The sequence below is a fragment of the Eschrichtius robustus genome, chromosome 11, assembly GCF_028021215.1.
Source record: "Eschrichtius robustus isolate mEscRob2 chromosome 11, mEscRob2.pri, whole genome shotgun sequence".
Classification (NCBI taxonomy): Eukaryota; Metazoa; Chordata; class Mammalia; order Artiodactyla; family Eschrichtiidae; genus Eschrichtius; species Eschrichtius robustus.
In genome coordinates this window covers 107,243,581-107,313,520 of record NC_090834.1, presented here as the reverse complement: position 1 = coordinate 107,313,520, position 69,940 = coordinate 107,243,581, and the positions used below count along the sequence as shown (strand labels likewise).

The following is a 69,940-nucleotide window of genomic DNA, read 5'->3' as shown; positions in this document are numbered from 1 at the left end:
ATCATCAACTCGGGGATCTGGGGCGCCTCGCTTCTCCAGGGGGTCGGTGCGCAACAGAGCCTCTAAACTACTGCCGTCCTGAGAGATCAGCCCCTCCTTCTTCAGGGTCTGGTCGGTGTCTGCAGGCAAGGCCAGGAGGAGGCGAGGCTCAGAAGGGCTGAAAGCAGACCTCTCCGGGTGTTTAAAGTGCTAGACCAGCCACTAGCCAGTCACTGTCTTCTGGTCTCTGGCTGCCCAGGGACCAAGACACCGTGGTTCACTTGGCACCGTAACTTATCTGTTTACCTGTCTCTTCCATTTGACTGAGCTCTTTACAGAAGGAATCACATCTCATTCGTTTTAGTATCTTTAGGATCTAGCACTGGGCCTGGTACGTAACAGGTGATTGGCAGGCCTCCTACTACACAGCAGGCTATGCCCCTGCTCAGGGAGGAGTGCGCTTTACCTGGTTTAATAGATGGGAAAGAGAGTCTTGGATCCTCAGGAGGGTGGGCTCGCCGCTTTTTCCGCCAGCGCCGGGCAGGGTAGGAGTACAGCTGCCCAGAGGCCAATCCTGTGGAAGGGAAAAAGAGAGAGAAGTCAAGACCTAACCCTGGGAAAATAATACCAAACACTTTCTGCATGAGTAGGCCCTGACTGAGTTCTAGAACAAGGGAGGAATGTGGACAGTGAGGGCCTGGGGACGGGGTGGGGACAAGAAAAAGAGATGTAAGCTCAGAGGCCTTGGCTAACACATAGCTCTCCAGAAGCCCAACAAGAGCTTCCGCAGCTCAGCCCTGCAGAAAACAGAGACGCTTCATCCTCCCTGGGCTTCTAATCATGGGAAGACTATAATCATCCATGGGTGGAAGGCAGTAAGGAAAACCCTTTCAGCTGCTCATCCCCTAAGATGAGGAAGCTTCTTCCTCCTTGTGCTCCTGAGTGGACCCTCACCTGGACCGCGGTGTCGCTTTTCCATCCAGATATAACAGTTGCTCTGTGCTACTCCGGTCTGTGAGTCCAAGAAAGGCAGGCGCACGCTGCGCTCAGCACAGAGGCGGGCATTGTAATTGTGGCACTGCTCCATTGCATCTTTGTAATACTGCTCCCCAAGGCTGCGGGAAAGACAAAGATCGGGGTGTGTGTGTGTGTGTGTGTGTGTGTGTGTGTGTGTGTGTGTGTGTGTGTGTGTGTGTGTGTGTGTGTGTGTGTGTGTGTGTGTGTGCGCGCGCGTGTGTGTGTGCGTGCGTGTGTGTGTGTGCGTGTGTGCGCGCGTGCGTGTGTGTGCGCGTGCGCGCGTGTGCGTGTCGGGCTGGTGCTGAGCTATCCCTTTCACTTGCCATCTGCTTCTCTAGAAGGCTCAAGGGACTCGGAGAGTGTCACTCTGCTTTTATTTGCTACCATTTCTGCCTCATGGGACACCAAGCCCCTTCACTAAGCCATTATGAGGAAAGGTACTTTACAAATAAATTACCGCCAGGAACACAGGATTTCATCATGTGTCTAATTGGACCTTAGTCTAACCCACAAAGAGGGGAAGAAAATAATGTTCATTCTGTGCCTCTCAAGAGTATAACCCTGTGCTAGCCAAGATACTATTTCTCTTAACCCTCAGGATTCTGAGAAGCAGAGGTTAGCTCCTTTTTACAAATGAGAAAAGAGTTCAAAAAGGTCTGGGGGACTTATGAAACTATATTTAGCAAACTCTATACAAACTCTATCTATACAAACTATCTATACAATGAAATTCTACTTAGCCATAAAAAAAAAAAAAAAAAAGAAGGAAGCTCTTCGTGTACTAACATTAAACAATCTCCAAGATAACTAGAAAAAAAAAAAGGTACAGGGCTGAGGAGTGTTATAGGATGCCACCATTTATGTAGCCAATTGGTGGAAAAGAAACTGTAGGCCTCCAAGGAGAAAAACCAGGTGACTAGGGGACTTTCTCCTATGTGCCATTTTATATCTTCTGAATTTTAAACTAGGTGCTTAGCCAACTAACTAATTCTATATACTAATTCTACAATCAATGGAAAACATCAGAAATACTTGAACACTCTCGAAGACTACTTTCTACTGAGTACCATTACACTGATACAAAACCTGTTTCCTCAAAGGCCTATCCTAGGCCCTTCTCCATTCTCACACCATCAAATTTTTTAGGAAAGAAACTTCTTGGACTCAAAAGATTCAATTTGAAATCTGATTTTTTAAAGTGCTTTAAAAAGCCGCAAAACTGCACAGTGCCAGGAGTTATCTGGTTCTAAGAAACATGTATGGGCTTCCCTGGTGGTGCAGTGGTTAAGAATCCACCTGCCAACGCAGGGGACACGGGTTTGATCCCTGGTCTGGGAAGATCCCACATGCCACAGAGCAACTAAGCCTGTGCGCCACAACTACTGAGCCTGCGCTCTAGAGCCCGCAAGCCACAACTACTGAAGCCTGTGCACCTAGAGCCCGTGCTCCGCAACAAGAGAAGCCACCGCAATGAGAAGCCCGCGCACTGCAACAAAGAGTAGCCCCGGCTCACCACAACTAGAGAAAGCCTGCGCACAGCAACAAAGATCCAACGCAGCCAAAAATAAAAGTAAATAAATTAAGAAGCACGTATATAGAACCAATCTTGTTCTCATGCTTCAGGGTTTAACAAGTACTTTAGTATGGGAACTTTAACTATATTCACATTTATATATCCAATCAATCTCAAAATAAACAAAATGAGGGCAGAGATGATTTCTTTCCCACAATATCCTCAGTACCCATGATGGTGTCTGAAACATCTTGACTAAGGAGTAAAAAGACCTGGCTTGGCTGCAAGTCACCACATAAACGTGGACATTGAATCAACCTACATGGACCCCAGGTTCCTATGCTATTGACTGGGGAGGCTGAACTAGATAAGCTCTGACATATTCTACAAGAGGGAGACTCCTAGCAAGAGAAGCTGAACCGAGGTCCTCTGTTGTTTATGTCCATAACTCAAGCTACAGCAACAAACCCTTCTCTGGAATCTGAGGGGGGCTTTCACTGGGCAGCCACAATAGACCACTTAGGCACAGCTTAGCACATTCCCAGCAACTGAAAAAGACACACACTGCACACACATCTTGTGACACCACAAGACAGCCTGGCTTGATTCAATGAGCCGTAATGACTGTAATTTGAGGTAGGCATGAATCTTGTATTGGAGAGTAGAGCGAAGGGAAGAGGCTCATATTTGCTCGCCTTTAGGAGGCAGCCATGTCCTCACTAAACAGAGGAAAACTGGATAAACAAGGCTGAGTGCAGCAGCTCCTTTGTTTCCACTGATGGGAACTGACACTGACACTGTAAGTCAAATGGAAGGAAGGGCTAGACAGGCTGAGAGCTGCAAAGTCAGAACAAGGAAGCTGGAAACAGCTGGGGGGGATGGATGAGAGATGTTCTATCAAAGCTCTTGTGAGTTAAGTGGGATTTCGGAAGGTGGGGCAAACTGTCTCGTGAGTAAGAGAGCTGAGAATGAAACACCAGTTGGAGGAAGAGAGGATCTGATGAGGATAGAGCAAGAGAGAATGAGAGAGATCTCTTAAGAATCTAAGGCTCCTGTTTCAAGAAATTTCAAGGTAACATCATTCTCCAGATCTCGTTACCTAACTCAGAGGATTTCAAAACCAGTCAGCAACCATAGCTATTTTATACTATTATTTTGCCCTAGTAAGACCCCTTAAAGATTGTTTCAATTCTGACACCACATTTGGGAGGGACAGAGAATTTATAAACAGGGCAATTCTTCTCCCAGAACAAGATGCAAGTCAGAAAAGATGAGCTAGCAGTCCTGACCTTGATGTATAACCTCAGCTGTCAGAAGACTAGGCACACCATGATCAAGAGAAGCGCCAGAAAAGCACCTCTTTCCAGGATGAGAATGGTACAGGAAGACTGCAAGTCCCTTCTTAAAGGGCAAGTTCTGTAGGGAAATGTATTAACTGTGGTCCACAGCTCTCTGCAGCTAGAAATGAGGAGGAGAAAGTTGGTTTCTCATTACTGGTATTCAGGAACCAGTGGCTGGTGACCCTCACGATCTCTACAGTTCTTTAAAGAGAAATAAGAAGTCGTGCTCTATTTAAATGGCCAAACCCTCATTTCTAACATCACACAAAAGGGTTGCTAACCCTATTTCCCAGATGAAAGTCTTCCAACATAAAGAATCTCATTACATATAACTCTTAAACCTAGGCTAGTCTGACATTCCCCCAGTACAGTAAGGTTTCCAAGGTAGAAGCTTTGATTCTTTTTCGAGAAGCATGAAACCTGTGTAAAACCTCCCCTTACAATGGGACAGGGGGAGTCAACAAAGAGAAAGGTAGGGAAACAAAGAAAGAACATCTGAGTCAGGAAGGATAACTATATAAATGGCAGATCAACAGCATCATTTCTAAATTGAGGGAAATGTCAGCTTGAAGAGAGAGCTGGGGAAACTGGAGTGGGCAGATCAGAGAGAAAGATAATAGTGTTGGGAGGAGGGGTGGCTGAAAGAGGCAGCAGGACGGAGCTGAAAGCAAGTTAAAAAAAAAAAAAAAAACCCACAAGAGGAGAAGGAGAAGGCACTTAGCTTAATGGAAGTGGGAAAGCATTCTCAAAGAAAAGGCTCCAGGCAGGGGGAGGGAGAGAAGCAAATGTACCCTTAAAAAGGGCTCTTGGGAAGAATGGGGCTCAGCCCACCACAAAGACAGATGAGAAGCTGTGAGTCCTTTAGAAGAGTTCCCAAACCTTTACCTCGTCATTCAGTCAAAATCCAAAACTAGACACCTAGACAGCTCTCAATTTTCCTACCTCTGCAGCCAGCCAAACTTACCCATTAAAGGAGCTTGCTGTATTCGCCCACGGGGGGCATGAACCCACTGCAAAATTCATTCAGATTCTTCTGCAGGGAGGAGGCTGGGTTACATCAAGTCCCAAGGCATCTTTAACTCACAGCTAACAGGCCATTCTCCATTTACCCAACAACCATTAACTTTAACCTTGCTCGAAATCTACCCAGCCCAAGAGTATTGCAGAGCGAAGACGGGCGGCCTAGATGCCCATCTGGGCGGCAGGGCGGCCTGGACCGCGTCCGTCCAATGCCCGCTTTTGGATGGCTGGGATTGGGCGGCGCAAAGGCCCTACTCCCTGAAGTTCTTTCCCTCTGTATCTGCTCCTCAACAAATTCTTCCCAAGAATATTTTTGGTCTCGGGTACCTGATACTCAAGGACCACCCGCTCCCCCTCCCCCCCGCCCCGGAACATCACGGGGTTGTTTAGAATAAAACAGCCCAGAGTGCTTAACAGCGCCAGGGCTGCCGAGCCTGCTCTTCCAGGGCCGGTTGCGTGCAGCCGATGAGAAGGGGTCGGCGGCCGGGCCACTCCCGGGTCCGCCCTCTGCCTGGCTCCCCCGGACTGAGGCGTCTCGGGAGCGAACCCGGGACCGTCTCTCGTACGCAACAAGGGCGCCATACTCTGGAAACCCTCAGCATGAAGGCAGCGCCCAGACCGCATAGCCCCACAGGGAGGCTGCCCGTTAGGGGCTCCCGTGGGCCACCCTCAGGGCCTCCACAAGTTTCCAAAGAAGCGCAACGTCTTCTCCGGAGTCTCCTGTTGCCCTCCCCACTAGGAGTCGCAACAAGGCCTTCCCGGGCACGTCCCTCTCTCCGCCTCGTCCCTTCCCATACCGCCCCCTGCTCCCAGGCCCCTTACAAGACCTCCCGGCCTAGGAGAGATCGAAACGGCCACTCACAGCTTCACTACATTTTCCACCACAGCCGCCATCTTCCCGGCTCCTTTCCCTCAGGCCGGGAGGCCCGAAGCCTGCAGCGCGCAGGCGCTGGGGCCGCACGGGGAACCAGTTTCCTCGTCCTTCTGCGCAGGCGCCGCCCGGGCGCGCCCGCCCGAGAGCGAGCGACGGAGAACGAGCTACTTGCCGGGTCTCCGGGGCCAGGGAGACGAGGGACGAGTGCGCAGGCGCGACGAAGACGGGCGCGCGTCCCGAGACTCCTGCTCTAGCTCTCCCTCTTCCACCTGGTGGAGTGGGAGGAGAGAGGGAGGGTCTGGGCCCGTCCAAAAATGTTAAGGTGAGAGGTTGGTGAGAACTGGCAGGTCCAGAGGTGGCCTAGATAGAGTTCATGCGTCCTGCTACCTCGCAGACCTTTCTTTAACCTCGTGGTTAACCCTTTACCCTCACTTACAGGCCAGGGGTTGGTGGGTACCCGAAGGTAAGAGGAGTGAACAGTCCACTTGGGCTGCCAAACATGTGCCCTTTTTAGGGAGGGGGAAATTAGCTCCCAGAACCTGGCAGATCTTTGGCCTGAATATTGGGGGTCTGACAGAAGTTCCCCCACCTTCCTGCCACCATATCAAGCCACCAACTTAATTGATGCCCGCCTCTTCTCCCTTGCTTCCTACTCCCAAGCTCGTTCCCTCCATGAAGAACTTCCCTCCTGCAACTATCTTCTGTACCATTTATTTCTCCTTCACTATTTTTTTAAAATTTTATTTATTTATTTATGGCTGTGTTGGGTCTTCGTTGCTGCATGTGGGCTTTCTCTAGTTGCGGCGAGCGGGGGCTACTCTTCGTTGAGGTGCGCAGGCTTCTCATTGCGGTGGCTTCTCCCGTTATGGAGCACGGGCTGTAGGCGCGCGGGCTTCAGTAGTTGTGGCTCACGGGCTCTAGAGCACAGGCTCAGTAGTTGTGGCGCACGGGCTCAGTTGCTCCGCGGCATGTGGGATCTTCCCAGACCAGGGCTTGAACCCGTGTCCCCTGCATTGGCAGGCAGATTCTTAACCACTGAGTCACCAGGGAAGTCCTCTCCTTCACTACTGAATCACGCAAATTCGTCTACAAATATGGCTTAGTATCCTCTTTTAAAAAAATCAGAGCCCTTCCTTAAGCCCATTCTGCTTTTGATTGTCACCCCATTTCTTTTCACCCTATAAAAACACATATTCTGTTTATACTCCATATCTCTGTTGACTTATTTCCAAGTCTCTTTCTGCCCAGTTTAATGGGGATTTTGTTCCCCCAGTTCATTGAAACATCTTGTAACAAAGACACCACGACCTCCATTTCAACAGATTTAGAGATTTCCTCTCTGTCCTTATCAGCCTGTCAACCCCCATGACACCATTGACCATTCCCTTCTTTTTCAAACTCTTCTCCAGGTCTCTGAGACATGCAGTCTTCTGGCTGTCCGCCTATCACACAGGCACACCTTCACAAAGAGGCTATCCTATCCTATCACCGAGGCTCACCTTCAGCCTCTTTTGCTGGCTCTCCATCCCCTCTTCCACCTGTAACTGTCAGAGCCCCCAGGGCTTGGTCTTTGGTCCTGGTAATATATCTTATTTCAGCAATTCTAAGATGCACCTATTCCCCGCCCCTCCCCCGTTTTAATATTTCAGAATCAGGACACATCTTACCATCACTGTGCCTTAAAATCATGTTTGGCAAATGAGAGTTGAGAGGTATTTTTATTGCCTACCCTGCACCAAACTTGCAGAATAGGTATCAGCGGCTTGGAAGGACACCCAGCAACAATTCTGCTGCACTCTTGTACCCCCAAATGATTGTGGGTATCACAGGTGACTCCAAAGCAGGAGTCAAAAGTATGCATTACAGCCTGAATGTTTGTGCCCCCCAAATGCATATATTAAAGCCCTACCCCCAGTGTGATAGTATTTGGAGGTGGGGTCTTTGGGAGGTAAATAGGTTTAGATGAGGTCTGAGGGTGGGGCCCTCATGATGGGATTAGTGCCCTAATTAGAAAAGGAATCCAGAAATATCTCTCTCCATGAGGAAAGGCCATGTAAGGACACAGCAAGAAGGCAGCCGTCTACAAACCAGGAAGTGGACTTCCACCAGGAATCAAATCTGCTGGCACCTTGATCTTGGACTTCCCAGCCTCCAGAACTGTGAGAAATAAATGTCTGTGGTCTGTGGTACTTTGTTACAGCAGCCTGAACTGTCTAAGACAGTATGCGAGCCCTGAAGCTGAGCACACACATACCCTATGACCGAGCAATTCTGTCCGTGGATACATACATGGGAAAGCCTGTATGAGAATGCTCACAACAGCATTAATTGTAATAGCCTCAAACTGGAGCATCCCAAATGCCCACAGCACTAGAGTGGATTAAACAACATTGAAAAGAACAGGGCTTCCCTGGTGGCGCGGTGGTTGAGAATCCGCCTGCCAATGCAGGGGACACGGGTTCGAGCCCTGGTCTGGGAAGATCCCACATGCCGCGGAGCAACTAGGCCCGTGAGCCACAACTACTGAGCCTGCACGTCTGGAGCCTGTGCTCCACAACAAGAGAGGCCGCGATAGTGAGAGACCCGTGCACCGCAATGAAGAGTGGCCCCCACTTGCCGCAACAAGAGAAAGCCCTCGCATAGAAACGAAGACCCAATGCAGCCATAAATAAATAAATAAATAAAAATTTTAAAAAAAGAGAAAAATATCACCCAGGAATCTGAAAACAAAGACTAGATTCCCAAATAATTAAAAAAAAAAAAAAAAGAAAGAAAAGAACAAACTATTGCTACACAACAACACGAATGAATCTCAAAAAACTTAATATTTGAATAAAAGAAACCAATTATGAAAGAGGACATATCGTATGATTCCATTTATATCAAGCTATGTAAACAGACACACTAACCTATGGGGATAGAAGTCAGGAAAGTGGTTCCCTGTGGAAGATAATAACAAGGGGGGAAGGGGGCGCTAGGTGGCTAGTAATGTTCCTTTTCTTCATCTGGGTTACACAGGCTTATTCACTTTGTAAAAATTCATTGACCTACACAAGATTTGTGCACTTCTCTGTAGGTATGTCTCAATAAAAATTTTTAAATAAAAAATACTAGAAATGATAAGTAGGCTAGTTCTCTATTATTGGAAAGGCCGTTTATGAGCCCAGCACCAATGGCTTTCGATTCTTTTAGGATTCTTTTAAGAAATGCTCCATCACTGAACAATAGCTACTCCCTATGCTCTGAACCAGTGACCGATATATATATAGTGTTACTCTTACAGACAGGAACCAAGGAGTGGAAGTCGGGGTGCAGCCTCTTGCAATCTCAACTAATGACTCTTCTGCAAAATGTTTGTTTTCTGTTCCTGCCGCTCTGGGCTCTGGCTGATCTAGAGCCTTTAGGACCCAATGAAGGAATGCTTCCACCAGGGGGCACAAAAATGTTTTCTCTAAATTAGGATCTGAGACTGCCAGTGGGCTATTTTGAGTTCCACCTGCCACTGGGCAAAGTAAAAAGTGGGTACCATTGTTGGCTGGGGTGACTGATTTTAATTCTCTAGGGTAAATAGGATTGCTGTTACCCAGTGGGGGCAGGGAGAAATATAAACAAAACCCAGGGGATCTGCTTAATATAACATTCAGAGATGGGAATACCCTGGCAATCCAGTGGTTAGGACTCAGCACTTTCACTGTGAGGGCCCGGGTTCGATCCCTGGTGGGGGAACTAGGATCCTGCAAGCTGCACGGTCAAAAAAAAAAAAAAAAAAAATTACATTCAGGGAGACAGGCTCCTGATTGGATATTTTTCAAAAAATTATTTTCTTTATTTATTTTTGGCTGCGTTGGGTCTTCGTTGCTGCGCGCGGGCTTTCTCTAGTTGCAGAGAGTGGGGACTACTCTTCGTTGCGGTGCGTGGGCTCTAGGCACGTGGGCTTCAGTAGTTGTGGCTCACGGACTCAGTAGTTGTGGCTTGGGGGCTGTAGAGCGCAGCCTCAGTAGCTGTGGTTCATGGACTTAGTTGCTCCGCGGCATGTGGGATCTTCCCAGACCAGGGCTCAAACCTGTGTCCCCGCATTGGCAGCTGGATTCTTAACCACTGCGCCACCAGGGAAGCCCAACTGATTTGGTATTTAATTCCAACCCTCCCACTGAATACAAACTAAAAAAACAGAGGAAGTGAAAAATAACTTAAAACCATCGACAAGCTAGTAATGTGGTGAAGAATTCCTGAGCTAACATTTAAGAGGTTGAAGCCCAGAGCTGTAAGCCCAGAATTCAAGGCAATTTTTGTCCTGGGGACATTTACTGATCTGGAAGATATAACTGTGAAGCTAAGCTGTTGTTTGGTGGTCTTTGGTGGGGAAGGTCAAAATCAAAACCCAGAGCCCGCCCAAGGTAGAAGTCAGATACCCTACTACCAATACATACACACTTTAAGATGGGGTCCTAACGTCTGTGGACTAGTCGTCTAGAATCATATTATCCAGGTGGTCCAGGGAAGCTCAAGCCCTGAACTTGGATTAAGTGGGCCCATCCTTATAATGCCCTTAGTCACCTAGCAGAAAGAAGCATATTTGGGACCAAGCAATATCCTTTCTGAAAGAATGTACTGTCATCCAAGGCCTCAAATTATTTCTAAAAATACTTTTTCAGATACAATATCCAGCTCTTAGTCAAAGATAATCAGGCACACAAAGAGACAAGAAACCTTGCACAAGAACTGACTGCAGGGCTTCCCTGATGGTGCAGTGGTTAAGAATCTGCCTGCCAATGCAGGGGACACGGGTTTGAACCCCGGTCCAGGAAGATCCCACATGTGGCGGAGCAACTAAGCCCGTGTGCCACGGCTACTGAGCCTGCGCTCTAGAGCCCCCCGAGCCACAACTACTGAAGCCCGCGCGCCTAGAGCCTGTGCTCCGCAACAAGAGAAGCCACCACAATGAGAAGCCCATGCACCGCAATGAAGAATAGCCCTTGCTTGCAGCAGCTAGAGAAAGCCCGCGCGCAGCAATGAAGACCCAACACAGCTAAAAATAAATAAAATTAAGAAAGGAAAAAAAAAACTGACTGCAAACAATAGAAAGCAGATTGACCCACACAGATTTAAGATGCTGGAATTACCTGATACCGACCATAACATAACACTGCTTATTGTGTTTAAAGAAGATAAAGGCAAGTGTAAAAATATCTGCAGGCAACAAATTTCTATTAAGAAGTGTCACAACAGAATTTTTAAAGAACCACATAGAACTCCTCCAACTGAAAAATACCAACACCAAAATTAAGAACACAATAAATTGGTGAAAAAGCGAATTAGGCACTGCTGAAGAGAGAATGAGTGAACTACAGGATACATAGGAAGACATTGTCTTGTCCTTAATACGGCATGGAAGACAAAAGAGGAGAAAATACAGAATTAGACTAGAAACATAGAGGATATATAGAGAGATCTAAGATACATTTAATTGGAGTCCCAGAGGGTAAGGAGAAAGAAAGGAGGTAGAGGCAATATTTAAAGAGAAAGTGATCAATAATTTTCCAAAAATGATGAAATACACAAATTCACACATTGCAGAAGCCAAATAAAGCCCAAGCAAGCTAAAGAAAGACAATGGAAATAAATACTGAAGTGTCATGATGTCTGCAACTTACTTTCAGAAGGTCAGGAAAAAAGTTTTTATATTAAAGAGAGCAAATGAGGCAAAATGGTAATAACTGGCAGATCTAGATGAAGGTGTATGGGTGTACACGGTACTATCCTTCTAATATTTCTGTGGGTTTGAAATGCTTCAAAATAAAAAGTTTCGGGGAAGTGTCTATACAGGGAGATCCACCAAGAACTCAAATTCTTTACAAAAGAAAATTTAGGACATGTCACCTGGTAAAGAACCCTGAACAGGCAAGGTGCAGGTTCAAGGCAAAGGTATCAAGAACTGGGTAGTGAAGAAGGGAGGTTATTCATACCAGACAAAGCTTTGTTGTAGAAAAGTCTACATACATTTCTTTTCTTGCTGTGTCAAGTGTATTTTTTATATATTTTAATTCTCCCATTCTTCTCTCTTTCTCTCCACTCTTGTGTATAGGGTATATTGGTAATTAACTTTACAGTATAGTTTATAGTTTGCAAAATATTGAGATGGGCTGTTAAAGGAATTGCAGGGGGAATGGACATCATCTCGAAATCCTGGACTTGGAAGTGGATGTGATCATTGACAAGATTGTGAGTTGTCTCCCTTTGGGAAATGAGTGAATGTATTTTGGACAGACAGAGGCATAGATGTATTATACCAGGGATGATATATATATATATAAAATATAAAATAATACCTGTGATATTTTTAAGAGTAAATACTAGAATAAGGACATGCATGGACGTTGGACATCTAAAACAGTGGACTGTAGGGATATTTGTCTTTTTTTTTTTTTTTTTTTGGCTGTGCCGTGAGGCTTGCGGGATCTTAGTTCTCTGACCAGGGATTGAACCTGGGCCCACAGCAGTGAAAGCGCAGAGTCCTAACCACTGGACCACCAGGGAATTCCCGTGGCATACTTGTCATTTTTTTGGCTGTCCAACGACAACTTCTCCTCCTATTTGTGGGGGGTGGTATCTGTAGGATACGTATAGCACTATCCAAGTTGAAGAGGGAAATTCCTTCACTCTGCCTCTGGCTACCTTGGTGAAGCAGGTATCCCGAGTTTAGTTAGTCTGATGCTTCAGTTTCGCCATCTAGTCCCCTTTCTCCACCCAGACATGGCAACCCTGAGTGGTTTCCCAGGGTCATTGGTCTGATGCCTGATGCAAGGTAGGTGGGGAGCACTTTCAGGGGACCCAGGACAAGAATGTCCCTCTTTCATGGCCACTCTGTCCTCACCTCAGGTCCAAGCTGAGGTGCCTTCTTCCAGCTGGGTGAAGCTATAAGGAAGGTGTCCTTTTTCTTGTCTTCCCCTTCTGGGCAGATGGGGACAAGCCACCCAAGCACTGAGGGGGAAACTGCAGGTAAGACGGTGCTGGCCTTCAGCTCCCCACCCTTTGCCTTCACACTTTACCAGGGTCTGAAACTGAACCCCTGTTGGGAGAGAGGGTTGCAGTTGAGTACAGGCTTTGGGGTCTCACAGTGGGTTCAAATCCCACTACAGATAGAACATCTCCTATTCTCTAAATGATGGCAAAAATTTCAGATTAAAAACAAAGTTTGGTGGGAACGTAAAATGGTGCAGCTCCTATGGAAAATGGCAGTTCCTTAAGAAATTAAATATAGAATGACCATATGATCCAGCAATCCCACTTCAGTGTACACACCCAAAGGAAATGAAAGCAGGGACTCAAACAGATATGGGTACACCCATGTTCACAGCAGCATTGTTCACAATTGCCAAAGACAGAAGCAACCCAGGTGTCCATTGATGGATGGATGGATAAACAAAATGTGGAATATACAGACAATGGAATATTATTCAGCTTTTTAAAAAAATTTTATTTTTGGCTGCGTTGGGTCTTTGTTGCTGCGCGCGGGCTTTCTCTAGTTGTGGTGAGCGGGGGCTACTCTTCGCTACGGTGGCTTCTCTTGCTGCGGAGCACGGGCTCTAAGCACGTGGGCTTCAGTAGCTGTGGCACGCAGGCTCTAGAGCACAGGCTCAGTAGTTGTGGCGCATGGGCTTAGTTGCTCCGCAGCATGTGGGATCTTCGACCAGGGATTGAACCCCTGTCCCCTGCATTGGCAGGTGGATTCTTAACCACTGTGCCACCAGGGAAGTCCTCAGCTTTTAAAAAGAATGAAATTTCAACACATGCTACGGCACGGATAAACCTTGAAGACGTCATGCTAAGTGAAATAAGGCAGTCACAAAAAGACAAATAGGGAATTCCCCGGTGGTCTGGTGCTCAGGACGCGGTGCTTTCACTAACCTGGTTCAATTCCTGGTCTGGGAACTAAGATCCCATAAGCCGTGAGGCTCGGCCAAAAGAATAAAACAAACCCCCAAACTAAATACCGTATGATTCCACTTGTATCAGGTCCCTAGAGTAGTCAAATTCATAGACACATAAAGTAAAAGGGTGGTTGCCAGGGGCCGGGGCAGGGGGTGTGGGGAAATGTGGAGTTAGTGTTTAATGGGTTCAGAGTTTCACTTCGGAAAGATGAAAAAAGTTCTGGAAATGGATGGCGGTGATGGTTGCAGAATAATGTGAATGTACTTAATGCCACTGAACCATATGCTTAAAAATGGTTGAAATGGGGGCTTGCCTGGTGGTGCAGTGGTTAAGAACCCGCCTGCCAATGCAGGGGACATGGGTTCGAGCCCTGATTCGGGAAGATCCCACCTGCTGCGGAGCAGCTAAGCCCGTGCGCCACAGCTACTGAGCCTGCGCTCTAGAGCCCGTGCTCCGCAACAAGAGAAGCCACCGCAATGAGAAGCCCGCGCACCGCAATGAAGAGTAGCCCCCGCTCGCAGCAACTAGAGAAAGCCTGCACGCAACAACAAAGACCCAACACAGCCAAAAATAAATAAATAAATTTTAAAAAAGGTTAAAATGGGAAATTTCGTGTAATATATGTTTTACCAGAATAAAAAAAAACGCATCACCTTTAAAAAAAAAAAAAAATCAAGGTAGTCAAGAAAAATGCTTCCTGGTCTAATTCTGCCTCTGCCTCTGGTATGAAATCTCTGCCTAAGGGCAGAAAAGGCTGAGGGTGAGGTGGGAGTCTGAGATTTGTAGGGTCAAAAGGATGGAAAAGAACCAGCAGAGAATGGAAGACGGGATCACCGAGGCCGGCATTGGCCTCCAGCTGCCCACGTGGTCTGTACCGGTCAGACACCAAGCCCCACCCCAGCACCTTCCCCTCCTCTCAGTCCCCACTGTCCCCACGCGGAGCCAGCCCTCTTCCTGCAACGGCTTCTTCCTCTTTGATCTTTGGTCCATCTCCCACTCGGCCTGGCTGGTGACCCTTCTAAAACCTGGGTCTGACCCCACGTCTCTCCTGCTTAAACTCTTTCAGCAGCTCCCATGGCCTGAGATTCAGCCTTGCAAGCAGAACTGTTCTAAGCCGACTCCAACCCAGTTTTCCAGCTTCACAGTCCTGCCTTTCCCAAGCCCCGGGTTCCTTTATGTCACACACCATAACCATGTTTGAATACCTTCCATGTGCAAGCTAATAAATGTTATCCCTGACTTGCTTAACAACCCTGTAAGGTTGTTAGGTAGGTAGGTATCACTGACTGCATTTTAGAGATGGGGAAACTAAGCCTCACAAGGCTAGGCTGGACTCAGAGACCTTTGCTTTTATTGCCACCTGTCGGACTCTCTCTGTCATTCACTCGGGTGCCTCAGTGCCTTTGCTTATGCATGAGAATAAGTCCGTCAGCCCTCAGGTTTGGCTCAGAATCACAACACCACCGTACCCTTGCCCCAGACATTACCGATCTTGGTGTTTTCTTCATAGTGTTCAACACTGTTGGAAATTTACTTGCTTACAGATTTGATATCCTTCCCCCCACTAGACTGTGAGCTCCGGGAGAGCAGAGGTTGCATCTGTCTGGTGCCCCAGCACTTGGAGCATGTCTGATGCACTGCAGGTGCTCAATAAGCAGCGCTGATGAGATGGGCCTGCTGATGAGCAAGGCTGATCCCTCCCAGCCCCAGGCCCAGCCCGCCCTCCTGTGTGCTCCCTCAGTCCTCTGGCGCCCGAGAAGCTGTTGGTCCCACTGCACCAGGCCTGTGGTTATTCCTTGGCTCTTGGGCCTCCCTGGCAAACCCCAGCCCCCAGGGCCAGCTCCTGGCCTACTCCGGTGCTTGGCTGCCTCTTGTCAAACACCCGAATTAATGTCGGAATATCCCCAATTGGCACTTGGTTCATTCCTGCTTCATTCTCACTATGGGCTAGGAATGAGGTACAATCTTCCAGAAGGCAGGCCCCACCCTGTTCAAGGCCCTCTGGGGCTGGGGTCTCCCCCAGGGTCAGCCCACAGCTCCCAGAGCCTGGCCTGACTTCAAGAGGAGCCTAGGGGCAGGGTACGGCGAGCACAAGTACCAGCAGCAGCAAGTTTTATTGCAACCAGGATCCCCCGGTCATGTGGGAGGGGTGGGGCGGAGGGACATCGGTCACTGATGCCATATTCCCAGTTAAGGACACAGAGCCAAAGATCCAGCTGGCTGTGCCCCACGTCTTCCCTCACCCTCCACCCCCGAGCAGGGTGTTGATGGGGCTGAGGCGGAGGGAGGTGAAAAGCAGAGTCCATTTCAGCAGAGCCTTAGGCCAAGGGATCTGAGGAGCAGTTGGCAGTGGGGGTCTGGGTGGCCCAAGATGCACAGGGCACTTTGGGCTGACGTCTACACATACCCTCGTGGGGCTTAGGGGAAAGCAAAGAGGCCACTCTGTCCACGGGGAGAGGGTGGGAGGGAGGGAAACAAAGGCTCAAAGTGAGAAATCACTGGCCAGCAACCAAGCAGGTGGAACCTTGGGACCCCGACTTCTAGATCAGGGCCGTGTCCACCAACTGCCTCTGGCATTCACCCCAGCCTGGCCATTCTTGGGTCCTATGTGGGGATCTGCAGGTGGCCCAGGTCCTGGTCCATGATCTGGAGAACGTCGTCCAGGATGGAAGGCCCCAGGTCTACGTTCAGGGAGAGCAGGGAGCTGGCGTGGGACAGGAAGGGCTCCTCAGCCCCAGACTCGGGGGTCAGCCCACTGTGGACCGAGGCAGCCTCTGGAATCCGCCAGATGTCCACACTCCCTGCCTCCTGCGGGGAGGGCTGTGGGGAAGGCTGAGGGGTCTCCAGGTGCAGGCGAGGGGGTTTGGGTGGGGCCTGGGCGGCGGGCAAGGTGAGTGCCTGGGGCCCGCCGATGACCGGGAGGGAGATGGCGTTCTTGAGCAGAGGGGACGGCCCGTCGGGGAGCTCCCGCCCACACAGGGTGGCCGTGCGTGTGAACTGGAAGGGCAGCTCAAAGCCACCATCCTCCTCGGCCTCCTCGACCGCCGTCCCCGGCAGGAGGTGGAACTTGCCTTGCAGGAAGGAGATGTCACCGAACATGTCACTGCCGCCACCACTGCCGATGTGAATGGTGTGGCGGAAGTCCCCCAGTGGTGGACTGATCATGTCTGAGGACAGCAGGTCCCGCAGCTTCTCCTTCTTGCCTTTGCGGCTGCCGCGCTTCAGATAGATGGGCACCTTGGTGGACATCGCGACCTCACCAGCCAGGCCGGGACAGTCTGCTTGCAGGACCACGGCCTCCGCTGCCTCCTCTCACCACCCTCAAGAAACACCCAGAGGGAGGTTTCCAGACACCAAACACTTGCCAAGTGCGTGTGGTGTGACCAAAGTTGGCCCAAGGAATTTGGAAAAGAAAGATAAACGATCAATGAAGTCAGAGGATCGAGGTAACAAAAATCACTTTCTCCCAAGAGGGTTGAAAACTCGTCTGAAAACTGGAAGCAGGAAGGCGCAGAGCTCGGAGGCAGTGATGCTCTCTGGGCTCGTCCTCGCCAGCTTCTCTCTGGTCCAGGGCGGAGGAGCTGAAACGTCAAGGGTACAAGTCAGGGACAGAAGGACAAAGGCAGAGGCATCCATCTCGTTTCTGGGTCTCTTTCGTCAGCCCTGGGAGCCCACGTGGGGCTGCACTCCTGTGGGGAGGCCTCCTGGCCGAAGCCTGTGTTCACTCACGGACTTGTTGCACCTCAAGGCCTGGATCAGCAGTGCCAAGCCCCTCCCTCCATGAGTGGGGAACTTAAGCGACAGGACTGAAGTCACATACAAAGCCCTGGCTCTGGTCTCTTGCCCCGAGTCCCCAGCTCTGCTCATCACTGTGGTCTGCACTCAACTGTGCCCAAGACATGACCAGTGCCAGATTGTCTGGGGGTCTCACGGATTTGTCTCAGCTCCCGACTTGATGGAGGATGGAGATCTTGTAACCTCTGTCTTGCCCTCCCAGGCCTGGCACAGCAGGAGTTCAGCCAACAGTGCATGACGACCGACACCTCGCATTTGGCCCAATCACATCCTACCTGGAAGTGAGGTCACCTGCTCAGAGCTTCCCTTTTCTCCTCCTCTCCGTTAGGAGTTCCTTATGGGCAGGGCCTAAGCCTAATGCAGTTTCTGCCCCAGCGCCTAAGGGGAAGATGGAGTGGGGGATACAAATATTTGGGGGTGGCAGCTCTGCTCTGTGCCTGGAATTTCGTTGAGTTCTTTGCAAACACATCTCATTTAATCATCACAACCACCCTCCTATCATTCCCGTTTTAAAATTAGAGCTATCAGGGAATTCCCTGGCAGTTCAGTGGTTAGGACTTGGCGCTTTCACTGCCGTGCCCGGGGTTCAGTCTCTGGTCGGGGAACTAAGATCCCACAAGCCACGCGGAGCGACCAAATAAATAAATAAATAAATAAATAAATAAATAAATAAATAAAATTAGAGCTATCGGACATTTTGGAGGGATTCCCATAAGGCATTGCAGAGAGAGAGAGAAGCAAAATGAAAAAATGTAGTCTACAAGATTCCATTTTTTGAAAACATTGACCAGCTCTCCTCCCCACTCTCTGAACATGCATGTATTATGTGTACCTACATATACAGGTCTGCATAGGATTATATTCGATATAGGAACAGAGAAGAATATAGAAGGCTGGCACTAAGTTGTCATATGGGCTACCTAGACTAGGGTAGGGGCAGGGATGGGGTGTGGGGTTTGTGACATGGGAGGAAAGTTGTCCTCAGAAAAAATTAATATCTGGGGCCCATTACTAAGAAACGATATATGTAAGCCAACTATGAAAGGACGGTCACCAAAATGTTGATGGTGGTTCTCTCAAGGTGGTAGAATTTCAGGTGACTTCCCTCTCTTGTTCATACTTCTATAAGCTCAAATTCTTAACAAGAAGCATGTATTATTTATGAGCACGTATTATTCATGTAGTCAGAAAAAATAAAGATATTTTTAATGTGGAAAAAATAAATACACTCTGGAGGGGTGTCGTGCAGGTTTGACAGAAGAAGGAAGTGGAGCAAGCACTTCCTCTAGTTCCCACGGCGGGGGATTGGCCTGATGTGTAGAATCAGAGCACGGAGTGCAAAGAAACTTGTCCAAGGTCACCCAGCGGGTAACTAGATGAGCCCACTCTCCCCAGGCCAACAGGGGCTGAGCAGGTGGGAAATCACTGGGGAAGCGCCGAGCAGCAGCAGGGAGGCCTCTGCCAGTTCCTCTGCCCCATTCTTCATCCCGGGCCAGGCTGGGCAGGGGGAAGAGTGAGGGGGCTGGCAGGAGGGAGCAGGAAGGAGGAAAGAGGATGCAGGAGAGGCTGAGTCCCAGCTACACACCCCCCAGCCCAGGCCCTTACTCAGGAAACCCCACCCCAGGACCGGACACCCTGGGTCAGTCGAGCTGAGCCACAGAGACCGGACATCTTGCCCCTCCCAGAGCACCTGCAGCTTAATAGGAAACAAAGGAATGACTCTCCGGTGGCAGAATTCCAGCTAAGCTTGGAAGGAGCTGGAGGGAAGGAGAGGGAGGCAGGGAGTGCTCTGAAGTCTTGGACTCCCATCACTCCTTTATCTAACAAACATTTATCTGTGCCCACCATGCCAGGCCTGGGGGCATGCTGACACACATCCTATCTGTCCCCTTGGCAGGAGAAGTCCTGGGGTAGCTTTTCCTTCTTTTTCACTCATGGAGAGGGGGGCTAACTGATGGGATTTGCCCAGAACTTGGGCCAGTTCCCTCCCATCATTCAGGGGCGCCAAGACAGCCTGAATGTTTCCACAACAAATCCAGCGTCCCTGACAGCTCTCTTGCTCTGAGCCAGATGTACCCACCCAATTCCAGATGTGGGGAGAACTGAGGCTGGGGGGAAGGGTTGGGCCAGCCTCAGCCACCAGGGGAGAGCTGGGAACTGCAACCGTCAAGCCCCAAGTATTCAGATTTGGCAACTACAAGACCCCAGGCTCCAGCTACCCTTGCATGGTTTCCATTTTAACGTCCCAGGCACAGCACGGTGGGTGTCATTACTGGCCTTTACAGAGGCAGAAGCTGAAACTGAGAGACGTTAAGCAACTTTGCTGAGGTCACCCAGCTAGTAAGAGGAAGAGTGGGCACTACTACGTAGCTGGGTCCCAGTGGCTCCGATGCAGTGGGCCGTGTCAACCTCTGTGAACTGCTTGGGGAGCAGGAGAGAAACAGGCTCCCACCTGGGCTGGGGCCACTGGGTCCCCAGGCCTCCTCCATTTAAGTCCTACCTCTTGGTTGGCCCCCTCTCTCAATTTGCAAGTGTCCAGACATATGAGAATGAGCTCTCCATCAGGACAAGGCTCTGGGGGCCTGGGACGGGGGGCTTCCTGCAGCTTTGGGAGGAGCAGATGGGAGACATCCCAGCTCTGTGGGCTTGCTCTGGAAGGAGCCCAGGGCCTCCTTTAGAGAAAATGACTTCCTGGACGCAGAACCCCTTCTGTCACAAGGAATACTAGGCCACTCTCCACCAGGAGTGTTCAAAAAGCAGGCCTCTGACCTTGAACCCATCTCTACCTGGAACTCACTCTAAACTTGGGAAGACACCTTTCCTCTCTGGGCCTCACCTTCCTCATCTATGAAATGGGATGACAATAAAGCCATTACCAGGGGGCTACTGGAGACCCTACTGCCATACTGCAAGTGAGAGAGAGCGCCGATGTACAAAGACAGGGTTAGCGGGTCACTGTCAGCCCCGATATTTATTCAGCAAATAGCTGTAGGGCCTTCCTCAAGCATTCTGGTTCTCCGGGGACAGTGCTCCAAACAAGACCAAAAATGAACAGCCCCCGAGCGGAGGGCTCCGCCTCCGCCTGCCGGCCAGGACTTAGCCTGCTTGCGTAGAGTCCCCCTCGCTGGCAGCGGGGTCTCCCAGCGTCGCTGTGCGGAGCGGCGCTCGGCTCCTCGGCCACTAGGTGGCGCGCGCTCTCCCTCTACTGCCGCTCGTCCCGGAGGGTTCCCGGCGCGCACCCGGGTCTCCAGCGCGTCTCCTGCTCCAGGCGGGCGTCCCCCAAGGAGCCGCACGTTGACGTACCAGGTGAGGATTGTCTACGGGATCTTCTTCTCTTGGGGGGTTCTGGTCTCACAACCCGACAAAGGGGGGAAAAGGGAGAGATCCGGGACCCTGCCCGGGTATCCAAACTCAGGGAGGAGCCTCCCCCGTGCTTTCCGGCCTGGGCGATGTCCGAGTGTCCGCTCGGCGCAGGGCCAGAGCTCTGGCGTGCAGCCCCCGCCCCTGGCTCCCGTGGGTCCGGCTCCTCAGCCCCAGCTCGGGTTCCGGCGCCGACCACTCCCAGCCCTCTGCCAGAGTGCAGCCCAGCGCAGTTCGGATCCGTTTCAAGACACTCGCGGCCACGGCTAAAGATAGGAGGACACCTCACCATCGACTAAAAATACGACCCTGAGCCCGGGCGGGGATGGCGGCGGGAGGGCACTCCCGGGTCCCGGGGGTGGGGCGGGGGCTCTGGAGCAGTGTGGAGGGCTGGACCGGGAGTTCAGGTTCGGGATGCGCGGCGCACCGCAGGCCGAGGGGGACGCGGGAGTGGCCGCCGGGACCAAGGCGCGGGCGGGAAACATGGTGCAGCCCGAGGCACCCGGGAAAGGATCTACGTGGAGGTGAGTCGGGGGCCGGGGCGCGAGCTGGGATGGGGCGCCTCAAGGATGGCTCTCCCTAGGAGCCGCGGTCGGGCCGCAGAGTCCCGGCCTGAACTCACCTTGAGCGCGTTCAAGCGACTGACCGGCGGGCGGCGAAAGCTCAGGAGCTGGACCGCGCGGCGATGGGACAGACCTGGGCTGTGAACTTACAGTGCTGACAGTGGCCCCTAAAGCCCCGCCCCCTGCCCGCGGAGCCAATGCCGGGGCCGCCCCAACTAGGCCCCGCCCACAGCCTCGCCCTACTCCCTGGCCCGCCTGGGCTCCCCCTTTGGAGGCGCAGCGCGGGGGTCCCGCAGCCGCGCGGGCCCGGAGGTCCAGTCCAAGTTCGGGCGGCTGCGGGCCAGGCGGCGTCGGGTGCCCGGGCTGGACTCCGCGGACTCCGGCTGTGCCCGTCGGAACCAAAACTCTCGGTTCTAGGAGGGCCGGGTCCGGGGAGGCGCCCGCACAAGTGTATTCAGTGACTACTAAGGAAATGAATGAGGCCTTAGAGGCGCCTATGTTAAAATATTACAGACTTCCGAGAGCTTTCAGGAGTTTGCCGCCCCTTAGAAAAGAGGGCATTGAGGGTGTGTGCGGGCGGAGTGGCCGGGCCATGCCCGTGTTTGCTGTCAGGCTAAGTGGCTTCCGGGGCTGGGGTGGGACCCGTACTTAGACTCATTCCAACATCAGTTGATTGGCTGGTTGGTTGGTTCATTCATTCTTTCATTCATTCAGTACGAGAAACATTTACTGAAGGGCAGGCCCTGCACAGGAGCTGGAGATAGACTGAAGGGAACTCTGCCCTTGCTCCTTTCAGTGATTCAGCAGATAATTGTGCATCTATAGGTGCCAGGCGCTGTTCTTGTCGCTGGGGATGCAGCCCCCTCTGGACTGGGACCTACTGTCCAATGATGGGAAATGGCGGAAACCCAAGTCCCCAAGTAGACTGTGATACCATTCTGAGGGAGCAAGTGCTAAGAAGAGTGGGGCAAAGGAAGGGTGGATGGTAATGAGATGAGGGGACCTTGCTCTCTGGAGGGTGACAGCTGTGACCGTACAATGTGACCAGGATGATGAAAGCTTCCATACTGTAAATGTGGGAGGGACTCTTAGGGAGAGGGGGTCAGGAAGGCATCCTGAAGGAGGGAAGGTTGCTGGGGGTGCAGGTGGGGATCAGCCTAGTCAGAAGGGAGGGAAGGATGGGGAGAAGGGGAGTGGAGTAGGCAAATGGCCCCTTCCTAAAGATGTCCACGTCCTAGTCTCTGGAACCTGTGAATATATTTTGTTACATAACAAAGAATAATTAAGGTTGCCAATGGAATTACAGTTACTAACCAACTGACTTTAAAATAGAGAGATTATCCTGAATTATCTGGGTGGGCCCAATGTAATCACGATGGTCCTTAAAAGTGGAAGAGGGAGACAGGAGAGTCAGAGAAAGAGATGTGATGACACAGAAATGCTGTGTTGCTGCTTTTGAAGATGGAGGAAGGGGCCACAAAGGCATGTGGGCGGCCTCTAGAAGCTGGAAAAGTCAAGGAAACAGATTCTCCCCCAGAACCTCCAAAAGGAACATGGCCCAGCTGACCGCTTGATTTTAGACCCATGTTGGACTTCAAACCAACAGAACAGTAAGTTAATAAATTTGTGTTGTTTTAAGCCCCCAAGTTTGTGGTGATTTGTTACAGCAGCAATAGAAAACTAATACAGGGAAGTTTCAGGTTTTAACCTTGAGCCTTCCTGGCCCCTCCTTTAACTCCCCAGGGAGCATCAGTCAGGTGGATTCTGCCAGGACTGGCCTGGTGGCTCAGAGGAAAACTGAGGCCTGGACAGTGGAGGAATGGGGCCCTGGGCCAAATTGTCGTGTGTGTGGATAAGTATTGTACCTCTCTCCCTTCCTGCCACCCAGGGTCTGCCAAAGATCCACCCACCTAGGCTTGCCTGTGCCCCTTACCAAGTGCCTCTTGCCCCTGAGCTCCTCAAATCCTCTGAGAGCCCAGCAAGGTGGGCAGAACCAGCATCACTATCCCCCTTTACAGAAATGGAAACCGAAGCTCGGGCCCTGACAGTGGTCTACTTAGCCTGAAAGTGGCAAGACATGCTGGCTCTGGGCCCTCGTCCCCACTCAGTCTTCTCACCCAGCCATTGTCACCCCCCATCCCGCCTTCCTTCCCACACACAGCCAGGTAGGGGGACAGCTAGGTGCCAGGCCCTGAGCACTGCTTCTGAGCCACAGACCCAGGTTCTGAGCTGGCTGTGCTGCTGACTTGCTCTGTGGCCACAGACGAAGAAAGGACAGTCCCTTTCTGAGCCTTCTTGCCTGTAAAATGGGAGTTACATGAGTCCCAAGCAAGATAAGGGACTTGCGCGTGTATTGTTGATGGGAACACACAGTCCACGTAGGCAGGAGTTTCATGGAAACATTATAACGGGAGCTTTGGGGGGTGGCGACTGGCCTTGCCACCTGACCTGGAATGAGTCTAATGATGCATAGATGACTCTAATAATGACTCCCCCGAGCCTGCAAGAGTGAGGCTGAGGCGCAGCCCCGCCCATCAGCTGAGCGTCCTCCATTGGAGGAAGGGGCTCGGGGAAGGTCAGGAGCTCCATTCAGGGCTGGTGGCAAAACAAAGTTACAGGGATGAAAGCTTGCAGAGGCAAAGACCCTCATGCAAGGTCACTCAAAGCCAGGAACCAACTCCAGAGCACTTTGGAGAGGTTCTGGCGTGTGTGTGTGTGTGTGTGTGTGTGCAGTTGGGGAGCACTGGGGGATGGATAGAGAGCAGCAGATTTGGCCCCCAAGCCTGACCCAACCCCTGGACCCCTCCCTCAGCGACTAGCCATCCTCCCAACCAGGCCCCAAAGCCACAGGAACTGCGCTCTGGGGACCGTTTTTTTGTTTTTTTTTTTTAATTAATTAATTAATTTATTTATTTTTGGCTGTGTTGGGTCTTCGTTTCTGTGCGAGGGCTTTCTCTAGTTGCGGCAAGCGGGGGCCACTCTTCATCGCGGTGCGCGGGCCTCTCACTATCGCGGCCTCTCTTGTTGCGGAGCACGTGCTCCAGACGCGCAGGCTCAGTAATTGTGGCTCACGGGCCCAGTTGCTCCGTGGCATGTGGGATCTTCCCAGACCAGGGCTCGAACCCGTGTCTCCTGCATTGGCAGGCAGATTCTCAACCAGTGTGCCACCAGGGAAGCCCTGGGGACCGTTTTAAGCCCACCTGGATGTGACGTGCTCCCACCCAGTGCCGGCTCCCCGAGCTGCTCAGACTCTCCTGCCACCAGCCAGAGATCCGGCCCCCACAAAGCCCACATCCAGGGCCCGCTTTGTGCCTGGCACTGGGTTCTGTGCTTTACAAGCACTCAGGTAGGTGGTTCATTCTCCCCATTCACAGATGCGGTCATGTCACTTGGCTGGGGCCTGAGGAATCCCTGGGCAGCCGGCTGCTGGCGGCTCTCAGCTCTACTGAATGGACAGGATCTTTGCAGATACGCCCAGTGTTGCCATGGCAGCCCTGCAATTACTGAACATTTATAAAACAGGATTTCATTGACTAAAATTGGCTTTTTTATGCAACTTCTCAGGCAGTGTGTAAAGGCCCAAGTATGGGTGGTGAGGCTGGGATCCCGAGCCATGGGAGGGCCAGGGTGTCCTGCATTTCTGACCCAGTAGACACTCAGGCCAAGTGCCCCCTGCCCAGCCTGACCCCATGTCCAGGGTCTGCTGCCTCAGCCAGGGCCTGGACTATTCTTGCTGGAAGGACTCCTGGACACCCTGGTGTCTGAGGGGGTAGGACCCTGAGGGACATTCAGGACAGGTTAGAGGCAAGGAAGCCTGGGTGGAGCAATGCCCCAAGGGGCTTCCCTGGCGTCCAGTGGTTAAGACTCTGTGCCTGCAATGCAGGGAGCATGGGTTCGATCCTGGTCGGGGAACTAAGATCGCACATGCTGTGCGGCGCGGCCAAAAAATTAAAAAAAAAAAAAAAAAAAAAGCCCCGAATGCGGTATTCAAATTCCTTCTTCTCAGCCTGGAGCCTCGCCTTGATGCTGAGATAGGCCCAGTCACCACGCCCCTGACCCCCAGTCCCACAGCTGTCCCCCCCCCCCCACACAGGACCTGTAATCACCACACAGGGACTGACTCAGCCCTTCCTTCCCCGCCCAGCCTCTTCTTCCTGAAAATCGCCCACGTCAGCAGCCCCAGCCCCCAAAGGCCCTGGGGGATAGAGTCCAAGGCCCCCTTCTCCGAGGTTAGCTGGGAAGAACAGAGGAACTGAGCCGGAGGGGTAGGACTCCCAGGCCGGAGCCAGCTCTCCTCGGCCCCGCCCACCCGGGGACCTAGGGAGGCAGGTGGGATGAGAGGGACCAGGAGTCTGGGGACAGGTCTGAGAGCAGGGAGTCACAAGGGAAGGGTGGTGATACTCTAGGGGGCAGTGCGAGGAGACAAGGTCTCCGGGAAGGGCCTCAGCCCCCACCACCCCGATCCCCTGCCACAGGGAGACAGGGAGCAGGGCAGGAGCTCCGTCCACCCCCAGGAAGCCTCCTCTGCCGCAGCCTGAGCTCAGCCTGCAGGGCTCCGTGGCCTGAGCCAACCCCAGGCCTGGGTTGGATTTTTCCTTGATTGTTTCTTGTTTCCTTCCTCCCTTGGGCTCCTGCCAACTCCAGCCCTGCCCTCCTCGCTTGCTTTTCACCCGCCTTCATAAAACTCTGACCCGGCAGAGGCTGGGATTCGAGATGAGAGTCCCTTCGAAACTACCCCCAGCTTCTGCCTCTGCCTTGGACCCCTCCTTGGGAGTTGGGTGGCAGGGCCTTACTGGGGGACTTTCCTTTGGGTCTGGATTTTTGGCCCCAGGCCCAGGGCTATGGGGGTTTCCAGAGTGGTGACAGCCCTGTCCTAGCAGGGACTGAGGCACTTCCTCCCAGAGGCCTCTGGGAGCATCCAAGCCACATGGCTGTCTTCTGGCCTGGGGAGCACAGAGTTAGCAGGGGTTGTTGTCAACACTTCCCACCCCTTCAAGGCACCTTGTCATTATTCATTTTGAAAACTCATTTGCATCTACCTTGTGCCTAGAGCTGTGCTGACTGGAGAAGACACAGATGGTCAAGGCTGGGCCCAGCCCTCGGAGAACAGATACCCTGAGTAAAACAAATAACCAATTCTAAATCAGCACATTCTGTGCCATAATGGAGGTCCTTGAAAGCAGAGGCCAGTTCTGATTTACCTCTTTCTATCCCAGGCAACATAGATGAGGCTCAGTGAGTGACTATGAGTGGAGAACCAAAAAGAACAGCGGTAGGGAGGATTTGTTCTGTTAGAGGTGGGGAAACAGATGGAAGAGTTAGGAAGCCTTCAAGAAGAGGTGATATTTGAGCAGGGTATTAATGGATGAGTAGGAATTTGCCAGGCAGAGAAAGGAAAGGATATTTCAGGGGGAGCAGGCAGAGGCAAAGGCAAAGGCCAGAACGAATGCAAGTAGATGCATGGTGTGAGCGGGAAACAAGATAAGTCCAGCAGACCATGGCATAGGAGAGGGAGAAAGACCCAGAGGGTAGTGGGAGAGCACCATTTTCCTTGCCCAGCTCCCATTCCTCTTATTCTGCTGACCACCCCTCAATTTTCCAGAGTCTCCAGTATGATTGACCTTGCCTCCAAGCTCTAAAAGTGGGTCTGAGGCCCCGGCCTACCCAATCTGAGTCATAGGGATGGTTTAGGGATGGGCATATGTCGGCAGTGGGCTTCAGCCTGGGAACTTGCAGTGACTATTAGGGTGACAGATGCCAAGATGTCAACTCAGGGCTGTCAACTCACGGAAGAGCTCGTCCGAGAATAAAGCCAGCACAGAGAAAAGCAGAGCCAAGAGAATGATTCTCAATAACATTGCTTGTGCTTCTGGATCCAGCCATGCCTGAAGCAGACATCCATTATATGAACCAACAACTTACGATTTTTGTTTAGTCCTGTTGGAATTGGGTTTCTGTCACTTTCCCATTAAAGAATAACTAAAAGCAGACAATAGCTCACAATAGCTGCCGAATGCTGTGGGAGGGAATCAAGGATCTGTGCAGAAGTGCGACATGACCAGAATTGCATTTTTTTCATTTAAATTATCTTTTTGACATGGTAATGCTTTCGTATGGTTCACAATTTAGAAATCACAGCAGGCCGAAGATCCCGCGTGCTGCAACTAAAGACCCGAAACAGCCAAATAAATAAATAAATAAATAAAAATATAAAAGAAGAAATCACAAGAGGCAAAACGTCTCCCTCTTACCCCTGTTCCCCAGCCACCAGTTCTCCTCTCCACAAACAACCAGCGTTATCAGTTTCTTGTAAACACTTCTAGAGATACTCTTTGCACATGCAAGCAAAGCCCCGCCCATCTTTTTTACACAAATGGCAATATTTAGACAAGTAGAGCCCCAAAGTACAGCAGACCTTGGTGGGAGCGGGGGGAGGACAGGCCCCATTGCCGAGGGCGATGGGGGTGACTCTGCAGGAGCCATGGGAAGCCACATTTTATTGAGCCTCTGCTATTCACATTGTCCGGCACCTTCCTTTCTTCAGTTGACATTATATTTATGACCACTTCATGTCAGTTCATAGAGCATATCGTCAGTTTCATTTTCTCACAGCTGCATAGTATTTCACACGGGGTGTACCATAATTTATGCAAATTATGACCTCTCCAGCCTCAAGCCACCTCTCCACTCCCTCTGTTCCGGACAAGGGCCTTTCAGCCCATCAGCCACACCCGTGGCCTCAGTGGACGGACGTTTAGGTTGTCCCCAGCCCTTTCCTGTGACAAGCAGTGCTGCCATGTGTCATCTTGCCCAGATGCTGTTTCACACTCGTGTGAGCAGAGCTGAAGAATAAGTTCATAAGGACTTGGGGGTCACAGGACACTCGCTGTTGTCATTTGGTCAGCTCTGTCCACTTGTCTTTCTCAGGAGATGTGCCAGGTCCAGGCCCCCATAGGGACCACAGGGCCCATTTCTCCTCAGCCTCACTGGCATCTGGTTCTCAGCCTTTTTGATTTTTGTCACTCTGGTAGGTAAACACTAACTAAAGACAAAGGAGCCTCAGTGTGGTTTTAATCTGTGTTTCTCTTATAAGTGACGTTGGCCATTTTTCATAGGCTTCAGGGCCATTTCTATTTCCTTTTCCATGAACTGGAAAAGGAATTAGAGAATTATGCTTAAGAGGGTCGATTCAGAGAAGGGAACATGGAGGGAGGCCTGATTGGAGGCAGGTGCCACTTTGGGGGCGGATGGCTCAGGAGAGAGACGGAACTTGGCTCTGAGCTGTGGTGTGAAAGACGGCGCTGGAGATAATGAGGTCGAAAGATTGGAATTTGGTGACAGATGGGCCACAGGGGCCAGGGAGGAAGGACCGGGGTCAGGCCGGTCCAGCGTGGTGACTTGGGTGATGAGAGGGGGCGGGGAGGAAAGGGAGGACAGTGGGGCCACCAAGGGAGATGGAGGATCCCAGCAGGGGCCCTGCCCACTCTCCACCCCACATCATGACTGATGCAAAACACCAACCTGACGGCCACACGCCCCTGCTCACACGCTTCAGTGGCCACAAACCCTGGGCAGGAACCCTGCTGGCCTCCAGCCTCAAGCCACCTCTCAGCTCCCTCTTCTCTGGCCTTGAGCACACCCAGCCTCCAGGGCGGGCTCCTTACACGGCTCCTCCCTTCCCCGGCCGCCTCCTGTGATTCCTGCAGGTCTCAGCCATGGTATCTCCCCTCGGGGAAGCATTCCGGACCCCAATCGATGTCGAGTTCCCGCGGAGAAACTCCGGACCACAGTCCTCTCTGAGCCTTCGTCATCGATTCATGTCCATCCCCCACTGGGCTGTAACCACTGTTGCCTCCCCAGAGTGGAGGCCAATGAATGTAAATGAATGAACAAGTGAATGAATGAAGGGCAGGGTACCGTGGGTAGCAAACAGGGGGCAAATAGGAGATGAGGGTTTAGGAAGTAAAAGAGCCTGGAGTTGAGACTTCCCCGGTGGTGCAGTGATTAAGAATCTGCCTGCCAGTGCAGGGGACAAGGGTTCCAGCCCTGGTCTGGGAAGATCCCACATGCCGCGGAGCAACTAAGCCCGGGCGCCACAACTACTGAGCCCACGTGCTGCAACTACTGAAGCGCGTGCGCCTAGAGCCCGTGCTCCGTAACAAGAGAAACCCCCGCTTGCCGCGACTAGAGAAAACCCGCACGCAGCAACAAAGACCCAATGCAGCCAAAAAAAAAAAAAAAAGACGCTGGAGTGGGCTACCTCTGTTTGAGGCACAGTGGCTCTCGGTGCTTCCCTGGCGCCCCCTCTAGGTGGAGCAGGGATTCTGTCCATTTGGTGGTACATGTCTGCATCCCGATGCTGAGAAGAGATCCCCACACAGAGCCGGCACCACTGCAAGTGTCTGCGAACAGGAGCAGGCGTGGGAACAGGCGTGGGAACTGATGGGCTGGGGCCCAGGTGGACGTTTCATGACAAGGCATCCCTTCGGCAGGTATCTTTTTGGGCCTACTGTGTGCCAGGCACTCTACAGGGACGGGACAGGGTCCCTGCCCTCAGGGAGCAGGCATTGCGGAGCAGAGGGGCAAGAGAGTTGTGTGTATATACACACACACACAAACACACACATAATTTTTTCTGTCTTTTAAAATAATCCATGCACATGGCAAAAGATGCCAAACAGGATGTGAGAATGGACATGACAAATAATTCTCCGAGCCCTCCTGCTCCTGACCCCTGGTTCTCCAACACCCATCCCCAGAGGTAAACCACTGTGATTGGAAATATTCTAAGGTCAGAACATTTGGGGTTTCTTTGTTCATTTATTTTGTTTTTCATTTATTTTACTGCAGTATAGTTAATTTACAATGTTGTGTTAGTTTCTGGTGTACAGCAAAGGCAATTCAATTATACATATATATATATAATGGTTTGCACCTGCTAATCTCAAACTCCCAATCCATCCCTCCCCCACCCCCCTTCCCCTTGGCAACCACAAGTCTATTCTCTATGTCTGTGAGTCTGTTTCTGTTTCATAGATAAGTTCATTTGCGTCATGTGTTAGATTCCACATATAAGTGATATCATATGGTATTTATCTTTCTCTGTCTGACTTACTTCACTTAGTGTGATAATCTCTAGGTCCATCCGTGTTGCTGCAAATGGCATTATTTCATTCTTTTTTATGGCTGAGTAGTATTCCATCATATATATATATATATACCACATCTTCTTCATCCATTCATCTGTCGATGGACATTTAAGCTGTTTCCATATCTTGGCTATTGTAAATAGTGCCACTATGAACATAGGGGTGCATGTATCATTTTGAATTATAGTTTTGTCCAGATATATGCCCGGGAGTGGGATTGCTGGGTCATATGGTAGTTCTATTTTTAGTAACCTCCATACTGTTCTCCATAGTGGCTGCACCAACTTACATTCCCACCAACAGTGTACAAGTGTTTCCTTTTTTCCACACCCTCTCCAGCATTTGTTATTTGTAGACTTTTTAATGATGGCCATTCTGACCGGTGTGAGGTGATACCTTATTGTAGTTTTGATTTGCATTACCCTAATAATTAGCAATGTGGAGCAGCTTTTCATGTGCCTGTTGGCCACCTGTATGTCTTCTTTGGAGAAATGTCTATTTAGGTATTCTGCCCATTTCTTGATTGGGTTGTTTGTTTCTTTGTTATTGAGTTGTTTGAGCTATTTGTATATTTTGGAAGTTAAGCTAAGAAGAAGAACATTTGAAGAGGACTCCAGATCTCAAGGGAAAGTGGGCCTTGGGAGCAGCCCCCCAGGAGTCAAGCATGGCTGAGCCTTCCAGACACCGGCCCAGGGCTCCTCCAGCTCCTGGAGCAGAGAAGCCAGAAGGGGCTGCTACGGGACTGCCTCTGCCCGCCCTGCTCTTCCCCTTCCCTCTCCTGGGGGTAGGGCCTGCTGACTGGGCCCTGCAGGCCTTCAGTTCTCTTTCTCAGTGAGAAATGCTCAGACCCTGGGAAGATCTGGGAGCCACGGAAGCCAGCAGGAGAGATGGAGTTCTGCGGGGCCCCGCCAGGCTCGGGGCAGATGCCCAGGCTCTCAGGGAGCAGTGCATGGGGACAGGGGTCAGCAGGGTCACGGACCAGCAGCTGTCCCCGAGACCCCCGAGGGGCCCTGGGCCCTGGCAGCTGCACGGCTCTCAGCTGTTAGGCGGGCTCCGTGCTGACAGGAGAAGGAGGGTGGGTCTGGGTGGGGAGTCTGGAGCTGGCCGTGGGCCCAGTGGGTCCCGGAGCAGACCAGCCCTGAGGCCCATGGGGCCCTGGCATTTCCAGGGCAGACCCAGAGGGAGCAGAGATAGATAGGCCTGGCCGCTCAGGGAAAGAAGATCTAGAATGATGAGGCCAGGGCGACAGAGGGGCCCAAATGCCTGAATGCGGGTGATTAAGTCCCACCCCAGCGACCTCCGGACTTCGAGGCCAGGCACATAAGCTCCCCCTCTGGTCTCCCCTCTCCTCGGCCAGACTCCCAGTGCTCCCGGTTCTCTTGAGTGTAATGCGTTCTACGCAGGCGACTCCTGGATCAACCCCTGCAATCCTCACGCCTCACCAGAGCCCGGATCTGTCATCCCTGATGTCCTGGGAGGCTGGGCCCACCTGGGTGCCCCCTTCATCCCAACCTGCCCCAACAGACCCAGGCACCCCCTCCTCCCACATGTTCCCAGGCACCTGGGTTGCTCCCTGGGACTCCTCTGAAGTCTGTCCTTGCTGGGTGGCCAAGTTGGTCAGTATGGCACAGAGGAGAGACAAGGGATTGGAGTTCAAATCCCAGCCCCATTGCTTACTTCAGCCGGTGATCTTGACCCTCTTGGAGCCTGCCAGAGGGTTAGATGTGATCTCTATGTCAAAGTACACACAGTTGGTCCTCAGAAATGGTAATTCCCTTTCCTTCCTACCCAAGCTGTGTTTTCTCCTCCTCAACTTGAACTTAAAAAAAAAAAGGGATTGGGGGGGGAGGAATTCCCTTGTGGTCCAGTGGTTAGGGCTTAGGACTTGGCACTTTCACCGCTGTGGCCCAGGTTAAATCCCTGGTCAGGGAACTAAGATCCCGAAAGCCGTGCAGCATGGCCAAAACAAACAAACAAACAAAACCCAAAACAAACAAAAACCGGATGGTGGTGGTGGTGGTGGTGGTATTTGTTGTTTCTCTTTATTTTATTTTCTAAATTGAAGTATAGTTGATTTACAATATTAGTTTCAAGTGTACAACATAGTCATTCAGTACTTTTATAGATTATACTCCATTTAAAGTTATTACAAAACAATGGCTATATTTCCATTTGCTGCACACTATATCCTTGTTGCTTATCTATTTTATATATAGTAGTTTTTATCTCTTAATCCCATACCCCTATCTTGCTTCTCCCCCTTCTTCCTCCCACTGGTAAGTACTAGTTTGTTCTCAGTATCTGAGTCTGTTTCTGTTTTGTTATATACATTTGTTTGTTTTATTGTTTAGATTCCACATATAGGTGCTAACATAGAGTATTTGTCTTTCTCTGACTTATTTCACTAAGCATAATATTCTCTAGGTTCACACACATTGTTGCGAAGGGGGGTTAGTATTTGTGCTTTAGGTTTGGGGGCAGGAGGCTCACTTCGCCAGAGCTCGGACATCGTAGCCTGGTGCTGACCTCTCTCCCCAGCTTCTGGCTCTGTCCTCTGGTTTGATCCATACTCAGGAGGCGTTTCCCCTCATGGTGGCAAGATGGCTGCAGCAGCTCCACCCTTATGGTGTGTCTTTTCTCCCACCTCCAGCAGAAGCCTTAGAGTCATTGTGTTTGGCATGTCTCAGGTTGTGCCTATCCCTGGCCAGTCACTGAGGCCAGAGAAATGCAACGTGCGGTTTGGTTTAGGCAAGGGAGGTGGGAGGAGGACAGGCAGTTCCTCCACAGGGAAACTGGGGTACTGTTTCCACAGGAACAGAGAGAGACTGCTGGGGGGGCTCTGTCCTCTGATGGCCCTGAAAGTGTCTCCCGTCTCCCGCCTCTCCCAGCTTCACTTTGCCCTTTGCGGCACTGCCAGCCTTTTCCTAAGACACAGATTGGGTGTTGTCCTTCCACTACTCAGAAGCCTTCAAAGATTCCCCAAGGCACAAGAATCGATCCAAACTTCTTAGCAAGGCAGTCTAGACTCCTTGAGTCATCTGGCTCCTAAGCACAGTTCCAGGCCCATCACTTCTTTCTTTCCTTTTCTTTTTTCTCTTCTCCCTCCCTTCCCTTGCATTCCCTTCTTCCATAAATCTAAAGCCCCTCCCCCTACCATGCCTGGGTATATTAATATACCCAAGAGCACTGAGAACATGGTCACACAAAAACTTGTACAGAGTGTTTATAGCAGCACTACTCACAATAGCCCCAAAGTGGAAACAACACTAATGTCCATCAACTGATGAACGGATAAACAAAATATGGTCTATGTGTACAGTGGAATAGTATTCAGCCATAAAAAGGAACGAAGCACTGATAATGCTACAACATGGGTGAACCCTGAAAACATTATGCTAAGTGAAAGAAGCCAGACACAAAAGACTACATACTGTATGATTCCATTTATACGATATGCCCAGAATAGGTAAATCTATAGAGCCAGAAAGTAGTTTAGCGTTTGCCAGGGGATGGGAGTGGGGTGGAGATGGTGAGTGAGTGCTAGTGGGTATGGGGCTTCTTTCTGGGGTGATGAAAATATTCTAGAAATAGTGATGTTTGCACAACACTGTGAATGTACTAAAAGCCACTGAACTATACACATTAAAACGGTGAAATTCGGGAATTCCCTGGCGGTCCAGTGTTTAGGACTCCGCACTTCCACTGCTGGGGGCCTGGGTTCAATCCCCGGTCTGGGAACTAAGATCCCACAGACCTCGCTGGCAAAAAAAAAAAAAAAAAGGTGAAATTCGTGTTATTATTATATCTCAGTAACATTTTTTTTTTAATGTAAAAAAAAAAAACTACCTCACCCCCACCCCAGTCAGTCAAGACCTTTCACATCTACTTGGAGGGAGAGGCCACGTGTGTCCAACCAGTATTGGCTCTCAGGTGGCTCAGCCGGGAGCCCCAGGGTCGGGGGAAAGGAAGTGTGTATCAAACAGAGTAGTGAAAAATCAGCCCAAATGGCTACTCCCAGCACTAGGGGAAGCCGCAAGGCTGGGCTGAGCCGGGCTAGGTGACCCTGAGTGAAGGGAAAGGAAACACCGAGGCCAGGGCTGGGCAGGGCTGGGGCATCGAGGCCTGGGAGGCAAACGTGGTAAGAGCGCAGGACTTTGCTTCTTCAGAACCATCTGCTTCATCCTTGGGCTTGTGTCTTAAAGGCCCAGGGCACGACCAGGACGAGGGACGATGCCACCAAAGGGGATTCCGAAGCAGGTGGGTCCCAGGAGTCCAGGCCCAGCCAGGTTCCTCCACTTCATCCACCCCCGTCACCAGTGCCCCCTCCCAGAGCCTTATTTCAGAGTCCTGAGCCCCCGTGAGGGGAGGGGGGAAGAGACCCCCCCACGAGCAAGTGGGACGAGGCTTCAGGAAACTGGCGACCCAGGTGAAGAGGGGCCGAGGAGCAGTCAGCTGGTAGTCGCTGGGCACCGACTTCCCGCCAAGAGCAAAAGGGAAGCGTCTGGTGTCAGAGGGGCACGGGTCGCCAGACCTGTCTGCAATCTGGGGTTCTCATCCTGCTTTTTTTGTTTGTTTTAAATGCCTGCTTGGGTCCTCCCAGAGCATTGCCAACAGTCACACGACTTGTATCCAGGCAACGGGCTCTTGCTCCCACTCACGCGGAGCACCAGCTCTCTTTCCCGGGAAGCTGCACACCACCGCCCGCCTGCCCTGCACACGCCTCCCGCCCACCAGGACACAGGTCTTTTCTCGCCTCTGTTAACCGCCCCATCCCACTGGGGCCTCTGGATCGTCCGTGACAGATGGGCACCAAGACATTACCATTCCCCACAAGGCTGCTTCAGCAGCAACATGAAAATAATTGCCAGAGCTGTGACACCCAAGGAGCCACACATGGGCTCACACAGTAAGGGCCGGAGCCTTGTCTATTGTGGCCAAAGGCTTGTAATCTTCCCAGGCAAGGGTTTTCCAAGGCGGGGAGGGGTGGGTTTTTGGTTGATATGTGGCTTGATAGAAATACAAATGACATTCTCGAACTGCGGCAACTCTATCAGGTTGTGGAAGAGGGGCCCGGGCTCCAACAATGCCACATCCCGAGGCTGCTAAGTCACAGTGGCCCTTTGACCGTGGCTGGATGCTTCCCGTGTGGGGGATCCTGGGGAGGAGGGAAAACCAGCTCCCCAAGCTGGGGCTTGTCTCTAATTCCTGCCTTCAGAGGAGGCACTTATAAAACGAATGAAACAAAGCAGCAACTGCTTGTTTTCAGAGGGAGACCAGTTTTACCCCAGCCCGGTCTGATCTGTTGTTGATTCCACTTCACCATCAGAGGAGGAAGGCAAAGGTTGGACACTGTTAGGTTACCTATTTATCTCTGACTCAAGGCATCGGCACGGGCTGCTCCCTCAGTCTGACAGCTGCGGGTTTCCAGCCTTGGCTTTGGCGTGTGAGGCAGGACAGCCGCCAGCTCAGGGCAGAAACCCACTCCACGTTTAGCCAGCGACAGCCTCTCCCCAGATGCCAGGACACACAGGTGAGGGGACGTGTTGGGGACCCTGGAAGGCCTGGCCTTGTCCAAATGTTCTGGGCTAGAGGTGAGCCCCAGGCTGCTGGGTGACTCGGCTGAGCCAGCGCCAGGGAATCCAGCTCTGGCGCAGCTCTGGATGCCGCCCCCTCCAGATGGAGGGGTCAGGCTGGGACCACAGCGGGCCGGCGAGGACCGTGCCGGGAGGGCCCGGCCCGCAGCCAGCTGCTTGCTCCGTGGCCCGAGCCCAGCGCCTCCTCAGCACAGAGGCCGCAGGGGCCTTGGGAGCAGCCTTAGGAGGATCGGGGCTGGGGCTGGGCGGAACCCAGTGTGACAGACGCTCTGCCTTCTCTGCACAGAGGTCCAGGAGGGCAACATTCTTTGTTCACTACCAGGAAAAAGACGGAGCGCAAGAAAGATTAAACTCAGAAGTCACAGAATTTACTTTCATATCTCCAAAAGTTGTTTCTATGTCTGACTCAGTAGGAAATCGCAAAGCCTTGACTTTCCTGAGCATACTGCATCCACGGCCAGTTCTCGCTGGGCTCCAAGTGTCCATGAAGAAACAACAGCTTTCTTCCAGAGAAACTCGACGCGGAGTAGGGGTCCAGCTGCCCAAGGTCTTCCCGCTGGGCCCCCTGCCCGCAGCCCTGTCCTCTCCAGCTGGCTGCCCCCTCTCCTTCCACGGGTGGGATCTTGGCAGAGGGCTACTCCCGGGCTCTCGGTGTCTGGGAGGCCCTCACGACGGGGGATGACAGAGGACCGAGCCTCAGATCCTGACCACCTGGGCGGCAGTACACGGGCTCCGCCTGCCCTCGGCGCCCGAGGCCTGCCTCCTGAGGTAGAGTCGGCCGAAGGTGCCCCCCACCTGCCCTTTGGTGAGGCGCCCGGGATTCACACAGATGCAGCCAAGGATGTCCTGGGGGAAGGAAAGAAAGACTGTGGGTTTGGAAAGGCCAAAACCATCGGGACTGATGTGAAAAAGCTGGACTCATCTAACGATTAGACCCTAAAGAGGACTTTATAAAATGGAAATGAAGGCCAACAAAACGCATCTTAAATCAAATATGTTAATTTATTATTAGAAAACTCAGAACCTTTTGAGTCTCTGAAACAAAATAAAGAAGAAAGTGACTCGGCAGGGTGACAATCGGCTCCCAAACTTGGAGACAAACTTGATCTATTTGTTTCCCAACATGAAAAAAAGTTTACCTCTCGAGGTTGAACTGGCTCTGGTTTGGCAAGAGGGGCTTGATCAGGTGGATTCCCTGTGAGGGACCCAATCCCCGGGCAGGGCCTCAGGAGGCAGAGATGAGAATGACCGAGAGCTGCTTGGAGGTCATCTCAGAATTCAGGAGGGGGCAGGCAAGCCCAGGGCACCTGAGGTGGCCTCAGGTGCGAACCATGGTTTGAGGGCCCTCCTACCTGTCTCCGGCTCCCAGGCTGGGCTGACTGAGTACCATGCCCTGGGGCGGGAAGAGCAGCAAGGGGACGCTGCTTACTTATGCATTTTACTAACAGATTTGTTTTCTAGTCCTACCCCCTCCCCCAAAGAAATGAGGCCACCGTCCCCATCAGCAGACCCGCGAGGAGTGAGTGCCAGGGGTCCAGAAGGGAAAGTCAGAGACTGGTTCCGGCGTTTCTGGGAAATGGTGGAGTTCAAACCTACCTTCACAAAGTATCTCAGCTCTGAAGGGGCTATGAAGACGTCGGGGGTGACGGGCAGCTGTGCATAGGCATAGAAATTCTCATAGTCAATGGCCATGTCCTCCTGGGGAGGGTAGAGCGGGTAGTAGCTGCAGAGACGGAGAGAGACAGTCAGCAGCAGCTGATTCAGGGACCCCCCCCCCTCCCCAGATGGATTTCCTCTATGTCACTGGTTTCCACGGTTTCACAGACCGTCTCTCCCTTTCCTCTGTGTTTAGGGGACAGGACGCAGGCTTGTCATCCCAGGGTGGAGTTCCCTGGTAGTGGCCTGGGGAAGGTCTCGAGGTCAAATCTGTCAGAGCTCCCTGACCCCTAAGCACTCCCTTCACGGTCAGCTACTCCGTCGGGCAGGCTCACCTCCGCTGGGTCAGGATGTGCTTGAGTATTCGGCTGAACCTGTCTGAAGTTCCGGAAGAACTAGGGGAGGAAGAAAAGCAAGAAACGGAAAGTGGAACCTTGTTTATCAGTGCCTGTTTCTCCTCGGGGAGGATTTATTAAACTAGAGAGAAGCGACGTGGCCAAGGCGTGTGACAAGAAGGTACCTCTGGTGAAGTTTAAAGACCTGTCCGCAAATGCTCGGTCTGCTGAGCAGGACACGGGGTTGAGAAGGGAAAGAGCAGGGATCCCTTGCGATCAGGGCCCAGGCAGGCTATCCCCAGCTCCGCATCATGCCGGAGAACGTGGAGTCTGTCCCGGCGCCAGGCCAGCTGTAGCCGGGGTGACCCCTGCACCTCCAACCGGAGCCAACAAACACACACCCATTCTGGCCTAAGACACAAATCGCTCCGCACGCCTTCCCATCACGGGCGATGCGAGAAGTGAACTGCTGAACCTCAGCTCAACAGATCTGGCTGTGTCTGATCCTCTGCAGAGCTGCACACTGTTCTGGAAGGGGGAGCACCCTGCGGGGTAAACTCACAGTCACCCTCCGCAAGCAGGGACATCTTGTTTAGGTCACAAATGTGGCAAACGGAGAAAAGTAGATGGACTTCTATGACTAGAAATTAAGTGCAAAGACAGAACGGATGTGGTCCTTCAGGGTCTCAAACACCACAGAAACAAGCGATAACAGAAACACATGCATCCCACCGCTCCCCTTGGGCGCAGAGAAACTCAGTGGCCAAAGGCTTTGGCAGAAAGTGCTGCTCTAGGGGCTGCCCTCTCGACCCTGCCAAGCAACCCCTTGGCCGAGGACAGGACCAGGATCCAGAGGAACCGCCTGCGGGACCGAAAACCCTCCTCACCTACTGATCTCCTCAGCCCCCATGTGCAGCAGCAGGTCGGTGGACGTCAAGCCAAAGATCATTCCGTTTATGCAGAGCGTGCAGGGCTCGGACACGAACTGCACTCGCTAAAACGAGAAGGTGGGACAGACGTTCGCACACCAAAGCTAGAAACTTCCTCCCCATGAAAATGGGGGGTCTGCAAGGGCTGGGGGGACCAGCCCAGCGGACAGTAAATCACACGTCTGCCTGTTACAAAGAGAAGCTTAAGACGCAGGCACCACGTGTGCCTCAAAAAGGCGCCCCCGCCCTCTGCTTCCAGGACAAGCTGGGTCGCCTTCGGCACGTTCGACTCTGGCTGCCTGGTTGAGGAGGGGACGCTGGTACCTTTTTGTCCTCCCGAGGCAGGTCGGAGCAGCTGAAGGGCGGCTGTGGGTACACGGGCTCGTGGTGCACGTCTCTCAGTGATGGGACGAAGATGAGGTGTGAGCCAGAGCTACTTTGCCAAAAAAAGCATCAGAACAGGAAGGAAAATGAGGGCAGTTGAGTTAGCATAGCTGGTGACAGACTTAAAGGGTCAGAGCTGGATACAAGAGCCTACTCCCAGGGAAGAAGTTCCGAACAGAGCTCTCCTATTAAGGGGGGTGCCGTTCCCCATGGGACACCAGGAACGAGAGACAATCTGTTCTAATTTACACACAACCACCTCGATGGGGCTCATGGCTGTCTCCCAGGACATGCTTTCTCCTGGCTCCATATGATGTTCTACTCGAGAGAGGAAGAGGACTACTGTTTCGTAGGAAAAGGGGAGAAGAAATGGAGATCTAGGAAATCAGGAAAGACGAGGATTTGACTGAAAATCCTCAGAGCCAGATCTGAAGCCAAAGTTCTGACTCTTCACACTGTCTGAACAGACGTGGCTTTTAGGCGTCACGTAGCCTCCCTGGCTGGGGGCCTCTTCCCTCGGGAGGGACCCGCAGGCTGAGCAGATTTGGGGGGGTGGGGGAAAGGCACGGCTGGTTCTGGTTCGTCAAGGGCCCGCCCCGCCCTCCCCTCCCGCACAGGGAATCAACGCCCTTGGTTTTTCTTTCTCAGCAGCCTGTCTTACAAAGATGAAAGAAATATCTAACAGCAACAGTAAAAGAGATGACAGACGTTTCCTTTGACGGAGGCAGGAGAATCTCTAGGGTTGTTACAAGATGTAAGTGAAGAAAAACCCCGTAACTCTAGGGGCCAACTCTTTAACCTCTCCAGCCGTGCAGAAGAAAGGGGAAAAAAAACCTGTCCTTGGCGGAATGGGGTCTATTGTAAACCAAACGATGGAAAGTGTTACTTTGGGGCGAGTTTAACATCCACCAATAGCTCTCACTTCTAGCACCCTCTCTTGCTTAAGACGCGGTGGCTTCCCAGAGGCAGGTACAGGCACCTGTGCAGGTATAGGGATGTGGCTGCCTCTCACATGGGATAAAGGTGTTGGTGATGGTTGTCACACTTGTCACTTGTTTGTCATGCCCGCTCAAAGCGTGAACTGAGACTTCTGCAGCGGAAATTCAGAATCTTGAGACCAAAGGCACTTTGCGAATTATAGTCCCTTTGACATTGAAAGCTAAGTCCCTGTAAGTAGCCAAGTCTACCGATTTGGGTGCTGAAGTCTGGCAGACAGGCCGGGGGTGACCCGAAGGGGACAGTCTGTGTTTCAGATCCCCGGGGCTCAGTCCGTGATGGACACGAAGGGTGGAGGCACGGCTGGCCGCCGTTAAGAGACGGACTTGCTCTGCTTCTGTGCAGGCTCTGGCAGAGCAATGGTTAAGGAGGAAAGGGGCCTCTGGCTCAGGGTTATAGGCTGGCTGTAGGGGGAGGGATCCGAGAGAAAATTCCAACTATGCTGAGCATTGCACAACTTCATACATCACGGTGGGGAGGGGCCTTGCAGCGGCTCACTCCCTCCCTCAAGCTCCCCGGGCTCTGCTGGGCTCTTGCTGGGCTCTTGCGAGGGGAGGTGCTTCCTCACTGGCTCTGGTTTTCACTGATAAATCAGCTTAATGCTCTGCGTTTCTGACCTCTCAGAATAAAAATAAATTCCCCCCAAAGGAGGGCCATTTTTATACTGTTTTGGGAAGGGTGGGGCAGCCCCTCTCCCCTGAGGCGCACACTGGCCTCAGATGAAAGTGCCTGGTGGTGCTGGGAGCTCACCCCCAGGGTAACAATGCCTGGTTTGTTCTTTGTTTGTAGCACTGCTGTCAATACCATATGGGGTGAGGAACCAAAAACAGAACCCCATCTCAAATCGAAAGCACCCAGCACGGCCCCGCAGTCCCTGCCTATCCCGGAGGGGACCTGAGGGCTGATAAAACAGGGACACCAGCCCTGCTCCTCAGGGGACTTATTTCCTGAGGAGTGCTAGGAGCCTCCAGGTCTGACAAACTCATTCAGGGTCACAACAAACCTGGGAGGCAGAGGGAAGGCAACCTATGTTATCTCACTTGGAGGGAGGGAGGGGCAGATCCAGCTGCAGGCTGTCACCTGCACGATTCAAGCCCCCTGACTCTGGGGTCAGTTGGGGGTGTTTTTCCCCAGTCCGAGAGGCCTACGACACTGGCCCATGCTGCTGGTACAAGAAGGTAGAGTTACAGCTAATCAAGCCTGAGATCAGTTCTCACGGCCAAGGGGCGGAAGATTATACATCTTGTTTTAAAAACCACCTTCCTTACAGACTTATTTTTAAAAGCTTAGCCTCGGGAATGTTTGTTTTTGATGAGCTCAGCTCCAGGGAGGCAGATCCCCAGAGGAGGAGATCCACCACCAAGGGCAATTTCTCTCAAACCCTGGCGCTGGAGGGAAGGGACAGGAAGTGGAGGTGTCAGCTTCCTGAAAAACTTTCTACTTCTAGCTTAGACCCTTCCTGGAATAGAGGCTTTTCTCTCAATTTAGAACTGCCCATCTCTCATCACTGCTATGACCTTTCCCAGTCCCGTCCCTAGGGTCTGGGGCAAGCATTCAAGATCCCCACCCACGTGAGTTTCTACCATGGCTCATACAAGCTGGCGGCGGCGCCCGTGAAACGAGGGAAGCACTGACTCGGGGAAGGACTTGGGCTCACCCCAAACTCTCACTCACACAAGGGATTTTGTGGTGTAAGTCATCAAACACTCCTCAGCACCACCCTTGGAAGATTCCCGTGGAATATGAGTTTATACAAAAGGGAGTGAGAGGAGGAAGGAAGTAAAGAAAGAGCAAGGGAAGAGCGAAAAGTCTGTGTAGCCTTTTCAAGTGTGTTTAGCTTTGTGTTTTACAAAGATGCCTCTTCACTCAGCATCCGTGCACTTGAAGTTCAAGGGTTCTATCTGATCTTTGTAGTTCAAAAGGATAAAAGGATGGGAACTACCACGACTTTTGAACAGTTTCAGTTTCTTAATGAGAAGCCCTGGAGAAACTTAGGAAGCGTAAGGTTCTGCCCAGTATTTTGAACTCTGACCTTCGTGTCCCTTCAATAATTGTTCGTAGACACTGCTTGAAAACTTCTTCAAATGGGCTTGTCAGTAGACAGCTCTGCAAGAAAAGAGGAGACAGGTTTACAGGGGAGACGTTTGGCATTTATTCACTTGTTGAACGCTTGTTAGATGACCCTGGGGGCAAGCCCCTGAGCAAGGAGCTGAAGGAGTCACAAAGATACACAAGACGTGGTCTCTGCCCTCCAGGAGCTGAGTCTAGCTGGGGGCAGGAAAGGCGGTGGGGGAAGAAATCAGTCCTCCTGCAAGTGAGCCAAGGGGAAGACTAGGAAGAAGAGCGTTTTGAAATCTTTTCTGTGGCAGGTAAAACCTCCTGAGACAAAGGGAAGAAATGTCCTCAGAAGGGTCATTTGAGTTTTAAGTTCAAAGGATGGCAAGATGATGTGCGTCATGGAACTGAGGGTAGCAGTCAGGAAGGTACTTTCCCAGGCGCACCTCCAGGACCCGCGGGCACCTGCCTCAGCACCAAGGGTCGGTCGCACACGAGGAGGACCGGGACTCGGATATCTGGATCCCCCTCCCCCAGCTTCCAAACAGCTCTGTATTCTGGTGAAATGAAGCCCTCAAATTCAGTACCTTTATTAAAAATGCCCTGTGATAATGTTTTCCTGATCAGCCGCAGGGGTTCATTTAGGTTGTTACAGATGCAGGATAAACTCCAAGAGACGAAAGTAACAGTGGGGGCTTGACTGAATGTGAGTGTCCGGTATCTCCCCCTCCCAACCCCAGTCACTCACCTCTACCTGTTCATGCTTAGCATCCAGGAAAGGTCCAAACTGTAAATAAGCCCGAGGGGGAGAAACAAAGGTACCAAAAGAACAAATCAGAACCACACGTGTCTGTGAGTGCACTCACATATCCTCTCCTAGCAGTTCTCTGTCCAGGGTCCACTGTCCCTCCAAGGCCACCTGTGCAGCCTGGGACAGGCAGCAGATGGGGCAAGGGCGCCCAGCTAATATCACAGGCAGAAGGACCTGACTCCTGGATGCTAGCTGTTTTGCCTCCTACAATACTGGGTTTTTTTCTTTCTCAACCCAGCAAGGGAAATCTACCTCCACGCAGTTATATTTTGAGTTTTCAGAAGAGGTGAGTTCACAAACTGGAGTAATGAGACAGAGGCGAGAATACTGTAAAGTCAATGCAGGGTGGCAAAACACCTTGGGTTTCTGGATTAATTCCACGCACACCTCACCTCGCCCAAGATGTAGGCTGAGCACTAAAAAATATTTTTAAAGAGGAGAGTCCCACACTCTTCCTAAAAAATTAGGACCTCAACAGACCTTTTTCTAAGACTGACCCCCCAGTTTTCCCACTGGCGCCTCCCGGGGTGAAGCTGTCCCAGGAGGGCCTCCTACCAGGATGCAGACGTCGGGCCGGTCGCGGTTGATGATGGTGATCAGGTCGAGCAGGGGGTCAAACGTGATGCTGTCAGATGTGGTGTATGGCCCACAGGCCACCAGGACCATGATTTGCTCAGAATCTAAGAAAGAAAAGATTGTTAAGATGCTGATGAGAGGATGCTGGGATGGTGGGACAAAGGACAATTAGGGAAAGATGCCACGGGACTCAATTCACTGACAGTCTCCTTACGTGTGCAACTCCAGGAATCCAGGAGGCGCAAGACCTCATCCTGCCCTCAAAGAACCCTCCATTGCTGGCAGAGACAGGTAAGTATGCAAACAACTAGAACTCGATAGACATTTACCAGCAGTGCACGAGTCATGGTAGGGAAGTGGGAGTCTGGACAGACTTGATCAAAGTGGCATTTGCTTACATGGTTTTCCTCCCAACATTTACTTTGGGGGGGGTGGGTTGGGTGGGTGGTAAAATACATATAACACAAAACTTACCATCTTAACCTTTTTTTTTGGCAGCGTTGAGAGGCTTGCGGGATCTTAGTTCCCCAGCCAGGGATCGAACCCATGCCCTTGACAGTGAAAGAGCGGAGTCCTAACCACTGGACTTCCAGGGAATTCCCTCTGATCTTAAGTAAACATTTCAGTGGTATTAAGTAAATTCATAACGGTGTGTAATTATCACCACCATCCCTCTCCACAACTCTTTCCATCTCGTAAAACCGAAACTCTGTCCCTGTTAAACACTAACACCTGTTCCCCCTCCCCTGGCCCCCACCCTCCCACTGTCTGTCTCTACGGTTCTGACGACTCTAGGAACCTCGTCTGAGGGGAATCTTATGGTATTTGCCTTTTTGTGACTTTGCTTACACTTGTAAGTAGAGTGTGCCGGGAGCCAGGGCAAGGCAGGGTCCCGGATGGCCCTGAGATTTGAGTGCTCGGTGTGAGGGACCATCTGGTGGTGAGTGCAGCTAGAGAATCTGGTACCTCGAGGAGTCCAGAAAGACAGGCTGGGGTGCAAGGCTTGGGACAGGAGACGCTTGTGTGATGGGGTGCAGGGCCATTGTTTTGGGGCACCCTTTTCCTCACAGCGTCTGCTTTCCTTTTGGAGAATCAGCCTCGTCCTCCATAAGCGCCCCCCTCCACCAGGTGGGGCTGTAAATTAGGTGCACTGTCCTCCCCTAGCCAAGGAGCAAGTACCGGACCCAGCTTAAGCCATTCACACTCTCCTCTGGATTCTGGAATCTCAAGGTGAACTATCCAAGGACAGAAAAAGATTGGCGCTGACCCATCCCAGCAGAGGTGCCTGGACGAGACAGCAGGGGACTCCCTGCTACCTGGACACCTAGAGTTACTAAGCCCTAATCCGGGTTGTAAGCCTGTTCCAGCCACCTGTCCAGTCTGTGAGCTACCTGGATTTCCCCTAACAAATTCTCTTTTTCTTAAGTTAGTCTGAACTTGGTTCTGTAGCTTACGACAACAAAACCCAAAGATCCCTGACCTCCTTTTTTTTTTTTTTTTTTTTAATTTATTTATTTTATTTTTGGCTGCTTTGGGTCTTTGTTGCCACGCGTGCGGGCTTTCTCTAGTTGCAGTGAGCGGGGGCTACTCTCGTTGCGGTGGCTTCTCTTGTTGCAGAGCACAGGCTCTAGGCGCACGGCCTTCAGAGTGCAGGCTCAGTAGTTGTGGCGCATGGGCTTAGTTGCTCCGTGGCATGTGGGATCTTCCCGGACCAGGGCTCGAACCCGTGTCCCCTTCATCGGCAGGTGGATTCTTAAACATTGCACCACAAGGGAAGCCCCCCTGACCTCTTAACAGGCAGTTTTATTAGTTTCCTATGGCTGCTGTGACAAATTACCACAAGCTTCGTGGCTTAAAACAATACACATTTATCATCTTACAGTCCTAGAGGTCAGAAGTCCTAAAATCAAGGGGTGGGCAGGGCTGCATTCCTTCTGGAGGCTCGGAGGGGAACCTGTTTCCTTGCCCTTCCCAGCTTCTAGAGGCTGCCTGCAGTCCTTGGCTCACGGCCCCTCCCCCACCTTGGAAGCCAGCGGCCTAACATTTCTAATCTTTGTGACTGTCACCCTCCTGCCCTCCCTTATCAGGACCCCTGTGATTACACTGAGCTCACCTAGACAATCCCCATCTCGAGAGCCTTAACTCGGTCACACCTGCAAAGTCCCTTTTGCCATATAAAGTAATACGTTCAGGAATATATTCCAGGAATGAGGGCCATTGTTCGCCTACCAGACTGGCAATAACTCAACTGAGACAGAGAATTCAAGGGGAAACGTAACACTCACACCGTGCCGTGCTAGGGCGGGGGACAAAGCTAATGGTTCTGAGGAGCCTACAGGAGACATCAATCCCGGGTAAACGGTGAGTGCCAGGAGGGCTGGGCTCATGTCCTATTCTGTGTCTCCACACCCAGGGTGCTGTGAGCCCAGACTCTGCTCACAAACTGTCTGTTTACAACCTACTCAACTGCTTCCAAAGGCTTCCCTGGCACAGCTCAGGCTCCGGGCATTTCAGCCCTGTCTGTTTTCTTCATTACCTGAAGTCGATCCAGTACCAGCACTCTTGCTTCCATAAACACTTATTTTCTGAGAGAATGTGCAATGTCATAAACTCCTAGATTTCGTTCCTGATTCCAGGCCGCCTCTAAGAATGACCTCACACAGTATTAACGTGGAGGGGGTGTTGACAACGCGCTAGTGCCAGCCAGCTCCCTGCTAATCCTCAGCAGTCTTCTGCTTTGCTTACAAAAATGCTTGGAATTGTTCTGAAGCAAAGTTTATTAAAACGTTCGTCTTTTCCCATCTAGGTTAGTGACCAAGTAACTCTAGGCTTTCTGAGAAATTTGTCTAATTTTTAAATACATTTTTTATTTTGGAATAACTTTAGAATTGTAGAAAAGTTCCAAACATAGCCCAGAGTTCCCATACGTACGCCTTTCACCCAGCATCCGCTAATGTTAATGCTAACATCTTATATAACTATGGTACGTTTGTTGAAACTAAGGAATTAATGCTGGTATATTACTGTTCACTCCTGACTTTCTTTAAATGTCACTAGTTTTCCCACTAACGTCCCCTTTCTCTTCCAGGATATCACATGGCATTTACAGAAATTCTTTTAAAAATTGCTGCTCTTTAAAAAAAATTTTTTAATTTAAATAAATAAATAAATACCTGCTCTTTTCCCTTTTCAAAGAAACCTTCAAATACCTGTTAAACATTAGTCTTTAAAGGACAGGCCTTGTGGAGTCAGAGCACAGGCGATAACGCTGACAAAGCCATGTAGGCTCAGACCCCTGGCCTTCCACAAAGGGCCAGTGAACCCACCCATTCACAGTCGCCCTTGGAGCTCCGGCACGCTGCTCTCAAACAGCTTGTGTAGCTTCCCTGGGGCCTGAGGAACTGCGCTCCTGGACCCTTGTCCACCACCCTCCACCCGCATTGTTAGCAAAATAATGTTTGAAGCAAAGTTTACCTCCATCCTCTTCAGTGGGTTGATGGAACGGAAGTGGCACGCCCTTCAAACAGGAGGGAAGCTATGGTGAGGTCTTGCTCCCGGCACCGTCTTTGGTCAGGAATGGGGTGAGCAGTGAATGGTGGTGTGTTTGCGGGTGTCTTGCCCCTTGGAGCTAAAAGCCTACAGAGTTGATGGTCCTGCCATTTTTCTTTACTGAGTGGCAAAGAAACCTGGGTAGCACAAGGTCACGGCTAAACTCATAAAACACCCAGCAAAAAGCAGGAGCAAAACAGGTGCCTGTAGGATCAGGGTCCTGCTAGGCGAGGGTGGGAGAGTAGGGTCCTGCTACTTCTCCTTGCATCCTCTGGAAATCTGTGGAGGATTATTGCTAGAGCAGGGACTGCTAAGCTATGGGCTATGGGCCAAATCTGGCTACCGCCTGTTTTTGTAAGTAAACTTTTACTAGCACACAGCACACTCGTTGGTTTACGGGTTGCCTATGGCTGCTTTTGTGCTACAATGGCAGAGCTGACCTTGTAACAGAGACCATACGGCCTGCAAGAGCCTGAAATATTTACTGTCTGGCCCTTTAGGGGAACAGTTTGCGAGGCCCTGACCTAGAGGTAAGTCCCACTCTACAGACAGAGAATTGAGAAGCAAATAAATGGGCCCTTACAAAGGACGGGCTCTAGGACAGACAGAACCGCACACACTGTGCCTGCAGCAAACTGGGGGGGAGTGGGGGGGAAGGTGGGGGGACACCGGTACCTCGTAGAGTCTGGTGGCAACAAGTTTTCTACCAGTGGTGTTGATTCCTTCCATAACCACAACCTGAAAGACAGGCAGCAGACAGGCTTGCATCACAGGGGAGATGAACGGGAGGTCTGGAATAAGTTACTCTGATAGAGTTAAAAGTATTGTCCAGGACTTCCCTGGTGGCACAGTGGTTAAGAATCCGCCTGCCAATGCGGGGGACACGGGTTCAAGCCCTGGTCCGGAAGGATTCCACATGCCGTGGAGCAACTAAGCCTGTGCGCCACAACTACTGAGCCTGTGCTCTAGAGCCCGCGAGCCACAACTACTGAGCCCGTGCACCGCAACTACTGAGCCCGCACGCCGCAACTACTGAAGCCCGTGCGCCTAGAGCCCGTGCTCCACTGCAAGAGAAGCCACCGCAATGAGAAGTCCGCGCACCACAAGGAAGAGTAGCCCCTGCTCGCCGCAACTAGAGAAAGCCCGCACGCAGCAACGAAGACCCAACGTAGCCAGAAAAAAAAAGAAGTATTGTGCAGCTACTCTCATTCTGTAATTGTAAACTTGGGGGTATTTTTCTAGAAAACAAATCAGGGGGGTTATGTTGGCGTAATAATAATTGTACTTTACACGGGTGACCTCATTTTCCCTCTCTCCTGTGAGGTAGGAATTATCATCCCCATTTCACAGGCGAGGACACTCTGGCTTTGAGAGGTTAGTAACATCTCTGTAATCACCCGCCTTGTGGGGTGGAGCTGGGGTTTGAACCCGGCAGCAGATCCCAGAGCCAAGGTCCGAGCATGTGGGGGAAGGCTGAAATCCCTACACTGGTGTCCCCTCTTGGGCCTGAGCTCCAGCGACACCTCACGGCATCAGACGTCAAAAGCGAGGGGCAGCTGGCCGGTGACGAAACGCTCACTCTTGGAGCCACAGCCCTCTACGCACACTACGGAGCAAACAAGCACGCCCGCGCCCGGTGGGAGACACCCCTGATCTCACCTGTCCAGGAAACAGAGAATACTCTTTGAGCTCAGATAGATCCACTGGAATCTGAGCACCTGAGGAATGTTCCCGATCTCCCTCAAGAATCACCGACTTGTGGTTCAGCTTCCCGTTGCTGTCACAGCCAATCTGGCCCAGCAGGGTGATGGGCTCCTGCCGAAGGTACACATAAGAATGACAGTCTTTGGGACAGGAGCTCAAAATCTGGTCAATGTGATGAAGAGCAAAACAGACCTTTTCAAACAACAACACACATTTTTTTTGTCAGGGCATCATTTTGAGCCTGAGGCGACCACAAACATCATCACTGGCTCCTTGGGGTGGAAGGACCCTTAAAGGGCATCTAGTCTGCCCACCACCTAATGCCTGAGCCCCTCTAAGCGGCTGCCTAAGCCAGAGCATCTTTAGTTAAGGGGAACTTGCCCCCTCGCCCCGCCAGCAGCCCACGCACTGCATCCCTGGATAACAGTTAACGGTAGCTCTCATTTACTGAGCTCACTAAACACCAGGCACCGTTCTAAAGGCTTACGTGTATTAACTCATTTAATCCTCACAACAACCGTGAGGTGGATGCTATTACTGCATCCATATTACAGATGAGAAAAACCAGTAACAGAAAGGTTAGATAATTTAGTCAAGGTCAAACAGTGGGAGAAGCCTGGGTTTGAAGCCCAGAAGTTTGGCTTCTGAACCACACACCAGAGTGCCTCTTAACAGGAAGTTCTTCGTTAAACTGAGCTGAAATTTCTCTCTCTGTGGCTTCCTCTATCCTGTTCCCACTCCCGGGGGCAAACTGAGGAAGTCTAATCTCTCCCCACGAGATCGTACATCCCGGCCTCCCCTCCACTGCTTCCTCCCAAATTCCCCCAAAACTTCCTTATATGACATGGTTTTGCCTATCTTCCCCAACTGGCCATTCTTCTCTGAATGCAAACACATGACAGAGGTACCATAAAGAATCTTTGAGAACACGTCTCCCCTTAAAGTACGTTCTAGAGAGAAAGCACTGGTGCACGTGCCAGATTAAACTATGACATAAAGACACGATTGGCAACACTTGGTCCCTAATGACAGAGACCAGAGAAGGGGAGAGACTGTGAGTCACCATTTCTGAAGATCCTCACCTTGCTGTTGTCCTCATGTCCTGATACTTGAATGCTTGAGGCCCTCAATCTTTGTTTACATGCAAGACTCTAATCCAAGTGCAAAGGAAATGACTTTCTCTGGTCACAAAACCAGAGAGCACTTATAACCCATTTTACCAAATTCATCCCAGATAGATGTTCTAACTAGAAGGTAGACGATTAGTGAAAAGGAAGCAGGAGGCTGCTTTTTCATCATTGATTTAAAAAAACAATATCATTCAGGAAAGATTATCAGAACAACTCTTACTTGTGCTGTGACTAGAACAGGAGTAAAAGCCTCAATCTTGTAATGCTCCTTGAGTTCACTGCCAAGTTCTTCTATCTTACAGGTCAGAACTGAAATCCCAGAGGGCAGAAAGTGTGTTTAAGACATTTTACTCGCCGAGAAGAGAAAACATAGCACCTTGTAAAACATTAAAGTCAGTCATTTTACAGAAGCAGGAAGGGTGCCTAGGACACCGGCCAGTTTGTAACTTTCTGAAGGCTGAGCCAGTTTCCCGATATTGGGCTGCTGAACCCGGCCTTCCATTTGGCCACAGTGGGTCACGCAGCACAATCCCAGAGTCAGTCTGGCTCTCACCCTAGCCTTCCTCTCACTCAGGTTGCCAGGGAGGTTTAGGGGAAGCCAAGCCCAACATGGAGAGCCTTCCATTCTTCACAAGGAAGAAGCCATAAATGTCTTTGCTTCCTTTAACACTTTAATTGGCTTTCTTTACACAGTTCAAGTGGTTGTTACTGGGAAATGGTTATGTGCTTTTTCTTTAGCAAAGGGATGTGATTTGGGAGAATTATTGAGAGTTATCATCTCATATCCTTTTACTAATAGGGGCACCCGGAGGACACCTATCAAAGGCAACCTTGAAACTTGTTCTACCAGCCTAGCTGACGCTTTGTTACTGACTCGAGACCCTTCCGGGTGGTTTTATATCCTCCAGAATTTCAAAGAGAAAAACAATTACCTTCTCGAATGTCTGGGAGCTTCTGAAACATGGATTTGTAGCTCCCGGTTAGCGGCTCTGGATACCCCAAGACCTTCAGGCTGATGTTACTGGCTCCTTCTCTCCCGGACCAAGACATCACCTGTGCTGAGCCAAAGGAGGCAACCACTTCTCCTCGGTTACTTCTCGAGCTGTATTTCTGAGAGGGAGTAGCACTAATTGGAAGCAGAAGACATTAATGTTAGTGTGTTCATATCTAAAAGGAGAGAGGAATAGGATGAGGTTACCTTTTGAAAATGGAGATTTGGAGGAACGTCAGGCTGGCCTCACATTTTATAAATCTAATCAGCTTAATGGGGTTGGACATTCTGGACCTTTAAGGAATTTCAGGAATGAGGGGGTTGAGGAATACCAAACGTGTTCAGAGAAGTTTAGATGCAAGGACACATTTTAAAAGGTCTTCTCCTGGCTTAAAACTAAACAAAGTAAAACAAAACCCAAACTCTGAATTGATTAAAAAGCAAGTTCCGGCTTCCCTGGTGGCGCAGTGGTTGAGAATCTGCCTGCCAATGCAGGGGACACAGGTTCGAGCCCTGGTCTGGGAAGATCCCACATGCCGCGGAGCGACTAGGCCCGTGAGCCACAATTACTGAGCCTGCGCGTCTGAAGCCTGTGCTCCGCAACAAGAGAGGCTGCGATAGTGAGAGGCCCGCGCACCGTGATGAGGAGTGGCCCCCGCTTGCCGCAACTAGAGAAAGCCCTCGCATAGAAACGAAGACCCAACACAGCCATAAATAAATAAATAAAATTTTAAAAAAAGCAAGTTCCGAGTACTATTTTCTTATGAGTTTTTAGCATTTGTTAGAACATCATGAGAGCCTGGAACTGTGGATAAGCCAAAAGGTGCTGTGCATACACATAAGACCTCACGATATAGTTCAAGGTAGAAACAGCACTGAAGTTTAATGAAGTTGCAGCACTGAAGTTTAATGAAGTTAAATTAAATGAATCAGCTTTCCCCAGCGTCTGGAGGTGGACGCATAATGAGTTCTGTCAGCTGGTGAACAAACACTCCCATTCTCCGAGTCTCAATGGACAAGTTCTCATATTTCCACTCACTGACTGATACATTCCACCTCCAAGGACACACGGGTATTGCTGATCTGCTTAGAGGACAGCGAGGTCTTCTAACCCTTCGGTCATGAACACAGCGTACAGAGAGGTCCAATTAAAACAGGCTTCACTTAATGTCCCGAAACTCTGCAGGAACAAGTTCTATGGGGGCACCGTTGCAATGGGTGCCACCAGTTCCTCCTTTCCAGGGAGGCTACAGAAAGCGAGCTTGATTAATTACCTCCATCTCCAGTGCTGCCTCCACCTGAATAATTTAGAAGTTACTTTCATAAATTACAAAGCCAGTTTCTGATGTCAGCTTCATTGGCGTGCATTAAAAAATGACTAGGCAGCACATCGCCGACTGCTCCGAGCTCCTCCCTGTGAAGCTCCGCGGGGAGGGCATTACAGCCGGCCCTTTAATGCAGGGAGTCGCTCACAGCGGGTCAGCTGTAGACAGATCTACGAGTTGCAAAGGCTTGCTTGTTGAGAGGACAGAACTGCTGTCATGGTGTGAGCACCTATGAGAACCATCTCTGTACACCAACCATCTCTGTGCATCCAAAGATGCCCTTCTAAGTCTGGAAAGCTCACTTCGGAAGCCAGTTTGAGAACTCCCGAAAGCAGGAGTGGACCACACTAAAGTCAAATCGTCCCTCAGAATCCAACCACCGCTCAGCTTGAATGACGGCTATCACCTCCTTTCTTTTTTTAATATTTTTTGGCCATGACGCACGGCTTACGGGATCTTAGTTCCCCGACCAGGGATTGAACCCAGGACCATGGCAGTGAAAGCACAGAGTCCTAACCACTTGACCGCCAGGGAATTCCCTATCATCTCCTTTCTAATGTGACAGGGCTACAAAGTCTTAAGCTCTGCTCAGTCTAGAAGAAGTGACTCCTAGCAGCCAAGTGTTTCCCTAACTGGTTAACATTACTGTTCCTTTGCCTCATCCTGATGTGGCAGTGCCTAGAAACCTTTCTTCTCCTCAGTAGAGCTCTCACCTATGGAATTCTCTCACATAAGACATGTCATTTATGGATTTCCAAAAGTCACATGTGATCTTTGTGGATTTATGTGCAGAGGTGGCAGCAGGGATAAAATACCAATTAAGTCGGCGTAGATTCACAGTGACAAGAAAACTCTCAGAAACTAGTTGTAACCCGAGTGAGGGACAAAAAACAGGTTACGCAACATTATGAACAAAGATACGTGCTTTTCTTTTTTAAAAATAAATACTTCAGATGAAAAAAAAAAAAGAAACCCAACAACACACGAACTAACAGAAGCAGGTGGAAACCTATCTGCCTCTACTGGCAAGACTCGAAGGCCTCCCAACTCCTGAATAGACAGGTTGTTTTCAGTAGAAGATATCAGTTCCTGATCTAGGAAATGAGCCCCAGAAAAGTGGGTAGAAAGTGAGTTTCCTTAATTACCGTAAGAAACAGTAATTTTCCACACAGGACAGCAGAGCGGGGAGGGCAGAGAGCAGTAGGCTTTCCAGCCAGCTCACTGCAGAGGTAACCGTCCACTCACATTCATTAAGTCACGCTGTAGAGTCGGCCGCCACCAGATAACCAGAGAAAGGGAAGGGCAGGCCTGCTGTTTGGCAGCGGAATTAATTATGAGCCATACCTTGGAGAGAAACTTGATGGTGACAGGAGCTGATGGGGGCTTCGAGTAGACACACTCCTTTTTGTGAGGGGGGTTTCCGGAGTGGTGATAGCTCGCTTCTGAGAACCCTAGAAACAAAACAGGAAAAGGGCCCAGTCACTCTAGATCCAGGCTGCTAATTAAGTGTACAGTTCCTTAGGAAGAAAGGGAGAACGGTGCCCAAATGAAGGGCACAGATAGGATAAGGGTTGGTTTCCTTCTTAAGGCCCCATTTTCCAAGCATAATCTCAGAGAGAAATCCTCAGCAACTGTAACCCAGTATTCATCAGTATAATATCTCCCTTTTGGAGGCAATTATGAAAAAAATGCCAACATTCCCAAAAAGGATTGCCAAGCAGGCGATCTGTCCTCTCAAGTCACTCACGTGTTCACTTTCCTTCCCCACCTCTCTTTGCTTTACAACAGCTGTGAGTTTTGCTGTGCATACGGTTCTGACCTGCGTGGACACATTTTCCTGACAAGGGATGGGACCATGTTACTATTTATTTTGGCAAAGTCTACCACGCATTTTCAAAATTAAAGAAGGGAGTGACTCCAGGCAGATAACATGAGTGAGCTCATATTTGGAGAGGATTTAGCAAATGCCTCACTGATGGTCACTTCTGTTTTCTGGGTTTTGCTCATCAAGAGTCCAGAGATGCCCAGAGTAGAGGGTGAAACCCGCAAGTCCCGAGATCCATTGCTCCTCAGAGTCTGGGACGACCAACTGTGGCTGAGGAATGACAAAATCCTTGCCTGGATGGCAACCAGGCAGCCAGCTAGTCTGCAGACGTTCCCCTACCCTTGGGCTCCTCCTGGCTGCAGGTTTAAGTTATGCCACCAAAGCTGCCTACAGGGGTGACGACGGACAGATGGGAGAGAAAGGATTCAAAACCACCATTAAGGAGCTGGAATGGAAACTAGATTTTAAAAAGACCCTTATGCTACCACCCTTATACAATAGCCATTTAAAAATATTCCTTCCTAGTATTTCAATATTTTTCCAATTAAAAAAATCCTAATAGTTGTAATCTTATTTTGAATATGAACCTTCATTTAAGTAATACATACACTGAATTTTTTGCTCTATATTATGAGCATTTTCCCACATTGTCACAATCTTCATTCTTTTTAGTAGCTGTGTTGATTGAACTGATATACAATAATTTACTTAACTACTTCTCTATTGCTGGGTGCATTTGTAATTTCTGGTGACTATAAATAATGCTGAAGTGCCCATTTTCACACACATAGCTTTTCCTAGAATTTGGATTATTTTTTTAGGAGAGACTCTTAGTAGGGACGATTATTGGGCCATAGGATGGTAAAGATTTTATGGTTTTGATATATTTTCTCAAACTATTTCCCCCAAAGACCCTTCTAATATACAGTGGGCTACAGAACTCTAGGTCTCCCAGGACATGGACAGGGGATGGGACTCTGGGAGAGAGCAGAGCCTCGCGGCTCTCATCCTCAGACCTCGCGGTGAAACCTGACTGTGTCAGCAAACCAGCTCCAGCTACGCTGCTGGGGGGTGTGCTCACTCTAACCAAGCTCAGGAGACTCACCGCTAATACTACGTGCCAGTTCATTCACCTGTAACGAGAAATACCGAGGGACCACAGTCTCATATCCTGGGGTGAGCATATCCTCACACCACACAGGAACCCAAATTATAGCCAAGGATGCCAGCTTATTCACTGATTAGAAACATAATGCCGACATCATGGGAACTTCAAATCCTCAGGCGAACGCACCTCTCCCTGTCAGGAAGGACACGTGGAGAGCCAAATTATAACCAGAAGATTTATGGTGAGCATGGGAGCAAAAATGTAGCTGTCAATTGCACAAGCCAAGTGTTTAATGGTGACAAGCTAAGACCACTGACATCTTCACCTCTGTAACAGGGGCACTCCTGCCCCTAAGATCTGACACTGGCACTGTTTGGGTGGGAAAGGCCAAGGTTTGGCTGACTCTGTCATCATGCTGCCACTGATGCCTGACAGTTTCCGTGTGATGGGCACCGTTCTAAGCATTTTTCCTGTTTCTGGCCCAGCCCCATTCTGCCTCTCCTCTGAGCTTCAGACACATATTTCAAATTGTTTGCTCATTTCAACCCAACTCTCTCAGCTCTGATTCCATGGTCACAAATTTTAATCCGTGATTGAGCCTCCTAGGTACTTTTTTTTTTTTTTTAATTTATTTATTTTTGGCTGCATTGGGTCTTTGTTGCTGCGTCGGGGTTTTCTCTAATTGCAGTGAGTGGGGGCTCCTCTTTGTTGCAGTGTGCGGGCTTCTCATTGCGGTGGCTTCTCCTGTTGCGGAGCACGGGCTCTAGGTGCGTGGGCTTCAGTAGTTGTGGCACGCAGGCTTAGTAGTTGTGGCTCGTGGGCTCCAGGGTGCATGCTCAGTAGTTGTGGCACACGGGCTTAGTTGCTCCGCGGCATGTGGGATCTTCCAGGAGCAGGGATCGAACCCGTGTCCCCTGCATTGGAAGGCAGATTCTTAACCACTGCGCCGCCAGGGAAGCCAGCCTCCTAGGTACTTTTGTAGCAGGAATGGGGTGTCCTCGATATGGTATTTCAGCCATCAGAAGGATGTATACTTCAACAGTAAACTAAGTAAATTTGCATCTGACTTATGCATCAGTCTACTGAGAGCTGAATTACCATGAGCCAGTCCTCCGAAACACTGTGAACATTTTAGCTTTCTTGCTCTGCATAGGCACACCTAAACTATTCACCTTCTTTCTTACAATGTAATTTACTTTGAAAGATTAAGGCTTATTCCCTGGTTAAGGATTTCCACAAATGTATTTTCTATAAAGAGTAACTACTATCGGATTACTGAATACATTGCTTTGGGCTTGGCGCTTTACACATTCATTTAATTTTCAAGTCCTCTGAGACAGGACATATTATCGGTGCTGGCTGTCAGCTTCTTGAGGGCAGAGCACACCCAAACCTGTTTCATTCACCAGTTCACCCAGTGCCTGGCACATAGTAGCTGCTCAATAAATGAATGAATGGATCCTGATTTTAAAGGAAAGGAAAAGGCAGCTCAGAGAGATAAAAGCAACTCACTCAAGGTCACTGAGGTCTCTGACTCAGGCGTGGAGGGCAACGCTTTTCCACTGCCCTACTCCACCTCTCATGCTGGGGTCCGACACCCAAGTCGGATCATTCAGTTACGTTCCACTTGATACAAAACTAGGCAACCATTAAAAAAGAGTAATTATGGAGAAATTGCATTTATAAAAATTTTATGATATGCTAACTGAAGAAAGCAGGACAACCATGTGTCCACAAGGACTGCCAACGTGCAAAAACATCTATGCATGTGATCGGAAAGGAAGATGCGTATGTGGAAATAGAGCAGGAAACTGTATGAGTGGTGAATTTTCTCCCTTAGAACTTCAAATGCTGTGCTGATATTTTTAGACTAAAGAAAAAAATGCTATGTGTAGAATGCAATTTCCAAACACGGTACACGCACCTTAGAGGGTGTGGTGTAAGAGTTCAAGAGGGTCTCCTCTTCCTCCTCCACTTCAATTCTAAGAACACTGGTTAAGAGAAACAATAAACTTCCACCCAAAATCTAAGGCAAGCGTTGATCAAATAAGAAATCTGAGTATTAGTTACATTTGTTGCTTGTTTCTAAAATTATACATGCAACAGATAACAATAATGCAACGATAACAATAGATAACAATAACGATAGATAAATGATGAAATACAATATGTGGTTTGATGCAAAGGCCTTGAGCAGAAAAGGATACAGCTCTTGTATGGAAACAATGTCTCTGGCTCCCGCATGCCCACTGCCCTTGGAGGCACCGAGCCTGGCTTTGGACAATCTTTTGCTCAGAAACTGAGGAAGAAAAGATAATGAATATATTATTCCATAGTCAAGTAATAGAGGAGGCGTTCCCCACAGCCATGAGGTAATAATGGGTATTTGAAACATAATCAAAGATATAAAATTCCTCAAAGGAAGAATGCAGAAGATGCACGATAGACCAAAAATTAAAGACTTCACCTGTGACTGTTTCCCTACAACACATAACAGTTCTAATATTAACACCAATTATTTGTTGAAGACACAGTTTTAGGTGATTTATGTCCATTCTCATTTCATTCAATAACCATAAAAAGTACAGATCAAGAGAACCACTGAGAGGAGAGGAAACTGAGGCTCGGAGCCATTAGGTTAGTTGGTCCAAGCTCACACTGGGACTGAAATCCAGGCCCGACTCCAAAGCCCACACTCTTCTCAGTACAGCGCACTGCCTCCCGACTGAGCAGACACGGAGAGTTACATTATCAGTTTGCCTGCAGTTTGTTCTTTTTTCTTCTTTTCTTTTTTTTTTACAGTTTGTTCTTACCTCGTGCTCGAAAGAGTTCAGGGTCTCTGCGGTGAGGCAGTCGTTATGTGTGCTGGTGCAGAAGGCTATGAGCTCGCCGGCCATTCCCTCCTCATTCTGTCCATACAGAGCGCACAGCTCTATCACTGCAGGGGGAAATTGGACACGTAAGAACTTAGTTCATTGCTTGCAGCTTTCATCTTGAAAAGTGAAAATCATCCTCTACTTAAATTCAATCAAAATTTATTCGGCACCTACTAGGGACAGGCACTGTTCGAGGCCCAAGGACACAGCAGTGAATAAAAAGAGACGTACCCTTGTCCTTACGCAGCTCACTATGGAGGGGAGACAGAAAACAAATAAGTAGGGCTTCTCTGATGGCTCAGTTGTTGGGAATCTGCCTGCCAATGCAGGGGACATGGGTTCGAGCCCTGGTCCGGGAAGATCCCACATGCCACGGAGCAACTAAGCTCGTGCAGCACAACTACTGAGCCCGTGTGCCACAACTACTGAAGCCCGCGCGCCTAGAGCCCCTGCTCCTCAACAAGAGAAGCCACCGCAATGAGAGGTCCGCTCGCCGCAACTAGAGAAAGCCCGCGTTCAGCAACAAAGACCCAATGCAGCCAAAAATAAATAAATAAATACATACATTTTAAAAAAAGAAAAAGAAAAGAAAACAAATAAGTAAAAGACGCATGTTAGACGATTAAATGTGCTTTGTAGGAAAATAAAGCTTGGACAGGGATGGGGGAGTGGGGGAAGGGGCTGGCAATTAAAAAAATGTTTTTTTCCCTGCACCACCAGGGAAGCCCTGGGCTGGCAATTTTAAACCCAGTGATTAGGGAAGGCTTCATTGAGGAGGTGACATCTGCATAAGAACTTGAAGGAAGTAAAGGAGCGAGTCAGGCAGTGTTGAGGGGAAGAGCTTTCAGGCAAAGATCCTGAGGGAGAAGCAAGTTCAGTAAGGCCTCTGGGGCTGGGATGCACGGAGGAAGGAGGCGACAGAAGATGAGTTGAAAGGGTGAAGGGGGTGCAGACCGTTGGCCACTGTAATTATTCTGAGCAAGCCAAGAAATCACCAGAGGGTTTGAACAGAGCAGTAACACGATCTGACTTCCACTGAACAGGGTCACCCTGGCTGCTGCGTTAAGCAGATTGAAGGGGACAAGGGCAGAATCAGGGGGGCCAATTAAGAGAACCATGGCAAAGTCCAGGTGAGAGATGACGGTGGCTTGGATCAAGGTGGTGGCAGTGGACGAGGGGGAGAAGTGGTTGGACTCTAGGTGGGAAACACTTTGAAGGTAAAGCCAGTGGGATTTGCTGACTGAATGTGGGGTGTGAAGAGAGAAAGGCGTCAAGGATGAGGCTGTGGGTTTAGCCTGAGCACCTGGAAGGGGGCAGTTAACTGAGGTGGGGAGGCAGCAGGAGGAACTATGAGGAGAGGGAACAGAAGCTTAGCTTTAGACACGTAGAGTTTGAGATGCCAATCAGACATCCAGCTGGAGACATCTAGGAGGCAGACCAGCCCGCAGATCAGGCAAAAGGTCTGGGCTGAGATATAATTTGGGAATCATCAGCAAACACATGAATGTAAACCCAGGAGACCAGGTGAGATCACCAAGGAGCCGAGTGTATCTCGCGGCTCAGGATGCAGGTGAATCTGCAAAGGCTGAGAGGAGGTGACACGCATGGTAGAGAACATCTGGCAGGAGCATCCAAGCAGCTATGAGAAAAAACCTGTTTTAAAGGAGAGGACACGATAAACGGCATCAAATGCTGCGATTCATCCAAACGAAGACTGAAAATGCATCCCTGGCTTTAGCCAGGTGAAGGTTGTCGGTGACCTTGAGAGGAGCAATTTCAGTGAAGTGGTGGGGATGAAAAAGCTGACTGAAATGGGCTTAAAGAGGAAAAATTTGAATAATAGGTAATCCTGAGGAGGAGGTTTGTTGGAATTGGGAGAAGATAACTGGAGTGGGAAGGCGGGACAATGGAGTATTTAAACGGAGGGGGTAAGAGTCACATTCCTAGGCTATTAGGAAAAAAAACCTTATAGAGATAAAAACGGAAAATAAGTAAGGGGAGAATTATTGGAGTGATGTCCTTAAGGAGGAGAGAAGGAATGGGATTTAGGACTCAAGTGGAGCATGTGGCTTTTGCTAGGACTATGGAGAATTTATTTACTGTAATGGGAGGAGGCAAGGAATATGGCACGGACACAGGTCAGTGGGAAGAAGTAATGGGGGTAGCTTAAAGAAGTTTTCTAATTCCTTCTATTCTTCTCAGCAAAACAGGAAGTAAGTTCATCGGCTGAGAAATGAGAGTGGGACAGAAGGTTGTTAAAGGCGCAGCAGGTGACGAATAATCATAGGAGACTAAGGGTGAACAGACCAGGGAAATATGGTATGACTGTCAGGCAATATTTAAGTCCCAGTGAGGTTAGCAATTATGAATTCCAAGTCTAGAATTCCAACAGCACTGCCAATGTAGTCCTACATGAGATGGAAGCCTTTATAAGTTCTCTTGTTTTGATTTCAGGCTCACCAAATAAATTTCTGACTATGATTGGCTTTCTCATTCAAGTCTCCTGTTAGGAAGAGAACGCCCTGGAGATAAAAACTTGGAGTATTCTGGTCTCTCATAAATTACCATGTTTGCATCCTGGTTTTATATATTAGAAAAGAAGTTCAATGTGCTGATGAATGATTAAGGCAGGTGCACAATCACCCTGATTCTAAAACTGAGACTGTCCACACCTCCAAAGACTTTGCTTCCAACAACTCCTTACACTGCCCCAGACCCTGACCAATACGATGGACCAATACAATGGAGCACCGGACTCGGGCACAGGAGATCTGGTTCACAGACCAGCTCAGGCAATTAACTCTCCTTATTTGTTTCTCCATCTGTAAACAGCTGACAAGCTCCTTAAAGTTCCTTCCAAAGCCAAAATTCAATTTTAGGAACCCACCTAAAGGTACTCATATTTGCACAGACCACCAACAGTTCTGATGAGAAGTGATGGTTCAGCAGAAGTTCAGGTGTAGGCTGGAAAGGGAGGAGCCAGGAATAAAAAGCTACTTTTCAAAACCCCAACATCTCTTGCTTTGTTATTGAGCTTTAAGCAGTTTCCAAACTCGGTGAAACTGCGCCGATTTAAAATCGCTCTTCATATTCTTATTTTTGATTTGGGAATCCAAGCAGTACCCTGTGAGCATTTCACAGTCCTCACATCCCAAATCTCAATACTCAGTTTAACTCATCTCACAAACACCGAGAAGCCCCATCTAGGGGAGGTGAACCTCGGAACCGAGCGGGAGCGTGAACCTGGGCTGGGGTCCGGGGAGGGGGCAAGGGACTCACACTTCTCAACCAGAGACTCCTCGCATTCTAGGCCGAAGATCTCCAACTCCTCCACCAAGAGCTGGGCGGACACGGCCATGATGACCCAGGAGGGGGGCCGGGGCCGGGGCCGGGGCCGGGACCGGGCCCACCCAGCTCCGACCTGACGCCAAGAAACCCACAGGCGTGGAGATCGATGAGCAGGACGAGGTCCCTCTGATCCTTTCACCCTCCGAGGGACCGAGACGGAGAGTGACCAAATGGCCCAAGACCTCAGGCCGTCAGAAGGCTCCAGCCGTCAGTCACAGAGAAACACGTTTTCTTTTTTTTTTGAAGTCCTCAAACGCCTGAAGGAAGAGAGCAGAAATCTTGAGAAGTCGTTCTCCTGGGGAGAACGGCCAGCTTCCTAAAAGCCACCACTGAACATCTCAAGGACGGGATCAGAGAAGAGCAGCCCGGAAAAACCCGCCAAATGCTTTGTATGGCGCCCGCATGCGCGAGACCCGGGTTCAACCCCACCCCTTCCCCCCTGCTTCCTGTTCCCAGTTCCCGGACTACATGCGCGCACGCGCGTCCGAGGGCGCGTGCGCACAAACACCTGCGCTCCTGCTCGCGCGCCCGCGCCTGGCGGTCGGCCCGCCCTACGGCGGCTGCGCAGTTATCCCCAGCCAGGCGCGAAAGCAAGGCCTGGGCGCACAAAAACCCCGACTCCCAAAACCGAAACCGCGGTTCTGCACCAGCCGCGGTTGCCTTGTTTTCCGGGCTTCGCGAAGCTCCGTGACGTATGTTCGTCACCCTTTCGTCCCGTGCCTTGGTGCGCAGGCGCTGTCGTGTATATGCCCTTAAATGTCCCATTCTCTGCCCAACGCGGGAGAAGACGGGCTTGTTGTCCCTCTGTGTCTCCTGCTTCATGTCTGCACTCCGTGTGACTTCGTTAGGGAATCTGGTTGCCATGGTTATCGTCATGGTTACCACCGTGGTCCCAACCACAGCGATAGGTCAGTTTTCTGGATCTGGAGCATTTTAGTGGAAAAGAGGTGGAAAGGTGACAGAAGTTATTTAGTTTTGGACACATCAAGTTTGGGTGCCTTTGGAATTTCCAGGTAGAGGTTTCCATTAGGCGGCTGGAAACGGGAGTGAAGATGGGTCCCTAAGGGGGAGAGAGTTCAGAGGTAAAATGAGAAGAGGGTCTTCCCCCGAAATATCTCCTAATTCTTTGACCCAAAATCTCCACTGGCTCAGCTTAGATAAAATAACCTTAGGCATCATACTTGACTAATGGGATGGTGGATTGGTAGAGTCTCTAGAAAACTTTGGCGATGTATATCAGGAGCCTTAAAAATGTTCATCCACCTTGACTCAGCATTTCTTATCCTAAGAAAACCAGCCAAAATTCAAAGTTTTATGAACAAAGATGCTCTTCGTTTTTTAATTTACGATAAAAAAATACAATTAAAAAATGGAAACTGAGCATCTAAAGGTAGGAAAGTATAGGGTATCTCTAGAGCAGTGATTCTCACGACTGCACTAAAGAGACCAAAGACTTTTAGGGGGCACCTCAGGACATGAGATGAGGGAGGAAGAGCCAGGCAGAGCCCTGTCTTGGCCTCAATCCAGCCGTTTGAAACAGGGTGTAGTCTGCATACTAACCACAGTTGGGGGAGGGCTGGAGAGGGAAAACCACCTTACATTCCCCTAAGGCTTCTTACTGGTGGGTACCAAAGGCAGAGGGTCGGAGCGGTCCACCTGGGTATGGGCAGTAGAGCGTATATTTGTTTTCTATTGCTATGTAATAATTTACCACAAATTAGTGGCATAAAACAACATTCATTTATTAGCCCACAGATCTGTAGGTCAGAAGTCTGGGCACAGCATGTCTGGGTTCTCAGTAAGGCTGAAATCAAAGTGTCGGCTAAGTTGCATTCCTTTCTAGAGGTTTCTTCCACCAGCCAGAGACACTGCTTTTAATGGGCTCATGTTATTAGGTTAGGACCACATTGATAATGTCGCTTTCTTAAGGTCAGCTGATTTGGGGACATAACTACATCTGCAGAATCCCTTTATAGCATGTGAAGAGGGCACTGTTCCAACAGGAAAAGACATTGGCCCAATAGAGCGCAACAAAGAAAAAAAGCAAAAGAGGAAGTTACTGGAACAATGGCATGATCTATTTTGAAATATGTAATGTCTTCAATATTGGGTATAGCTTCATTTCATGATAATTACCAAAATAGTCTCGTAAAGTGGAGAGAGAGTTAAAAAATCATCTGTCTGGGTGTCAAATAGGCTAAGTATGACACTGACCCCCTTCTCTTTCCTTTTCTGAATCATTAGGTGTCTGTTATTATCTGGAGGTGGGTGATGGAGGTTGATAGTCAAAGGACTGGTTCTGGCCTCTTCTAGAAAGCTTTCAAGAGCATGTCAAGACCTTTCCTCTAGAATGTGGGATTATTTGTCATATATTTACTCTGATAACAGGAAAAAAATCTCTCCACATCCTGTTACAAATGCTTACTGACCATTTGGATTTCCTTTTCTGCAGGTTTACATCCTTTGTTCTTTGCCTTTCTTACCAAGTAGCAGGAGTTTTTGTATATCAAAGATCAGGGGTTGTAAACTATGGCCGTTAGGCCAAATTTGACCAGCTACCTGTTTTTATGAGGCCTGTAAGTTAAGAATAGTTTTTACATATTTATTTAGTTATTTATTTATTTGGCCACGCCAGGTGTCTTGCGGGATCTTAGTTCCCTGACCAGACATTGAACCCGGGCCCGTGGCAGTAAAAGCGTGGAGTCCTAACCACTGGACTGCCAGGGAATTTCCAGTTTTTACATTTTTAAATGGTTGGAGAAAAAAGAATAATAATATTCCATGATGTTATGATGTATGATGGAAATCATATGAAATGCAAACTTCAGTATCCGTGAAGTTTTCTTGGAACACAGCCATGCTTATTTGTATATGAATGGTCTATGGTTGTATTTGTGCTACAGAGACAGACTTGAACAGTGGTGACAGAGACCTTGTGGCCCTCAAATATTTAGTCTTGTCTCTTTACAGAAAATGTTTGCAGACCCCTGCCATAGACAATAACCACTGTCCATCAAATGTGTTGCACACATTTTTTTCCCAACCTGTCTTTTTTTTTTTTTTTAGCAAAGATATTTTTATTTTATTTTCTTCCAGTTTTATTGAGATATAATTGACATACAGCATTGTATAAGTTTAAAGTGTACAGCATAATGATTTGACTTACATACATCATGAAATGGTGACCACAAGAAGTTTAGTGAACATCCATCTCTCCTAGAGATATATTAAAGAAATAGAAAAAAAAACCCCAAACTTGTGTGTGTGATGAGAACTCAGGATTTTCTATCATAACAACTTTCATATATAATGTACTATGGCATTAATTACATTTATCATGTTGTTCATCACATCCCTAGGACTTATTTATCTTAACTGGAAGTTTGTACCGTTTGACCAACTTCATCCAATTCCATATCACCCCACCCCTGCCTCTGGTAACCACAAATCTGATCTCTTTTTCTATGATTTTGTTTGTTTTTGAAGTATAGTTGACCTACAACACTATGCTAGTTCCTGTTACACAGCAGAGTGATTCGATATTTCTGTACATTTCAAAATGATCCCATGATAAGTCTAGTTACCATCTGTCACCATACAAAGATATTACAAAATTATTGACTATATTCCCCACACTGTACATTTCATTCCTGTGACTCATTTATTTTGTATTGGAGGTCTGTACCTCTTTATCTCCCTTACCTATTTCTTTCCTCCTTCCACCCCCCTCCCCTCTGGCAAACGCCCATTTGTTCTCTGTATCTATGACTCTGTTTCTGTTTTGTTATGTTTGTTCATTTGTTTTGGTTTTTTATTTTATTTATTTATTTATTTATTTGGCTGCATGCGGGCTTTCTCTAGCTGCAGGGAGCGGGGGCTTCTCTTGTTGCAGAGCATGGGCTCTAGGCTCACGGGCCTCAGTAGTTGTGGCTCACGGGCTCTAGAGTGCAGGCTCAGTAGTTGTGGCCCATGGGCTTAGTTGCTCCGCGGCATGTGGGATCCTCCCAGACCAGGGCTTGAACCCGTGTCCCCTGCATTGGCAGGCGGATTGTTTACCACTGCCCCACCAGGGAAGTCCTGTTTTGGTTTTATAGATTCCACATATAAACAAAATCATACAGTATTTGTCTTTCTCTGTCTGACTTATTTCACTTAGCATAATATCCTCTAGGTCCATCTATGCTCTCACAAGAGTTCATTCTTTTTTATGGCTGAGTAATATTTCCTTGTATGTGTGAGTGTGTGTGTGTGTGTGTGTATATATATATGTATATGTATCTATATCTATCTATATATATCACATCTTCTTTATCCATTCATCTATTGATGGACACTTAGGATGCTTCCATATCTTGGCTATTGTAAATGATGCTGTTATGAACATAAAGGTGCAGAGAGCTTTTTTTTTTTTTTTTTTCCAGAGAGCTTTTTGAATTAGTGTTTTCCTTTTCTTTGGAAAAATACCCAGGAGTGGAATTGCTGGATGTTATGGTAGTTCTACTTTTAATTTTTTTTTTTTTTTTATAAATTTACTTATTTATTTATTTATTTTTGGCTGTGTTGGGTCTTCGTTTCTGTGCGAGGGCTTTCTCTAGTTGCGGTGAGCGGGGGCCACTCTTCATCACGGTGCACAGGCCTCTCACTATCGCGGCCTCTCTTGTTGCGGAGCACAGGCTCCAGACGCACAGGCTCAGTAATTGTGGCTCACGGGCCTAGTTGCTCCGCGGCATGTGGGATCCTCCCAGACCAGGGCTCGAACCCATGTCCCCTGCATTGGCAGGCAGATTCTCAACCACTGCGCCACCAGGGAAGCCCCTACTTTTAATTTTTTGAGTAACATTCATACTGTTCTCCATAGTGGCTGCACCAATTTACATTCCCACCAACAGTGCAGAAGGGTTCCCTTTTTCTACATCCTCGCGAACGCTTATTTGTTGTCTTTTTTTAAAAAATTTATTTATTTTATTTATTTATTTTTGGCTGCATTGGGTCTTCGTTGCTGCACATGGGCATTCTCTAGTTGCGGCGAGCAGGGCTACTCTTCGTTGTGGTGCGCGGGCTTTGCATTGCAGTGGCTTCTCGTTGCGGAGCACGGGCTCTAGGTGCACGGGCTTCAGTAGTTGTGGCACGTGGGCTCAGTAGTTGTGGCCTGCGGGCTCTAGAGCGCTGGTTCAGTAGTTGTGGTACACAGGCTTAGTTGCTCCGCGGCATGTGGGATCTTCCCAGACCAGGGATCAAACCCGTGTCCCCTGCATTGGCAGGTGGATTCTTAACCACTGCACCACCAGGGAAGTCCCTGCTGTCTTTTTGATAATAGCCATTCTGACAGGTGTGAGGTGATATTGTGGTTTTGATTTGCATTTCTCTGATGATTAGTGATGTTGAACATTTTTTCATGTGTCTGTTGGCCATCTGTCTGTCTCTGGAAAAATGTCTATTCGGGTTTTCTTCCTACTTTTAAAATTGGGTTGTTTTTTGATGTCGAGTTATATGAGTTCTTTGTATAGTTTGTATATTAGCATCTCATCAGATACATCGTTTGCAAATTTCTTCTCCCATTCAGTAGGCAGCCTTTTTGTTTTGTTGATAGTTTCCTTCACCATTCAAAAACTTTTTAGTTTGATGTAGTTCCATTTGTTTATTTTTTCTTTTGTTTCCCTTGCCTGAGGAGACATATCCAAAAAAATATTGCTGAGACCTATGTCAAAGAGCATCTTGCCTGTGTTTTCTTCCCCAATCTGTCTTTTAACCGTGTTTCTTCATCCAAAGTTTTACAACTTTTATGTCTATCTTTTCCCTTATGACTTTTAGGTTTCCTACTTTGCTAAATAAGATCTTCCCAACTTAAGCTTATGCAACTATTCTTCTAATATTTCTTTCGTTAATTTAATTGCTTTACCTTTTACCTTTTACACTAATCCAAACCTTGAAAACATTATTGAATCACAGTGGACATCCTTGTCTTCTTCCTGTATCTGATGGCAGTGTTTTCAGGATGACCTCATTTGGCTTGATGGTTGCTACTGGTTTGTGTGAAGAATGCACGATCAGAGTTTAGTTATTTTCTTCTAGTTCTATTTTCCTTAGAGTTTATTAGGAACGGCTGCTGAATTGTACTCAATACCACATGAGAATGATTTCCTCTTTTAACTAATGGATATATTAGCATGACACTTTTAAAATGATAAAATATTCACTTTAATTTAAAAATTTGTGCATCAAAGGACACTATCAAGAAAGTGAAAAAATAATCCACTGAATAGGGGAAAATATTTGCAAATCATATATCTGATAAGGGTCTATTTTCCAGAATACATAAAGAAGTCATAACTAAATACCAAAAAGACAAACAGCCCAATTTAGAAATGGGCAAAGGACTTGAATAGACTTTTTCCTAAAGAAGATATATAAATAGCCAATAAAACATGAAAATATGCCTAACCTCATTAGTCATTAGAGAAATGCAAATCATATTACTTCAAAATAGAATGGCTATAACAAAAAAAGATGAACAACAGCTAATGTTGTTGAATTTGTGAAGAAATTGGAACCCTCAAACATGCTGGTGGGAATACAAAATGGTGAAGCAAACAGTCTGGTGGTTCCTCAAGTAGTTAAATATAGAATTACCCTATGATCCAGTAATTCCTCTCCTAGGTATGTACCCAAGAGAATCGAAGGCATATGTATACACAAAATGCTTCTACAAAAATATTCATAGCAGCACTATTTATAATAGCCCAAGAGTGGAAACAACTCCAGTGTCCATCGACATGAATGGACAAATAAAATATGGTATATCCATACAATGGGATATTATTCAGTAAATAAAAGGGAATAAAGTTACTGATATATGCTATAACATGGCTGAAACTTGAAAGCATTATGTTACGTGAGAGAAGACAGAAACAAAAGGCCACATATTGTCTATTTCCATTCATGTGAAATGTTCAGAATAGACACATCGGTGGAGACAGAGAGTAGATTTGTGGTTGCAGGGGCTGGGGAGGGAAGAACGGGTAGTGATTGCTAATCGGTACAGGGTTTCTTTTTGCGGTGATGAAAATATACTAGCAGTTGATAGTGGTGATGGTTGCACTATAGTGTGAATATACAACATTGTGAATATACTAAAAAACATCAAATGGTACCCTTTGAAAGGGTGAATTATCTCAATAAAGCTTTTATTTTAAAAATGTTCATGTAGCTGTTTTGTAAGCAATATAGTCCAATATAAGTGCTTGTTATATAGTATCTCACATTAAAGAAAATAATATAATTCCTGTTAAGCCACAAAAAACCCTTCATATCCTGAAGGGCTAAGGTGGGTAGGGTTTATCGTTATTTTTTCAAGTGGCTTGTCATCTCAAAGGAACAGTTTGGTCAGGGAATAAAATACAATGTTTCATGTAGTGACATGCTGTTCTCCCAATATAAAGTCTGTCTGTGGGCATAAAACCCAGGCTATCTATGGTGGAGAGAGGCGTAGCTTCTGGCCCACGTGGCCGTGTGGCCAGTCAGGGAACAGCCACTCTCTGGGGGGCCTTGCAGACCAGGCTGTGCTCTAAGAGAGCCCTTGGCTACCAGGTACTGCACACCTGCTCTGGGACAGCTCTTTGACCTTCACTGTGTCGTGTAATGATGATGCAATCCCTGAGTTATTGGTATTGTTACCTCTATTTCCCACATGCAAATAAGGAAACTCAGAGAGGGAAGTGACACGTCTGGAGAGAGTTCTAGCTTAAAGGTGGAGGCAGATCCAGCCCAGCCCAGGTCTCCAACTCAAGTTCATGTTTTAACTGCAGCCCCAAACAAACAAAACCCCCCAAAACCAAAAAAGCAAAGAGAATCCCATCTTAACATAGGAATACAATACTTGCATAGTGCTTTACAGCTTATAATGCTTTTACTATACCTTATCACTTGATTTTTAGCACATTTTTAGCACATGCAAGAAAGACGTTGTTAGTCCCATTTTACTGATAGGGATTCTACAAACTTGGAGAGTTTAGATAATTTGCTGGAGGTTACATTGTTGGTAAGGAACAGACTAAACTGTGGACCAGTTCTTTTATATTGCAGCTGTGAGTAGGTGTAGCAAAACCATTGTGGGGAACTCCCAGGGAACAATGAGGTGAGATTTCAAACCAGCTCCTGTCACGGATCCTGGACTTTGATTGCAAATGGGGACCTCATGGACCTCACA

General features: G+C 49.4%; 3 protein-coding genes across 6 annotated transcripts in view; all 3 read right to left on the bottom strand.

Moving 5' to 3' along the window:
* Positions 1-5,849, bottom strand: part of DPF2 (double PHD fingers 2) — a 13,923-nt gene extending 8,074 nt beyond the window's left edge. For 2 of the 4 annotated variants that reach the window (XM_068554691.1, XM_068554693.1), the window contains exons 1-5: positions 5,732-5,812; positions 4,814-4,882; positions 934-1,094; positions 446-553; positions 1-119 (exon numbers count right to left, since the gene is read on the bottom strand). The exon at positions 1-119 is cut by the window's left edge and continues 45 nt beyond it. In XM_068554691.1, coding sequence (XP_068410792.1) covers positions 1-119; positions 446-553; positions 934-1,094; positions 4,814-4,872 — 447 coding nt within the window. In that variant the 5' untranslated portion in view covers positions 4,873-4,882; positions 5,732-5,812. Of the gene's footprint in view, positions 120-445; positions 554-933; positions 1,095-4,813; positions 4,883-5,731 lie in introns of all 4 variants that reach the window. The other 2 variants (XM_068554692.1, XM_068554694.1) reach the window with 2 other exon arrangements.
* Positions 5,850-15,770: 9,921 nt separating this feature from the next.
* Positions 15,771-21,546, bottom strand: CDC42EP2 (CDC42 effector protein 2). Its single transcript, XM_068555066.1, has 2 exons — positions 21,453-21,546; positions 15,771-17,256 (listed from the first exon to the last, which is right to left on the bottom strand). Exon 2 carries the CDS (start codon positions 16,922-16,924, stop codon positions 16,280-16,282), a length of 645 nt encoding a protein of 214 aa, XP_068411167.1. The 5' UTR covers positions 16,925-17,256; positions 21,453-21,546; the 3' UTR covers positions 15,771-16,279.
* Positions 21,547-36,482: 14,936 nt separating this feature from the next.
* Positions 36,483-62,139, bottom strand: POLA2 (DNA polymerase alpha 2, accessory subunit). Its single transcript, XM_068555213.1, has 18 exons — positions 61,666-62,139; positions 58,324-58,448; positions 57,718-57,809; positions 57,435-57,492; positions 53,922-54,028; positions 51,194-51,387; positions 50,482-50,570; positions 49,087-49,242; positions 48,103-48,165; positions 47,353-47,395; positions 43,858-43,982; positions 43,240-43,278; positions 42,469-42,542; positions 39,381-39,489; positions 39,015-39,121; positions 38,128-38,187; positions 37,733-37,859; positions 36,483-36,982 (listed from the first exon to the last, which is right to left on the bottom strand). Exons 1-18 carry the CDS (start codon positions 61,742-61,744, stop codon positions 36,833-36,835), a joined length of 1,797 nt encoding a protein of 598 aa, XP_068411314.1. The 5' UTR covers positions 61,745-62,139; the 3' UTR covers positions 36,483-36,832.
* Positions 62,140-69,940: the final 7,801 nt, after the last annotated feature.

Excerpts from the sequence above, each read along its gene's own strand:
- CDC42EP2 (XM_068555066.1), bottom strand. The coding sequence starts at position 16,924 with ATGTCCACCAAGGTGCCCATCTATCTGAAGCGCGGCAGCCGCAAAGGC.
- POLA2 (XM_068555213.1), bottom strand. The coding sequence starts at position 61,744 with ATGGCCGTGTCCGCCCAGCTCTTGGTGGAGGAGTTGGAGATCTTCGGC. Across the intron at positions 57,493-57,717 it reads ATTGTTTCCATACAAGAGCT|AATTGAAGTGGAGGAGGAAG; the intron begins GTATCCTTTTCT and ends CAGTGTTCTTAG. Across the intron at positions 43,279-43,857 it reads GGCCCGACGTCTGCATCCTG|TTTGGACCTTTCCTGGATGC; the intron begins GTAGGAGGCCCT and ends GCTTATTTACAG.